A 72089-nucleotide genomic window follows, 5' to 3' on the forward strand; every position below is an offset into this window, starting at 1 on the left:
AATACGGGTTTTCACCCCGTATTGATTCTCTTTTAATTCGTCTGGGGTGCTGTCTGGAATAGGGGGCGTTAAAAATCTCTGAGCAACCAGGATTGAGAACTGTTTAGGGACTGTCAAAGGATGCTCCGGATTATCAAGACATAAAATTTGCCTTCTTTTTCTTCTCCCCTTCGTCTCTGAGGCCTCACGCCTAAAACTATGGCAGCGGATTTCCGGGAAAGCGGAGAAGCCCTGCGGGCACGCGCACACACGTGAAAATCCGTCTTACCTACAGACCAGCGTGCGGTCCCAGGGACGCGCCCGCCCCCACCCACAGGGCGCAGCCCCGCGTCCCCCTGCCTCTCGCGAGGAAGCGCGGGCGCCGGAAGTGCCCGGAGCGCGCGGCGGCGGCGGGCGGCGCGGAATTTCCGCGCTGTGCGGCAGAGGGAGGAGAGAGGCCGGCAGGACCGCCTTGGCTGCCGAGGGCGGGCCTCGCAGGTACCGCCGCGGTGCGAGCTCCCCGGGGACGGCGGGGGCCCAAGGCGGCGGCCGCCGCTGCCAGCCTCCGACTGGGGTGTCATTGCACGGCCGCCCCCATGTTGCGTTTTCCGACCTGCTTCCCGTCCTTCCGGGTGGTGGGAGAGAAGCAGCTGCCGCAGGAGATCATTTTCCTGGTCTGGTCACCCAAGCGGGATCTCATTGCTCTGGCCAACACGGCGGGCGAGGTGAGTGGGCCTGACCGACAGCGAGCGCGGCACAGACTGCCGCAGCCTCAGTTTCCCCTTCGGTAACTCGGCAGGCCACCCGTCTGTTTCGCCTCTCCCATTCAGGACGGCTGTTAATTTGAATTGAAAGTGCAAGGAGCCATATATACAGGAAAGTGTTTTTATATGCCCATTTCCGTTATTTTATGGTGAGAACAACAGTTTTTTCATGGCACACGCAGACAGTGCTGGATCCCCAAATCTCTTTTAGTCATTTATTTGTTAAATGGCCTTTTTAAAAGCCCATGATATGTCACTTGTGAGCTAGAGATAGTAGTAGATACACAGACCCTGCTTTGAGTTTTCTTAGTTTAGTGGCGGAAGAAAGATGAGTTACTGTCAAACTTCAGCTGCAAATGTGCATGCATGTAGATGCCATGGAGGATATGTTTAAGAATCTATGTTCTGTTGTCCAAGTTTTATATTATGGCTTGGATAGCCACCTCCTATCAAAAATACCCTTAAACTAGGGAATGGTGCTTCACCCAATTCCTGATGGGGTTGTACAAGATTGTTAGTATTCAAGTGCACATTATGTGCACTTGTGCTTCAAGTGTAACCTGGTTGTACCCAACTTTCTGCTCGCAGTTGTTATTACCTGGCAGCCATTTTGTAAGGAAACCTTCACCTGTGTAGCTTTCCTACCCTGGCCTTTGGACAGGTTTCCTGATAGTTACTTGGCCAGGTGAGAGTTATGTCCTGAGCAGCAAAGTTTGGAAGCTAGGTGGTAAGGAAAACTTAGCAGCCAGGGAAACAGTAGCCTGCAGAGCTGCACCACTGTGTTAACCACCCTGACCTCACCATCAGGGCATTGATGTCTCTTTTCTCAAGTCCTGCATGAAATCTAGTCGCCCTCCTCTGCCAGGGTGCTTTGGAACTCTTTCACGGCTCTGGAGAGGAGTGCAGGGGGCACAGCCCCAGCAGTAGGAGGGAAGGGAGAAAATGGGCAGATGTAATAGTGGCCATATGTTACTTCCCTTTTCTCAAGGAGAAGGAAGGGCAGTGTCCAGGAGTGAGAATGGTGAAGAAAATATCGGAAGGTTGAGGAGAAAGGAGAGGGATGAAAAGCTGTCCAGGTAGGTAGACTAGGGAAACCGAATGGGATTGTTGCAGTATGAAGAGCTGTATGAGCTTAGTGGTCTTGTAGTTTGCAGGAAACTAGTAAGTGCGGTTGTCTGTCTGCTGTTCTGTTTGGCTGTATGGTGCAGGCATGGTTGGGTTTAACCATGGTTGTTTTGCAAGCATGAAAAAGCAAGAGAGATGCAATGGAATTAAAGTTTTATGCAAGAAGAGTGATGGTAATGATGAACCTTGGATTCTAAACTGATTAAGTAGGGAAGTGAGAGCATGTGTGGGGTAAGTGACAGTTAATAGGTGATAGAATCAGTGGATTGTACATCTTGGTGAGGTTGAAGATTTGAAGTTGAATATTAGTAGAGATGAGCTACAAAGATAAAGGTGGTGAAGGCAAGTAGGAGGTTTGAAACTAAGATTATGGCAACTCTTGTTTGGTACTGAAAGGTCAACAGTGTGACCCTGGGAGTGACTGAAGGGAGGAGGTAGAAGATGTGATCCGTGGAGAGCTGAAAAGCCAAGGCGTTGTAGCCCTTGAAACTACCAGATGATGATGATGACTAGAGTTGGAAGGCATTAGTGTGCCAGGCACTACAGATCTCCCAGGAATGAGGGGAATGCCTAGGGGTCTTCAAATGACTGCAGTTAGGAGGGATAGTCCGTGGTATGGTCAGATCGTGTATGATTCAAAGTTAGAGGCTTTTGAAGAAAAGTCAAGTCATCCAGAAATGGCATCATGGAAGAAATATACTTCATCTCCTCACCAGTAGTGGTACAGTGGGCGTGGCTTGCAAAAGGGCCACCACCCGAGAATCCTGCCTGGAAGCAGTATCCCTCGGTGAGAAGCACATTTCAGAAAAGAGAATGAAGATGTAGGGGATCTTGGTGATCCCTGACCAGGAATTCCAGAGGGAACAGAGGAAGGGTTTCAGAAGTAAGGAATGGTGGAAATGAAAAGAGCATTGAATCTAGGGGTGAGTGATTCCTAGGGACTCCTGGATACCGCAGCTATCTTCCTAGAGCTGTATGTGTCATTTCTTTTTTGTCATGTCCTTGGACAACTTTATTCCTTTCTAAAAGACAAATCTGTTGACATAAAAGATAGGAAAATGTATAGAGTACAGGGTTAAATAAGACCTTCTTTCACCCATTTCTTTGAAAATACCTTAAGTTCATTCAGACACTGTTGTTTTCTAGTTTTTTCTGATAGCTAAATACTATACTCAAGATGATTTTTTTAAATTTTGGTATCATTAATATATACTCACATGAGCAACATTGTGGTTTCTAGATTCCCCCCATTATCAAATCCCCACCACATACCCCATTATAGTCACTGTCCATCGTCAAGATAATTTTTAAAAACTGTAAGGAGAGATTTAGGTTTATTGTTTTTTGGAGATGGATATTTTATTTCCTGCCATTTTATCTCTTCTGTCTTAGGTTTTACTTCATCGACTTGCAAGTTTTCATCGAGTTTGGAGTTTTCCACCAAATGAAAATACAGGAAAGGAAGTGACCTGTCTGGCTTGGAGACCAGATGGCAAACGTAATGATAGTATTATAAAAAATACGTTTTTATTCAGAAAGAGCATTCTGTAAAGAATGCTTATTTCCAGAAAGAATTTATTGGTCTTATGCTAGAATTCTAAACACCAGTTTAAGAACTTAGTTTTTTAGAATGCTTTGAAGTGTTTTCCTAGAACTCAGATGAATTCTTCCATCTTGTTTCTTGGCAAAGATATCTCTAAAATGAAATTTGACAGATTGACAAAGATAACTCCAAAATGAAATCAGATGGACTGTACAAAATACTTGAGTTTTGTTCTTTTTGCTGTCTTGTCCTGCCCTGGTGGTCCAAGCGTTATTTACTGCTCACTAGTCAGCACAGTGCCATCATGGTCCTTTTCTCCCAAAAATGTGTTTTAGCATCGCATGTGGGGCTCATAAATATTCTCTGCACGTGTGTTTGCCTCGCCTGAAGGGCTGTCGGCTCTGCTCCTTCCTTGTCTGTATGGTCTTTCTCCTCTTGCTGCCCTTCAGGTTGTAGTGTGTAGGTCTTAGCTCTCTAGGGAGGACTGACCTCTCTTCCACATGTTTTTGCAATAATAGTTGTTACTTGAGCCGTTGTACACAGAGACACTACAGTAAAGTGCTGGAAATCATACATCTTAAAGTACATCTGCACCATTGGTGCTTTAGGGAAAAAAAAGCTGAATTGTTTATGTAGGATGCTATGTACTCCTCATTGCCTAACTTTTTTCTAGATTAATATAAATAAGTATCTAAAAATGACCTGGAAATCTATCTCTTTAGAGATAACTATTTCTGTTACTCATTTTGCTCAGTTCTGACCTCTAATTGTGTAAGAGGACTTTGTAAGTAACATCTTGTGATCTTGTACTATTCATCTCAAAACACCAGGATCTCAAAAATAAATCATGAAAGTCAGTGTGTGTTAAAATGTACTTAAATAGATGATATTTTTATCATTAAAAATACATCTTATCGTTTTGGGCAGTAAAATAAGGTTTTGTTAGGTAATGATTATTTCAAGATTGCTTTAAGTTGTTTTAAAGAAGAGGAGACCTGAATTGCCTCATATCTAGTAAAGTTGTATGTATTGGAATACAGTGAAACTCATAGCCCTCTATTTAGAAATTCTTAAATTTGATATGTTAGGAAATTGTCAATCACTTATGTAGAGAAACTGTACTAATCCACAGTGAAAGGAAGAAGACTACTCAGTATTTGGTGGGCTTGTTTCCCATTAAGGGTTAGAAATAAAAGATAGGAATAAAAAAAACTTCGAAGAACGAAGCCAGTGGAATCACTTCTTACCTTTCAGGCATGTTTATGGGTCCAGTATATCTTGGTGATACGATATTATCAGTTGACACCTGCTCTGTATTTTCTGCTTGGCAATAAGGTTCTAAATTTAGAGGCTTGATGTGTAAGATACCAAGTACAGTACACGGAAGGTAGATCACTCATGAAAGTTTAAGCAGTTGAAAATAAGCTTAGGTAACAGCATAACTACATATTATTTAAAGAAAGGATTTTTAGGTTAAGTAATTTCTGTGGTTACAGTGTACTTAAAATTATAAAACTGGGCAAGAGGTGAAATACCCATTTTTTCTCAAATGTTACACTCATTTATTCTGATTATTTTCTTCTTGTTTTAGTTTTGGCCTTTGCTCTTGCTGATACCAAGAAAATTGTTTTATGTGATGTAGAAAAACCTGAAAGTTTGCACTCATTTTCTGTGGAGGCCCCCGTTTCTTGTATGCATTGGATGGAAGTGACTGTAGAAAGCAGGTAGAGTAATATAAAAACTCCAGTAATCACAGTAGGACGTTCATTAAATTTTCATTTTTAAAATGGAAACCTAGGAGTATCTGAGTGCTAAGTGTGTGTATGTGGCATTTAACGTCTGGCTTAAAGTTTATCAATATGAAATTGTTTTGTTTTTAAGATGAAATTTTTAATGCTTTGTTAGTTTTTTTTTCCTTCTGTTTTCTTTATTGGAGCAATAATGCCTGAATGGCCAAGGTTTTACTTTTTTTTCTCTTTAGTTATTTTTAGTAGTTTGTGTCAGTCATTTATACTTGCAAGTAATATTAATTAAATATTTATATTAATTTAAATAACCAATTAGCAAATTGAGGTTCTGTTTTCCTTTTCACCACATACTTCACTAGGGCTGTTCTTTGGTGTTTTAATATTCTTAGAATACTAAAGTGATAAATAGAGCATGCTGTTTTGATGCTGAACAGGTTCTTTCAGTGTTCATGGTCACAGTAGTTTTCTTATTTCATGAAAATAATTTTGCCTTAGTCTGTGTAGTCGAGTAATATACCAGGTTTGCTGTAAAGATGGCTTAAAGACCAGTGGGTTTAGCTAATAAGGAAAATAAAAGTTTTTTGGGGGAAATGTGATAATTTTCTTTGCATTAGCTTTTCCTTTCTAATTAAGTTTTAAGTTAATATTGAATGAATTTCTGAATTATGAATATTAATTGACAACTCTCCTAAGGGAGGCCTGTAAAAGATGAATAGCAAGGATCTAGCCTACGGTTTGAAATTCACTATAAGTAAAACAGAGTGATTAATCCATCATCAGACAATCAGGGGTTGCAAATGGTCATGTGAATTCATAGAAGGTTAGAGGAGCAGACTATATTATGTCATTTCTAAGTCCAGTTATTCCTAACACATTCTAGTAGTAGTTTAGAAATGGTATGTGGAGATTCCAGGGACTCCTCAGGACATGAACTGTGTTAAAGTGGGAAAAAATGTTTGTGAAGTCACCGCCTTTTCACTTTTTCACTCATTTATTTCCAGCTTTATTTGTAGATGGAATTGAGAAAGAAAAGGGAATAAATAAGACTACTTCAAAATGCACAGTGTTGTCTATAACCTTCTAGGTTGTCAAATACCCAAACATATGTAAGCCATTGAACCCATTATTAAGTAATATAATAATTGCAATGTTCTCTAAAATTGCTCTTGGTACTCATATGTTTAGTGTCAGTTCTTGCTTAGATGAAAGTTAAGAAATCATAAATTCTTAGTACCAAATACATATAAATATATTTCATATGCTGAGAAAATTGTTAGTATTTGTTCCTTTAAATGTAAAATGGGTAGGTTATTTTTTTTTTACAGAAATAAAACCCTTTGTAAATGAAGAGTTTACTACTTTTCTATTTCTTGTTTGTCATGGTTATAATGACTATTTTACAATGACAAAATATGGGTGGCATCTGTTTACTTGATAATGGATAATGTATAAAACTGGACATTTAAAAAAAACTCATATTTTTTAATGGAAAGAGAAACAGACTCTTTGGTGTTTTTATAATGCTTGTTATTTTTTTTTCTTTTTAGTGTTCTAACATCTTTTTATAATGCTGAGGATGAATCAAATCTTCTTTTACCTAAACTACCTACGTTGCCAAAAAAGTAAGTATCTGAGTTTAATTTCAGTGGAATTTTTCTTGCAGACTTCTAACACTGTGACAGTTTTCTCATGCCTTTTAAAATATATCGAAAGAGTATATCTTACCCTAATCTCTGTTTCTCTCTAGTTATAGCAACACCTCAAAAATATTTAGGTAAGATCTACCTTCTTTTGTTTTCAAGTAAGATAATCTTTTATTATTTGAGAGATATAGTTGAAAGATAACCCAATTTCTTTTTATATTTTAGTGAAGAAAATTCTGATGAAATTATTAAGCTTTTGGGAGATGTCAGGTAAATCTTAAAGATAATCTTAAATAAGAAGTCTCATTTCTTAAAGTTGATATTTGAGGCAGTTATCTGAGTTTCACAGGCAGTTCCTTTATTTGTCATGTTATTTCATTGCTGGGAAATACCTCTGAACAATATGCAGACATTAAACGTCTACTTGTTTTTAGTGTATGGTCTTTGATTGTATTAAGTTTAAAAATATAATAATATGCCTTTGTTTATTTTAGAAATACATAAAGGAAGATAGAAGTACTAGAGTTCCTGAAATTTAAATTTAAGAACATTTAGTACATTTAGCATCAGAGCCAAGATAAAACAGATGGCACTTTGTGTTGGCTGGAAAAAGGATTGTTTTTTTAATGAGAACATGTAAAGACAATCATTGTTTAAATGTTCTTATTTTACTGTAAACTGATGTTCTTCAGGCTAGAGCAAATTTATGCTCTTCCTTTTCAAAAAAGCAAGAAGCCTGGTATGATTGAATATTGAGTATTGGTGAATTTGTTTAGTGTTTCGCTGCAGGGGAGCTTTGGCGTGCAGATTATATGAGAGCAGGAACAATTTATATCTTGGTTTAAGAACTCCATCTTCTCTGTTGTCCTCAGCTTGTTGCATTATTTTTAATTAGGCTTAATATTCTTGTCCTTGGAGGAAGCTCTGGATTTATTGAGCTTTATGCTTATGGAATGTTCAAAATTGCTCGAGTCACAGGGGTAAGTTTTTCTTTGAAATTTTCTGTGTTTTTTCTCCTAGGATATAGCAACTAATTGATTTATGGAAAAAGAATAAAATGTTAGTTCTTTTTCTGAGTTTTGCTTGGAATTACTTGTTCTTAAATATTATGAGGACAGTTTTCTTACTAAGATAAGGTAATAGCGATATGAAGTCTATGAAGATCAGAGGCTATTTTTTTTCTTTCTTAACAAAAAAAGTGATATGATACACTTGATTGAGTTGATGTTTTTCTACCGTGTGTTGGTAAGAGCTACAATTTGTCATTGAAAGAAGATAGGAGGCATCAGAAGCAATCTTTTGCTTAGTACTGAGTCTTGTTGCTAAGTCTTGTCTTCTCTGTTGCTATCTCATCTTATTCTTACCGTTCCCTAAAAGGAAACATTGTAAGGCTCCTGTGGAATATGTTGGCTCTCCAGTACTTGATTTGGGACTGTTGATGGGTGTGGGTGTATGTGTGTGTGTGTTTGTGGCCTTGAGACTGGGCAGACACATATCTTCATCTGCTAGATATGCATGACCAGACATACATCTTTCTGTTTTTTCAAGCTCTGAACCTTTGCTTCCTGTATTGTAAGCATATACAATCTAGTGATAATACTAAATATACTCGGGGATTTGACTGTTTTATAGATCATTGGTACTTGTCTTGCACTATGTTTATCAAGTGATTTGAAGTCATTATCAGTGGTCACAGAGGTTTCTGCCAGTGGTGTTTCAGAGGTTTCTTACTTTCAGGTGAGTATTGAAACCTGACAGCAGCACAGTAATGTATTTTTTTACAGGGATTTTTATAGGTTTTTTTTTTATAGCTTTTATATGTTTTAATTACCTATATCACTGGATTCAAATGGTCATTAAAACCAAACTAAGAAAAAAAATTGACTTGAGGCTTCTGAATCTTATATACAGAATCTTATTATAGTGAATACCTTATTATTATTCCCATGACCCTGAATATTTTTCATAAGAACATTGTTTTGATAGTCCATTAATGACCATATTAATTGGTTCATCAAACAGTTCATCTTTGTATAAAGGATTTTCTTAGGACTCTTAGGACTTTAAACATTTTTACATATATTTGTGATCATTTTTTAAATCCCTCATAATAGTATTACAAAATAGATTATTAAATTTGTTCTAGCAATGTAGAGGGAATTGCTGATTAGGTTAGGTTGAATTGTGCACAGTTAAACATGGCAGATTGGCAAATCCTACAGTAGGTTCTGCTAGTCTCGAAACTGTCATGCTCAAAGGGAGCAGGATTCTGATGTAGTCTTTCTCAAACATAGATAGACCTTGACTCTCCTGAATTACGGGATTTTTTTTTTTTAAGCTGGGAAGGATGATGTATCTTTAAAAGAAGTAAGTGCATCTGATTGTGACTTACTTTATAATTTTGACTTTACAGCTTGAAACCAACCTATTGTACTCTTTCTTACCTGAAGTAACTCGGATGGCCAGAAAGTTTACTCATATTTCAGCTCTTTTACAGGTATTTATTTATAGCTTGTATTTTCTGAATATTTAGTATAAGTTTCTAATGTTCTGTGTATAAAAAACTTGAAATTTTATTTTGTAAAGCTAACTGTGGTAGAGGTACCTGGTAATCTTATAATGTCTGTTAAAGCAAGAAAAAAATTTAATTGAAAAATTTACTCCCCACCCATCTCTATTTCTCCAAAAGAAAAGAAAAAAATTAGTTTAAATTTTGTAAAATATTCCCATGAAAGAGATAACATTTTTGAATTTGAGAAGCTATTTTTGCAGAGTATTATGGAAAACATCATATCAGTTAGCTTTTGTGCAAATAGAACCACCCCTAATTAACTCATGATACTGTACGTTGGTGTCTTAGTCAGTTGACAATTTAGGCTGGGTTCAGCTGGAAGGTCCTGTTGATGGGGCTAGGTTCACCTAATACCGGCTGGACTTGGCCGTGCATCAGTGGTCCCCTCAACCAAGTATCCCTTCGTTGTGATGGCTCCATATTCCTCATCTCCCAGGAGGCTGGCCCAGGCTTGTTCATGGAGTAGTGGTGACTCAAGGCCGTCGAATGCAAGTGGAAGCGTACGAAACCTTTTGAGGCCTTGTGCTCAGTGTCATTTCTGCAAGACCATCCCAGATTTAAGGACTAGAGAAATTGACTCTGCATCTGGTTAGGGGAGCTCTAAAGAACTGTGGCCTTTTTTCTTTTTCCTTTTTCATTTTGTCACAGTCACTGATATACTTGATGTCAAAGATTTCTGGAGATTAATGTCTTAAGGATCCTGTCTGAAAATTGAACAGTTGACCAAACCAGCATTTTGACAGTATACATAAAATATATCTTGTTTGTAAAAAACTAGAGGATACCTGTTTTGGCAGTTGAAAAACATAATTTAATAATGTTTGATAGTTAAGTGATTATCAAGTGTTAGTTACAATCTTTTCTTTCTTAGGCTTAGCTGAGTTAAAAGTGATAGAAAGTAAATTCTGGATTTCTTTAAGACCATTAACAGTGAGAAGCATATATTAGCATATTGATTAAAAATTTTTTTTCTTGTTAATAGTATATAAATTTATCACTAACATGTATGTGTGAAGCATGGGAAGAAATACTAATGCAGATGGATTCTCGCCTCACCAAGTTCGTGCAGGTAATTTAATTGAAGTTTCCCATGGAAGAAGTTAGAATTCATGGTGTCCTTATTTACTTATGAGGTACATGAGGAAATTGGTCTGATTTCTAAAAGGCTAAGGTCATGATTTCTTTAAAATAGTTTTATCTAACATAAAACCATTTCTCACAGAAAAAGGGCTCTTCCCATTGGTATAACTTAGGTGGAGATAGGATTGTTAATAGAGCAGGTGGGCCTTGGGGGATAAAGACAGGTATTAGAAGAGCTGGCGGGTTGTTTTCTAGTAACGGATACTCAGATAATCAACTTAAATATGCATTTGAAGGAAGGTTAAAGAAGAAAAGGGAGTCATGCTCCTGTAATCTTGAATAAATAGGTTTATAATTTAAAAAATACATACCATAATTGTATCTGTTTTGTTTAGGAAAAGAACACAACCACATCAGTGCAGGATGAATTCATGCACTTGCTGTTGTGGGGAAAAGCGAGGTAATACACTCATAGTAGGTACTTTTGCTTTTCTTTATTTTTTTAAAGTAAATTATTTCAAAAGCAATTCATACTCATTGTAAAAAAAATGGAAAAATCTCAGGCATTAAGAACAGAAAAATAGTATATATCTTTCTAGGCTTTACTGTGCACTTTTCAAATGAAAATGTGATCATTTTAGGTGTGTAAAATATGTATGTATTATATATGTATTTTTTTAATGTATGCAAAAATTTTTCATTATAAATATAGCTAAATCAATCTTTTTTTAAATTGTATCTGTTTTAGTGTTATTCATAAAAAGAGCTCTCCCATCTTAAGAGTATTCAAATATTGATCTATGTTTTTGTCTAGAGTTTTTTGTGGATTATGTTTTCTTCCATTTATATGTTCCAGATGTGATTTATTTGTTTATATGCTGTGGAAGATTAAGTCCTTTTTTTCTGAATGTTTAGATAATTGCCCAATATAATTTACTGAGTATTACACCTTCTCCCTACTGATTTGAAAAGCCATTTCGGCATTCAGAACATTCTCAAATATACTTCAGTCTGATTCTGGATTGTATTATTTCCTGTTTTCTGTCTTCATTTTTGTTGGGCTATTTCTTTTTGTTTATTATGTTTAGAAGTTTTGTTTGTACTTTGAAATTTAAAAATTTTAAGTGATAAATTCAGATTAAGTAAAGAAGACTAAAAATACTTTCCTTTTTATTGTAGTGCTGAACTTCAGACCCTCTTAATGAACCAGTTAACAGTAAAGGTGCAGTTAAAGTATCTTTGTCTTTAAATAGCAATATCTTAATTTTTTTTAGAATGGCAAATAGTATCTTGTTTATATGTTAAATATATTTTCTTCTCTTAATTAGGGCTTAAAAAAGCTTGGCCAGTCTATAGAGTCATCATATTCCAGTATACAAAAATTGGTTATAAGCCACTTACAGAGGTATGAAGGTAGAATTTTTTGGTATTGCATCTACTTGACATTGATCTTCTTTCTGCAACCTTCTCTTCATCATCTAGCATTCTTCTTTTGAGCTTTTTCTAGCTAAAGCTGTTGCATTTGCATTTGAGAGGAATCGTGGAATGACCAAAATTTAGGGAACTGAGAGTGACCACTTTATGAAATTCTGCTTTAAATCAATATAATGGTTATTTCAACATCTTTTCACCAGGATAGGTCCTGTCTGGGCTTTTTTCTCACCTAAACAACCATTAGGCACATTGTGAATTGGGCACATATCCTTTTTTGAGCAGTGAAATTAAGTATATTTGTATATCATATTTTAGTTTACAAATCATGATACACATTTTTGCATTTAACACCTGAGCAAGGTGTTGGTTATGATTTTCCTCATTTTGTACAAGAAGAAACTGATCAGAGTGTCATATGTTTGGCCCAAAGTAACTAAGTGTCAGTGCCAACTTTGTCCCAGATCTTCTAGTCTCATTGTATTTTTATACAATGTTTTTATCTACAGCTACCTGAGGGAAGCAGTTTGCAGGTAGATGGTCAGTTTTTGACCCAAGTTTTGGTGAATCCCTTTTTGCTGAGTCTCCTGGCCCTTACTACATCACCTCTCCCTGGGTCACTGCAGTACCCTTGGGCCTGATCATCTCCTGTCCTCACTATGCCCCTCAGATACATTCTCTACAGTGGCTCTGATTATGTTACTCTTACTTAAGAACTTCAGTACCTTCCCATTGTTGTTAGGACCAAGCCCTATGCATGGCTTTTAGCACACCTGCCCCTCTGCTTTGTCCACACTGGTGGCCTTCTCAAACGTGATGTTTTTTTTCCTACCCAGGGCTTTGTACATCCCGCTTGCCTCCTGGAACTCTCCTATCCTGTTCTTGCCCTCTTCAGCTCTCAGCTCAAATATCCCTTAGAGAGGCCTTCCCCAACCCCCGAGATTAAATCAGGTTCTTTTGTTTTGCCTGCACCCTGTGTATTTCCTTCAAGGCATTGGTGGTAGTTGGAATGATACACTGTCTCACTGTGTGGTTATGACTCTCTCCCCCATTAGACTGTCAGTGCCACAGGACCCTTTCATTTCTTCACCATTATGTCCCCAGGATCTAGCACAGTGCCTGACCTACAGTTGGAGCTTAATAAATATATGATGAATGTTAAATACATAGCTGTTGGGTGAACACGATGACCATATTATTACGGTGAAAGTGCCGGGACTAAGTGTGGAATTTAATTTGATCTACTGAAATTTAATTTTTGATCATACATTGATCTCAGTAGTCTTGAAGACCAAAGATTCTGCTAGAGTTTCTAGAGATAATTTGAGAAGTAATTATTTCTCATACAAAGAAAGTCAAAGTTACTTTCAGTATTTATTTCTGAAAATTTAGAAATGTTCAGGCAAGGACGTAGCTGCCTACCACTTCAATGATGGTAATGATACTAATTTATTTTTGCTCCATTTTGATAGTGGCTCAGAGTCTTTATTATACCATTTGAGTGAACTGAAAGGAATGGCTTCATGGAAGCAAAAATATGAACCTCTTGGACTGGATGCAGCAGGAATTGAAGGTAGTAACTTAATTTTCCAATAGAATACATTAAACACACTTTACTTATTTGACAAGTGATATTTATTTATTTCCCTTAAGGTGCTATTACTGCTGTGGGTTCTTTTATACTCAAGGCCAATGAACTTCTTCAGTAAGTACTGGGAATGCCTGAAATCACTGACCTGAGAATATTTCACTTTTTACTTATAAATAAGAACCTACAAAATTGCTGTGATTTTCTTAAAATAAGTTCTTAAGTTTTTATCAAAACTATTCCTTTTATGATTAAAACAAGCCAATAGCACAGCAGTTTCATAAATTAAAGCAGTATTTCCGTGTCCACCCATCCTCACCCTAGGTCCTCTCTCCAGAGGGAATCCTTTCAGTTGTTTTAACTGTTTCTGTTTTCAGCTGTTCTGTAGGTTATTTCCATATTTCTAAATTATATGACTTTACTGCATTTCTTTTATTAATTTTTTAGAAATGATTCTTCCCTATGTTTCTTTTTTTTTTTTTTCCTCCTAGACTTTATTTGCTTTCTATTTTTCCTGCAGTTCTGTCTTCGTCACATCCTTAGGTTCTTCCCATGTCCTGTACCGCTGGACTCCCCTCTGTCTCTGATGCCTCCTCCTCTAGCCTGCCCTCCGTCTGCACCAGGCTGGACGTCAGGCCAGCTCTCCTGCTAGCCACCACAGAGGCACTGGGTTACATCCAGACTCCAGGCTCTCCTCTGTTTCTTGGTTTATTGGATCATTTTGCTGGAAAACATCCTTTACTGAGAAAGCAGATACATAGGGTACACTTTATGAGTCCTTTTGTGTCTTTTCTACTACCTTCACACTCAGTTGATGCTTTTGAATACAGGATTCTGAAGGGGAAATCATTTTCTCATAGGACCAAGACCTTTACGTGCCCTTTAGCACACCTGCCCCTCTGCTTTGTCCACGCTGGTGGCCTTCTCAAACGTGATGTGTTTTTCTGCTACCCAGGGCTTTGTACATCCTGCCTGCCTCCTGGAACTCTCCCATCCTGTTCTTCACTTGCACTCCTCAGCTCTCAGCTCAGATGTCACTGGGTCAGAGAGGCCTTTTTTGTTGCTAATGGAAGGTTTAGTGCTTCTGATTCTCATTCCTTTTTAGGCTTATTTTTTCTCTTATCTCTGAAAGCTTTATTCTTTATCCTTGGTATGTTGAAATATCACAATAGTGTTTTTAGATGAGGGCCTTTTCATTCATTGTACTGATAATAATAAATGCCATTTTAACCTGAACTCAATTATTATTTTGATGATTTCCTTTTCTCTCTGTCTCTTTTTATTAGTAGATTTTTGTTCTAGAAATTTAGTTGGTCATATATTAGACTTCGGATTGATCTCTGTGTCTTTTAGTTTTCATATCTTTGTCTTTTCTGTTTGCTGAGAACTATTTTTGATTCAATTATCCAACATTATCATTCTTCATACACGTTTATTGAGCATTTAACTATGTTTTAAACACTAGTCTAGATGCTGAGGAAATAGCAGTAAATGAAACCGATGAAATATCTTGCCTTCATGGATCTTACATTCTAATGCGGTGAGACAGACAATAAAGAACTAATTAAAATATATAGCAAGTCATATAGTGATAAGTAGTGGTGAGAAAAACCAAGCAGGGAAGGAGGATCTAGGACATGCTGGGGCAGGGGGTGCAATTTTATATAGGTGGTCAGGGAAGGCTTCACTGGTAAGACAGTGTTGGAGAGAGATGGGAAGGAACGAGCCCCGTTGATATTTGGGGCAAAAGAGACAAAAGTATAAAGGCCCTGAGTTTGGTGCATGCCTGGTATATTTGCGGGACCTCCAGGAGCCACTGTAGCTAAGGTAAATTGATGTGGGAGGTAGGGGGTGAATTGAGAGGGGTCATGGAGGATGGGCCAGGTTGTATGCAGCCTGTGGCAGTTGTAAGGACTTTGGATTTTATTCTGTGCATAATAGGAAACTCTTAGGTAAGAGTTGTGAGCAGTGGACTGACAGATATAACTTAGGTTTTTAAAGGATCTTCTTGTTATTTACTTAGTGTTGAGAATAGATTATAGGAGGGCAAGGACTGAAGCCAAGAGAGAAATGGTGGTCAGAATCTGAAGCAGTCAAACTAGATATATTTTGAAAGTAGAAATTAGATTTGCTGCATGTTTGTATATGGGTGGTAAAATAAAGGAGCCGGGATAGTTTAGGTTCTGAGCATCTAGAAGAGTAGAACTGACATTTACTGAAATGGGGAGAGTTGGGGGGAAAATATATAAGTATATATGTATATTTCATGTTCCTCAGTTGGACTTTGTCTGATACTTTTCATGATCAGATTCAGGGTATGCACCCCTGGCCAGAGTACTACATAACTGGTTGAGTGTCTTTCTCAAGGTGTCCCATCCATAGGTAAATAATGTCTGTCTATTCTTCCTTAGTGATGTTAATTTTGATTACCTGATCAGTGTGTTAGGCATGTTAAATTTGAAATGTCTGTTAGCTGCAGTGGTGGAGCGGTCCAGAACATTGTTGTTTATATGAGACTAGCATTCAAGGGAAGGTCCAGGCTAGAAAAGTAAATTTGGGAGCCCTCACACACTGGTATTATTCTAAACCATGAAACCAGGTGAGTAGTGAATATGCTTAGAGAAAAGAGGACATCAGAAGACTGAGCAATGGACATTTCAAAAGTTAGATATGGGGTTGATGGGAGCTAGCAAAGGAAACTGGAGAGGCAGAAAGAGCAGGGGAATGGGTGTCCTGTAGGCTGATCAAAGAAAGTGCTGCAAGAAGTGATGAAGGATGGGTTGTGAAATGCTAAGTCAAGTTAAGATGGAGACCAAGAATAGAACAGATAAGCGGAATATTATTAGAAAAGGCTGTTGGTGACCTTGATAAGAGCCACTTTGGTGGAGTCACGGGAGCTGGTATGATACATAATGAGAGTAGATGCAAAGAAAACAGCAAATGTACACTCTTGAGTTTTGCCATAAAAAGAGTGGCCACTAGTTGGAAACACTTAGCCAGTAGGAAACAAACAAATGGCCAGTAGTTGGAAAAAGAGATTTTTCTGTTTTTATATGCTGGGATGTTTATATGTGATAAGGATGTTCTTCTAGAAGGGAAACCATTGATGGCAAAGGGAGGGGAGGATTGCTAGAGGAAGAGTACATGAGCGGGATGGGCTCTAGTGCATCGGGGAAGGGGCTGGAAAAGTTCACCCATAGAGATGACAAGGCCAAGAAAAGGGTCACAGATGCTAGTATATGAGCCTATGGGCTTGGGGGACACTCACAATTGTTTTTATTATCTTAATGAAATAGGAAATGTTCTGTTGTCAGCTGGAAATAAGGATGGAGAGGATAAAGGAAGAACTGTGAACCAGCTGTCCAGTCCAGGAGGAGAGGGAACAGGAGGATTGCTGGTGGTGCCAAGGGCTGCTGGGTAGTATTCAGGAGACTGTGAAACAGGCCAGTCGGGGTCAGCTGACTGCCGGGGCATAGAGTAGGCGAGCAGTTAGATTTACTAGGCTCGGTGAGTAAAAGGAAGCCAAAGTGGGGCATGGGAATTGAAGCAATGCCTGATTAAAATGATGAACCTAGAATCTGAATGGTTTAGGAGGGAAATGGGGACATGGATGGCTACAGAATCAGTAGAAGGTGGTAGAACCAGTAGATGGTAGTCTTGGTGGGATGAATTTTGGGGTACTGGAGAGAGGTCACCAGAAAGATAGGAGGTGGTTGTTGGTGAGTGGGGTGCTTGAAATTGAGGTTTAGGAGGTGCACGTTGGTAGTAACATGTCTAGGGTGTGAACTTTGGATGGAAGACAAGATCGTTGACCTGAACCATTGTATTGCATTTTTTACATTGGCAGTCCTGTGTCTCAGTTTCCAAAAGTGTTTTCTTGTTTCTTGAATCATTTTTTGAAGCTATGTTAAAGACATCTTCTCAGATCTTTCTGAGGACATTCATTAGATTTTTTAGATGTCTCTGCTCTTCCCTGGATTATCTCCACTTTCTGAGTCACTTTTCTCTTTGTCTTGGTCTGTTGTTGCAAGCTTTCTTCAGATACCTGATGCTCTGTTGTTTACTCCTATTTATTTGTGAGGCATTTGAAAGTTGCTTGGGCTCCCGTGTACAGAGGCAGCAGAGAGCGGGCACGAGTGGGAGTGTGTGGAGCTTCGCTGTGGGCCGCTGGTGCCCACATGCAGCTGCCTCAGCAATTCCCACTCGGTGCTGCTTCTTTGAAGAACGCTGCTTGTCTTTGTCTAGAAGACAAACCCCTAGGCGTTCATGTTTTGGGGAAAGAACAGTTGATCACGCCGTATTTCAGTTTCTCCTCCTGTGTCCAGCCCCATGCGTCATCCTAATGCCTTCTTTTGAACCTGACATTTCTAAGGTCACCGTACACTTGAGATGCTGCAGGGCAGATGGCCTCTTGCCAGTTGCCTCTCTGCTCACTGTCTGGCATTTCTGCCTCTGCTGAGCTTTATCGGTCACCAGTCCTCCATCAGCTTTTTGACATTTCTGAACTTCATTTCTTTTCTACCATCCTCTTTGCTTTTGTGCGTTCATGACACATACACCCTTCCCCACCAATCCACTATCACTTTAATGGAATCATGGAAGGTAGAGGTTATAGATGCTTGAGTTCAGAAGACAAAATAAGAGGAAAAATGACATTGCTTTTCCTGTATGTTGAATTATTTTTTAGTTCATCATATTTGCTGAGAGTAAATGTGAAATACTAAATATTTCTGTGATCTTCTGTGATCACCTTGCAATATGAATGAAAGGTAGTTTATTTAACTTCTTCATCCTTAGAGATAAGTAGAATATAGCATAGTTATTTTAGCATATCAAGTAGGATATTTTAGGTTATAGGTAGAGTGAGAATTTGATGTTAGCCTGTAACAGGTCAGTGATTGCCTGAGGTGTGGGGACAAGGGTATTGATTGGGAAGGACAGAAAAGAGCCTTTTTTTTCCTTTTTTAACTTTTGCTGTGAGAGTTTGATCATATTTCTTGGTAACATAACAAATGTCACAGTCTTTTATGTCAGGTGTTTTATTGTGTACAGAAAGGTTAATGATACTGACCTGCCTCTCTAGTAATATTATGAAGTGTTAGGTTTGGAAGGGGCTTTGAGATTTAGTAAAATCTCAAAGTGTGGTTTTTCATTTTTCAAAATGAAAAGTGTGGGTATTTACTTGCTTAGAGTAATTATCTTACAGATGTGAACTTAAAGAGATTTTTTAAAAAAATGATGCTCATCTTTGTATTTAGAAATTGTTTCATCAAAAGGTAACTTCCACTTATAATGCTTAATTTGGGTGATAGATTTGTATAAAGCTCAAGGAAATTCAATTTTCAAGATCTTGGTTATTTATTGTAAGGATCAAAAACCAACTTCCAAAAACAATGTCCATTGATATCAGGTAATGACAGTATAAATTTATAATAATGATTTTCTGTTGGGGTTGATGTTTTTTTGTTCTTTTTGACCAGTGAGTACTTCCTTTTTAACTGAGAGTAATGCCGATGACTGTTTTTTTCTGATTTCTTTTATTTGTGAAGTTGGAAAATGATTTCATACTTCACTGAATGCTAGGAAAGACTACTATACAGTTTGTGGCAAGGCTGTTATAACCAGTTAAAATCTGAGTTCTTCGCTTTATTTTTAAAAGAATCAGGATTTGCTCTTGTGAAATTTTATTTTTAGGTGTGTATGTGATTTGTAAAATCTGTTCTAAAGGCTTGAATGTCATCCAGATAGGATAAAATAGAACAGAAAGGATTATTATACTCCACAGCAATTGAGTGGGATACATGAACCCTATGTAACAATTTCATTTCTGACTTCTTTTATTTTTATCATTTTAGAGTTATAGATAGTAGTATGAAAAACTTCAAAGCATTTTTTCGATGGCTGTATGTGGGTAAGTTAATTAAATGAAGCCTTCTTATTATTTTAACACTTGTTTTAAATTGTGGGCATATCAATTTAGAATATTTCAATTACTGTAGTAAAATTCAAATAACGATAAAAGTAGGAAGGATAGTATAAATGAAGCATTTTATCCTTCACCCAGTTTCAGCAGTTTTCAACACACGGACAGTCTTGTTTCTTCTGTAAATACACCCATCCCTACCTACCCATAGATGGAAGTGATAGCATTGTCTCTGTCACTCATGACAACTAACCCCTTTTTACCTGTAATATCTCCTTAGGTTAAAATAGCATTTTCGAGTCCTTGCTATGTATTAGGCACTGTTAGGTGTTAGATTAAAATATAAAAGGGAGAAAAAAGTAAGGTACGCCTCTGCCCTTGAGTAGTTTACCTCCTGTTTTGTACTTTGGTCTGCTTCCAGATCGGTGCTATCCATTAGGGTAGCCACTAGCCACATGAGGCTATGTAGGTTAGTTGAAATATATATTTGGTTTCTTAGTCATGCTAACCACATTTGAAGTACTCAGTAGGCACATGTTGGGCAGCACAGAAGTAGAAAATTTCCGTTATCACTTCCATTGGACACTGATGTCCTAGCTAAATGCAGTGCAGACCACTTGTGGCCTTTCTTTGCATCACCGCAGTATTTTTGCATTTGTAGATAATTAACCAGTATTTATTGACTTGATATTAAATGTTTTAATACTCTACAGTGTATGGATATTTTATTTAGGTCCATTTGTACTGCTCTTTTTGTGACCTCTCTTAATACCTTTGAAATAATCCAGCATTTATTTCCCTCCAACATATGCAAAATGGGTAAATTCCATTAGATGGAGTTTATCTCATGTTTGTTAAAATTCTCAGGAGTAAAATAGAAGGTAAATTACCTGAGATGTGCTAACATCCTTTAAATGTCCAAGTCTTCAATTCTGATATCTTAAAACATGCTTCATGTTTGTCAGACTAATATAATTCTTTTGATTAAAAAAAATGAATATGATCTACAGATGCTGACATTTAAAATTCTTAGATTTTTCTTAGTACTGTATGAACACTAGCCAGAATGGGGAGCCAGAGTGTCTATCAGGACAGCCTGTTAATTAGAACAAATTAGAATATTAAAAGTGAATGAGACCTTAGAAATAATTTTCTTTTCCAGAAGACATAGTTTGGTTTTACTTACAATTATAGGAGTAGTTTAGGCAGTTTATATTCTTATTACACACCCTAACTATAATAAGCCAGCCTAGAAAAGAAATGATTTACTACTCAGTCCTTATCATTAGAGCAGGGCATTGTAGGAAGCATATTGTATGGGACAACTGAATACCTAATTACGGTCCTGTCTCTGCCACTAGTTTACTGTGCAACCTTGGTTTGTGCTTTTGTAAAATATAACATACATGAAGGCAGGGGCTTCTTTTATGCTGCTATATTCCTAGCACCTATAGTATGCTCTAGAAGTAATTTTTGGATGGATGAATACATGAATGAGTGGAACTGGATTATGGTTTGTTTTACAGATAATTTAGGAGTTCATGTTAATTAAAAACAGTTTCTAAACAGTATTTGCAGAAGCATTCCAACATGCTTATTCCTGACCAAACACAATTAAGAAACATAGTCAGCTGGCAAAAGCACAAAGAGAATACTTCTTAACTTGGGGGACACAACACAGAAAGCTCAGTACTGATGAGGACAACTCTATAAAAGGACAGAAGGAGTCAACCAGAGATCACATTAAATAAAGCATATAAATACACATGTACGTAAGTGTATATGTGCACTCATAAATCATAATGCAAGTATCTTCATGTAGCAAAAAGCCCAAGGGAAAGAAACCTATTTGTTTGGTATTCTAAGATTTTTGGAGAAAGAATTGCTTCCATATTTTAAGAGAAGAAACGCCACTAGGTCAGGAGGAATCCCTTGCAGACATAGTCTTAGCATAGGTAGCAGTTAGATTTGTATGTCTGGAGTGGCAGTGGATCGAGAAGAAGGAGAAAATGAAAAGTGATAGTTGAGGATGGTTAGACCAGCCATTTTGAACCTAAAAATATAAACCAAACTTAAGTTCTTCATCCTTCAGTTTTTAGAAGGCAAATAAATTTTCCTTTGTGAAAAGCTGTTGAAAATTGAAGATTGAGTCCAGTGAAACACATTTAGTCTTTGAAATGTATCTATAATAAAATTCTATTTGTAGCTTTCCTTTAAATATAGTTTTTAAATTTGTATTTCCAGCAATGTTGAGAATGACAGAAGACCACGTGCTTCCGGAGCTGAATAAGGTAGCAAATAGCAGTACGTTTTCCTAAGGTGTAAACATTACCCTAGTTGAGCTCAGCTTTGCAGTCAGATTGGTACTCTTTTTTAAAGAGCTATTAGTTTATAGGATGTCAGGCTGTAGACTAGATAGACCTTAGTAAGCCTTTTTTATTTAAGGAATTTTTTCATCTCACAGAATATTATGGTTATCTAACTTTATAATAATCTTAAATCATACATGCATTTTTATTTTCCTTGGAAATCAAGTACTTTAGATATTAGTACCTACGTTTATGTCTGGTAAGTGACAGTTTCTTCCTGTCTAAGAATTGTTACAAGTGGAAATGGGATTTCCTCCCAGTAATAATAGGGCAGAATTCCCACTTGATGCTGGTGGCTGTCACCCCTGCCTAAACTCTTGACTCAGATAGAGTGGTAATTTTGGGCCTGCAAAAATAAGCCTCAGAAATGAGATGAGTAAGAGATTGCCACTCTGCAACTCTTAAACAAAGTAGAACTTTTACTCTAGGTGACTGACCCTGCAAACCAGGGAAGTTCAAGTTAGCTGTTTCTCTGATATCACACTTACCTTTATTTGGGGAGATAAAGTATGTCATTTGCTGGGAGGGACCTCAATGTGTAATTTTTTGAGGGCTAAAAAAAATAGGTTGGGGTTAAGGCAGGGTCATTGCAAGAAACCTTGTAGTAAGCAACACTGTTAGGTTGCAGCCTTGAACTCAGGTTGAGGTTACTTACTTAGGCTTACTGTTTCCTCTCCTAAAGGAGGGACTCTGCACACAGAGTCTTAGCACAAGGTTTATAATAATAAACAGCCTTATTACCATATAGAGTTCTGTGCCTATTGGGTTAGTTGATTGGAAAATGAGTTTAAAATGTTTAATTGTATGTTTCTCAGAGTCCCAGGATTTCATATTTTCAGAGTTGCATTCTTTTTTGGATTTCTATTAATACACCTTTGAAGGAACTTTGCCTCTTTGTCCCATAGCTTTAAGTAGAGAGTAAAGATGTCACATTTATTATTACATAATATCTCTTTTATTGGGAAACTTTCTTTTATCTTGATTTGTTTTCTTTTTGTTCCTTTTTGGTTTTTATAGATGACTCAAAAAGATATCACATTTGTTGCTGAATTTCTTACTGAACATTTCAACGAGGTAGGAAGTCGGTATTTCTATAATGCTGTTTTTTGAAAATACTTAAACCTGAGTAATGGTGAACAATAATCAAATTTAATTCAATTTCATTGACATCCCTAGCCTTATGCTCTTTAAACTATTGAACTAATTAATGGCATTACTTATTTATTAAACCTAGAGCCTATAAATTGAATTTTTGTTTGTATGTTTATCTTACAATCCATAAAAGAAAAAACTGCCCTAATAGCTCTCTTAAAAAAAAGTTTTTGGTTGAAATTTAAGATTTTTTTCTTTTGTGAATTGATTTAAGATTAAACTATGCTTATTCTTTCCAGGCTCCAGACCTTTATAATCGAAAAGGAAAATATTTTAACGTTGAAAAAGTTGGTCAGGTATGGGCTTCAGATTGAAACTGGTTATTACTTTCTAAAAAATTTTTAAAAACTTATGTTAAAACTTTGGCAGTGTTAATCTTTGTTATTCAGAGTTTATGAAAATTATGTAATAAAATGTGAACTTACAGCAGCCTGCTCTTTTAGTAAAATAATCAAGGAGTAGCAGTTCTTAAACATTTGGTCACCAAACCATTTAAATTCTTAATAATTATTAAAGACTCCCAAGAGTTTTTGTTTATGTGGGTTGTATCTACCAATGGTAGATATTAGGTATTAGAAATTAACCAGAATTATTTAAAAATTATTTCAAAATAATAAACCTACCTACCATTACATGTTAATATAAATATTTTTAATGAAAAATAACTAATAAAACAAAATAATATGTAACAAAAAAATTTAGTGAAGAGTGGCATTGTTCAGTTTTGCAAATCTGTTTGGTATCTGGCTTAATAGAAGATGGACATATCTGCTTCTTCAGCCTGTTGTGATATGTTGTTTTGGTTAATATATATAAAGAAAATTGGGCCTCACACTGATGTGTAGCTGGAAAGGGTGAATTATTATAATAGCTTTTTCATGTAATTCTGGATATTCTTTGATGTTACACCAAGTCTTGACAAGTGATAGTATCTTAAAGGTTAGTTCCAATGTGGAGTCTAAAATTACATCCACTGAACTTTTCACGTTCTGATACATTAAAGCCTTTCATCTGTCTTATACTTTGAATGGGTCTTTCACCCATGTGTAACTTTGTAATATCATGTGTTGGTTATGTGGAAAATACTGGTTCATTGAGTTATGCAGATCTTCCAAGTGTATCCAATTTGACACTTTTCTTCATACAGTATCCAAAAGTCAGATTTCATGAATATCATCATCAGTCTCATGAGAAAATCTTTAAGTACTATGAAGCTGTCAAGCACACAGTAGAAGATAACAGTTTCCCAAAATTTTGATTTTTGCTTGAATGTTTAAATTTTATCATTGGCAGCAAATACCGTCAGTTCTGCCTCAAGTGACAGGCTTACTCGATTTGTTCTTAAGAACATATCTGCCAAATATCCAAGTATGAACGATCATAGTTTGCTAGTCATTTTTTCAAGTAAAAATAGAATTCCATTAACAACAAAAAAGTGCTTGGTTTAACTCAAAACCGAAACAGTTCATAAATGCATTTCCTCATGATGACCATCATACTTTGCTATGCAGCAAAAGTGCTTTAAGTGTACTTCCCAGTTCTGTCACACAGAAAATGAATAAGATTTGTACTTAAGGGTTGAGATTTAAAAAGTTAATATTTCTGAAGCTTGATTAATATAAGTGAAACTATCAACATATGGCAAAGAGAAAACAGTGACCACTAGTATGGTTTGGGGCCACTGCCTTGACTCTTGGCACCAGCAGTTTACCCCCCCGCTGTGTTTTTGCCCATTAGCACAAGTGTCAATACAGTTGAAAGAGCAAATTATTTAGATATTCTTATAAAAATAGTACTGACCTCATGGATCACAAAAGGCATGCATTCTGGGGGCTTCCAGGGGCCAGTGGACCATACTTTGAAACTACTGCCTTAGAGTAGATTGACAGTTGATACTTTTAAAATTAATTTATAACATATATATAAAATTGAAATATGCTTCATGGAAAATGGAACACAAAATTTAAACTCAATTTATGGTCTGTACATCTATAGCACTGTAATCTTTTAGCGGCTTGCAGTCCATTTAGTTGCTTGGCATTTAGCAAATGTTGATCACCTCATTTAAAATAATAGTAATGCAGTTTCAGAGGGCTTGGCAGTGAAACATAATAATTTGTTCATTAGAATAATGTTAAATATAAACAGTTTTTGGAGCCTAATTCTTTACTAACCTTTGGCTTTTTATTGTGTGTCTAGTACTTGAAAGATGAAGACGATGACCTTGTGTCTCCCCCTAACACGGAAGGAAACCAGTGGTATGATTTTCTTCAAAATAGCAGCCACCTTAAAGGTATTTCATGAACCAAGTAGATTTTCGCCATGTTTATAGTTATTTGAGACCAATACATCAGCTAATAGTTTTGCTGAACACTTGCTGAATACTTTCCCAAGTTATTTAGGTCTTTTGTATCTGTATTTATATAGAGAAACAGCAAAGTCACAGTAGTGTATGATACTACTGTGACAAAAAACACTCTGAAACTAACTGTGATATACTAAGATTGCCTGTTTTTAAATATTCTTACATTGTCTGTTTTGCACCCTATAAAATAAATAGGATATTGGAAAGAAAATTATATAGCCTGCTAGTGAGAGAAGTCTGCTTGCCAATTCCAATATGTTAACTTTTAAAAGCATAATGATGCTTACCTGTGTTCTCTGGAGATTCTAGCTTTTTTGTGTACTTGTTAAGCCTTTTATTCTCTAGGATCTTAAAAAGTTGATAAAGTAAAACTTTATTTATACAGCGTTATTAGGATGAAACACAAAATAACAACCATTAAATATGTCAGAACTTCACATTTTAGATGAAAATATTTTCAAAGCAAGTACTTCTTTGCTTTCTCAAAGAATAAACTAACCACAATTCAGCAATGTCTTAGATCCTTAGAGTAATAACCACATACATGTATTACTTCCTTTAATCCTGCCAGAAATTTGTGGGGTATGTGCTGTTATCCCCTTTTACTAATGAGGAAACTGATGTTAGAGAGGCCCAAGATCACACAAGCTAGTAGGCAATGAAGCTAGGATTCTGTTAACTTCAAAGCCTGAGTTTTTAACTGGACTCAGTAGTAATCTCTGCCACTTGTCTGGTTCTGCTTACCTCGACAGATGAGTGGGTAGATGGGTGAGGGAGAGAATTCTCTGAGACTCAGCACTTCCGTTATTTCTCTTTTGTTTTAATCTGAGAAGTCCAAATTCTTCTTTCAGAGCAGGACTAATTTTGTGTTACTTAATAGTCTTTAGATTCCCAGAGAGATATACTGATAGAAGTTAGTTATTAAGTGGAGGGAGAATAAAGGTACAGCTGACTCAACTCATTTACTGTATTTAATCAGGACACCTAAATATAAGAAAAGGTGCCTGGGGAGGGCTGATGGCAGTGTGCCAGGACTGGTGGCACCTGGACCCTGTCACTATTGGGCTAATACTGATCCTGGGAATAATGTTGGGCCAAAAATACTCCCTGTCCTTTTTTTCTCCATATCATCTGTCGTTGAATAGGAAGGCCTAATCTTAGCTACTGGCCTCATGTTTAACCAAGGTACACTTCAGATTAACTCCATTTCTTAAATGCTTAAGGTTTTGTTAAGCATGTGAGTTCAGAAAAGCTCATTAATTTCCCAGTTTCTTAGTCTAATGTGAAATAATACTATTACTATGGAACTTCTAAGAAAACTTTAATGGAATTTCTTTCTAGCACTTTGCAAAAATCAAGTGTTAAATACTTGATACATGTACTTTCTTAGGCTGCGTGAGAGTCAGTATTGTATAATGGGTAAAAGTCTGTGCCCTGGAAGCTGGACTGCTTGGGTTGGAATCTTTCTCTACTGCTTCCTAGTAGTGTGGCTGAGGACAAGTTGCCTGACCTCTCTATGCCTGTCTTTCTATGATGCCACAGCGTCTGTCACCTGGGTGCTTAAAATGTTGGTATGACGAAAATTCATTTTATCTGCATAGCTCAGACATGCTGTAAGTGAGGGAGGCCTGCGGAGCTCTATGGAAGAGTGTGGCATGGGTGTCAGACTTGGGTGTGACTCAGAGGCCTAGATCCTTAGTTATTTGCACACTGGACAATTGCAAACCTAGGCCTCACTTTTTTTTTTCATCTGTAAATGAGAAAGTATGCTTACTTAGTATAGCTGCTGTAAGCAGTAGAAATAATAGGTTTAAAAAGAACCTAAAATAGTAAATGTCAGTAAATGCTAAGTTATGTATTACTTGCTATTGATAAGTAACTTCTTCAAAAGTAAAGAGCTTACTTACACAGCACTAGTTTCTTGTCTCCTGTTTTTGTGTGTAGTATCATACTCTTCCAGAATGTACTGGACTGCTGCTGTCACTCCATTGTGGCAAACAATAGAGAAGAATGAACTTTATTTCATAAATCATCCCTTTTTTTTGACAGCCAACAGAGGCATACTGTTGGATTTTCATGGGAAAAATAGAATAGCAAGCTGCAAGAATCAGTTTGCATTTAAGTGTGGTTGATTTTAGTGGGCTGGCAACAGGGGATGATGAAAGGCAGAAGGCCAATAATGGTCATTTTTATTGGGGTTGTATGAAGGTATAATGAAGTGGCCAGGGAGATTTCTGCCATCCAATAAGCTTTGCAGTTTGGCTATAAGAAGAGGTTATTTCCTCCTGATCATCTGGTTTGCTATGGCGTTTTTTTGTTTTTGTCTGAAACCAGAAAGTCCTTTGCTGTTTCCTTATTATCCTCGAAAGTCACTGCATTTTGTGAAAAGGCGGATGGAGAACATTATTGATCTGTGCTTGCAAAAACCAGCCGTAAGTTTGAAAGGAATGCATGCCTTTATGTAGAAGTAGGAATCTCTGTAATATGTGGCTCACTTGTGTAAATGATCAGAGTTATTAAAATTAGCCATATGAAAATAGCCATAATCAACATTGTTGACTAACAAAATGGTAGTTTCATAGGGTTTACTCTAGTAGTTCCTCTTATTTAGTTTCTTACATATATTAAAAAATAAGCAAATACAAGATTATTGAAAGTGTTGACATCTTTAGTGTTTTATTTGTTCCCAGAACAAACTTCCCATAAATGGTCTAAGTCACAGAGCTAATGTGTCTTTTGGGTACCCCTGAAGGATGGAGGATTGATGCCTGAGGCCAGGGGAAGTGGTTCTCAGCAGGCCATGTGCGTATCGCCAAGATCCTTTTCAGTTCAGAAATTTCTCTTTTCTGTACTGTTAGGACCATCATTACAATTTCTTGTATGGAAAGTTGGTGATACAGATGATTCTTTACTAGACATGAACAGTGACAGTCACTTTCTGTAGAGTATTTGTATGTAAAGGCTCTCATTATTTTTAAATCTTATTTTATTTAGGATGTAATTGGAAAATCAATGACTCAGGCAATCTGTATTCCATTATATAGAGATGCTAGAAGGTAATTCCGTTTACCTTTCGGGTCGTATAATTCAGCAGCCACTTAAATTTTTTCTCACTTCTTTTTCTTTTGTTTTAGTGAGGACTCTACACGTAGATTGTTCAAATTTCCTTTTCTGTAAGTGTGTGTGTTTTCCCCTATTTCATGTGAACAATTCAGTTTTCTGTGCATTGATAGCTAAATATCATGTTTTGACATTATTTTTTTTCCTTAGGTGGAATAATAAAACATTAAATCTACATTATCTTCTTTTTACCATTTTAGAAGATTCACTTTATAAAATGTGCATCTTAAGGAGACATACTGATATTTCCCAGTAAGTATTAATCTGAAGCCTGAGTCAAAGAGACAAGATTCTATTATTTTTGATAATAACACAATTTCCCTTCCCTGTAGGTCAGGGTTTTGTTAAGCTACCTTATGACTTAAGGCTTGTCACTTAACTGCTCTTAGTTTTAGTGTTCACATTATTAAGATGATAACGCCAAATTAGGAAGCCTTATGATCCCTCTCATTCTACATTATTTAATTTTGTATGGATATAGCTGTTATATGTAGAAGTCAATTTTAGGGTTAGGAAAATACAACTCAGGATTATATAGCTCATGAAATTGTAACAGCTTAAAACCGTATTTTGACTCCTTCTGGAAAGGTTTTTACCTCAGGTTAGCTGTGCCCTTCATTAAGCCAGATGCCTTGCCTTATAGAGACTTAGGTCAAGGCTCTGAAAGACAAATCATATTCAGAATGCCAGTAGGATCTTAATTGGTTTTAAAATTGAATTTGAAGAAAAGTTTTTGAGACCGACACATAGCCAAAGAGAAATAATTTGGTTGTTCCAAACGCCCTTAATGCTTCAGTCACTGACATGTTAGACCATGTGGTGATTTTAACATTAGGTTCATCTATTCAGGTGTTTAAATTGGTTATCAGTATTCTAGAGTGAGCACAATGGTATTTTGATCTGGGATTTGTTGTTTAGGTAAATGTACTAATGCTGACAATCATGTTTTCAAGCATTTACATTATTGGCTATCCAGGTTTTTCCACAAAGTCTCTTTTTTCCCCCTTCTTTCTTCAAGATCTGTAAGTAATGGACTAATTGCTATTAAATTTGGGAGCTTCACATATGCCACAACTGAAAAAGTGAGAAGAAGGTAAAACTTGAATCTTGCTGGATGAGATTGTATACCTACATAGATTTGTGCGTGTGTTTATAAGTGGGGTGATAGGACTATGGTTAGACTCAGTTACAGTGATGATACTTAGAAGGTCTTTATCACTTGCAACATTGGGAGCAGGATTGCTTACATATTTTATACCTAGAGAATGATTCAACTTACAATTGAATAAAAGCTTACTGCCTTGCAGTTATTTATGTAGTGTGGTTTCCTATAATGAATACTTCTAAGCTCCTGAGGAAGTAACATGGTTCCAAGGGGCAGGTATCTGAAGTTCTTGTTATTACCAACAATAATTTGAGGTGGTATCATTCTCATGGCTCTGAGATTTTCCTTGGATATAAAAAAGTAACAATACCTAAGCCATCCCTGAGGCTTTATGCGGGAAAGAACTGGCTCTAATCATAGGACGATCTTTTTCTCACTCTCTTTTCCTTACATAAAAGGAAATGATAATGTCTTTGAAATTGTTGTGACTTTAAAATCCCACTTAATAAGTAAATCTTATTTTTTTCATTCTAGTTAACTCTGTCTACTCTCTCTGTATAAGGTGTCATTCATTGACTTTTCACGGGCTTAAGGCCTACCATTGATATCAGGAGTTTTCTGTAACTGTAAACCAACACAGATTTTTCTCTTTCCATGATTACCTATTTTTAGGGGCTAGTTATATTTATGAATAATCAGGACAATAGGTAACTAGTTTGAGTGCAATCTAATGATGTATTTTAAATGTTAATTGTGTAGAATATCACTTGATTTAAAAAAATTTTTTTTGCTTGGTACTAGCACAATGTTATGCATACAGTATTATCTCAGTGGTCATGATCGTCTTTGATACAGCAAAACTTATTTCAATTCTAGCATCTACAGTTGTTTAGATGCACAATTTTATGATGATGAAACTGTAACAGTCGTTCTTAAAGACACTGTAGGACGTGAAGGAAGAGACAGACTCTTGGTCCAGTTGCCACTGTCTTTAGTATATAACAGTGAAGATTCTGCAGAATATCAGTTCACTGGAACTTACTCTAAAAGGTAACTATCTATTAGCTCATCTTCTGATACAACAGTTTAATGTTTTTTAATGTGTATTGTACATTCTAATTCTTTAGGTATGCTAAATAAGGTTCCTAGGGATAACTCCAAAGTCACCTCAGCAGCAGTACTCTTATTTTTTATTAAAAGCATACTGGCTTCAACAGCTCTTCTATCCCTTTGCTTTAAAGACATATTTGCTGGAATGAGGTGAGAAATTATTTTTAGTGGGGAATGGGACATCTGTTCTCTTTTCAAAGGTAGCATTAACCCCAATTTATAGTATAATTATTTTAGATGCTTTTTGTAGAATAAATAATTTTAGAATTAATTATTCTAGATACAACTAAAAATACTTAGATGCCTTTAAGATACTTTTATTTAATTTTAGGTCCTCAGTAGCCATGTAGTGAGTAGATGGCCAGTCCAAAGAAACAGCTTTAGTTGATTAAGATCTAAGTAAGCAGATCTTGTTTCTCATTTAAAAATGTAACTCTTTGAGAAATTAAAGGGGTCACTAACAAATGGAAACTCATCCCATGCTCCTGGCTAGGAAGAATTAATATCGTCAAAATGGCCATCCTGCCCAAAGCAATATACAGATTTGATGCAATCCCTATGAAATTACCAGCAACATTCTTCAATGAACTGGAACAAATAGTTCAAAAATTCATATGGAAACACCAAAGACCCCGAATAGCTAAAGCAATCCTGAGAAGGAAGAATAAAGTGTGGGGGATCTCACTCCCCAACTTCAAGCTGTACTACAAAGCCACAGTAATCAAGACAGTTTGGTACTGGCACATGAACAGAGCCACAGACCAATGGAACAGAATAAAGACTCTAAACATTAACCCAAACATATATGGTCAACTAATATTCGATAAAGGGGCCATGGACATACAAATGGGGAAATGACAGTCTCTTCAACAGATGGTGCTGGCAAAACTGGACAGCTACATGTAAGAGAATAAAACTGGATCACTGTCTAACCCCATACACAAAAGTAAATTCGAAATGGATCAAAGACTTGAATGTAAGTCATGAAACCATAAAACTCTTAGAAAAAAACATAGGCACAAATCTCTTAGACATAAACATGAGTGACCTCTTCTTGAACGTATCTCCCCGGGCAAGGGAAACAAATGCAAAAATGAACAGGTGGGACTATATCAAGCTGAAAAGCTTCTGTACAGCAAAGGACACCATCAATAGAACAGAAAGGTACCCTACAGTATGGGAGAATATATTCGTAAATGACAGATCCAATAAAGGGTTGACATCCAAAATATATAAAGAGCTCACACACCTCAACAAACAAAAAGCAAATACTCCAATTAAAAAATGGGCAGAGGAGCTGAATAGACAGTTCTCTAAAGAAGAAATTCAGATGACCAACAGACACATGAAAAGATGCTCCACATCGCTTGTCATCAGAGAAAAGCAAATTAAAACCACAATGAGATATCATCTCACACCAGTAAGGATGGCTACCATCCAAAAGACAAACAACAAATGTTGGCAAGGTTGTGGAGAAAGGGGAACCCTCCTACACTGCTGGTGGGAATGTAAATTAGTTCAACCACTGTGGAAAGCAGTATGGAGGTTCCTCAAAATGCTCAAAATAGAAATACCATTTGACCCAGGAATTCCACTTCTAGGAATTTACCCCAAGAATGCAGCAGTCCAGTTTGAAAAAGACAGATGCACCACTATGCTTATTGCTGTACTATTTACAATAGCCAAGATACGGAAGCAACCTAAATGTCCATCAGTAGATGAATGGATATAGAAGAGGTGGTATATATACACAATGAAATATTACTCAGCCATAAGAAAAAAGCAAATCCTACCATTCGCAACAACATGATAGAGCTAGACGGTATTATGCTCAGTGAAATAAGCCAGGCGGAGAAAGACAAGTACCAAATGATTTCACTCATATGTGGAGTATAAGAACAAAAGAAAACTGAAGGAACAAAACAGCAGCAGAAGCACAGAACCCAAGAATGGACTAACAGTTACCAAAGGGAAAGGGACTGGGGAGGACGGGTGGAAAGGGAGGGATAAGGGCGGGAAAAAAAGAAAGGGGGCATTACAATTAGCATGTATAGTGTGTGTGGGGGGCATGGGGAGGGATGTGCAACACAGAGCAGACAAATAATGATTTTACAGCATCTTACTGTGTTGATGGACAGTGACTGTGAAGGGGTATGTGGGGGGGACTTGGTGAAGGGGGGAGCCTAGTAAACATAATGTCCTTCATGTAATTGTAGATTAATGATACCAATAAAATTTTTAAAAAATGTAACTCTTTGAAAGGGAATAGAAACATTACAAGATGATATTCTGCCTATTTGGAATTGCAGTATTTCCATAGAATATAATATCACAGCTGTTTTATATAGTGACTGATAGAATTATATTGGAATTGGGAATATTGGTGGAAATCTAACCCTTAGTTGACACTTATACCACCCATAATAAACCAGGGAGATGATCCCTTCTCATCCCTGGGTTACTTTCTCCCTGCCTAGGGTAGATGAACAGTGTGGTGCTATCCCCACACGGACCATGCATTTCGAGAAGCACTGGAGGTTACTGGAAAGTATGAAAGCACAGTATGTTGCTGGGAATGGTTTTCGAAAAGTGTCCTGTGTGGTGAGTATTTGCAGATTGTTTATGACTCAGAGTAACAGGAGGAAGTGACTTTTGGATCTGTAAGGTCCTTTTAGTGCAAATATTTTGTGCTGCATATGACTTTTACTGATTACGAGTGTAGTGGCCTTCGCTGTTTACCTCTCTTGTTCTGAGAAAGCATACCAAGTAATTAATAACAATTCTAGGTTTTAATTATAATGAAGTTGTCACTGTTTTATGTGGAGACCTTTGCAAACACAATGGAGGCTGAATTTGGTGATTTTGATGTAAATTGAAGGAAAATTAACTTCCGTATAAAACCATTCTTTGTTCCAACTTCTGATTTCTAATTCCTTACATATATATATATATATATATATATATATATATATATATACACACAGTATAATTAAGCTACTGATTTAAAAATTCTTAATTTGGCCTTTCTTCTTTAGCTAAGCTCAAATCTCCGTCATGTACGAGTATTTGAAATGGACATAGATGACGAGTGGGAGCTCGATGAGTCTTCAGATGAAGAGGATGAGGCCAGTAATAAGCCTGTAAAAATAAAGGAAGAAGTGTTGTCTGAGTCGGAGACCGAGAACCAAGAGACCAGCACCACTGCTTTAGCTCCGGAGATAGTCATCAAAGTGGAAAAACTTGACCCTGAGCTAGACTCATAGTACAGCTTACCATTATTTTGTTATGTTCTCATTATGTCAGAAAGGACATAGGACTGGACTAAGATGTGTTGGTCCACTTTTAATTTCTTTTCTATACTAAAGAAATAAATAGTAAATTTTATTTTTATTTATTTCATCTGCTCTTAGTGGTATAGTCACTGTGATAGACTTTCTTTTTGCTGAGTTGTCTTTTGATACTGTGCAGAGCTAGTGTTGAAAAAAACAAATTGAATGTGAAGAAAGAGTTCAGTCTTCTTGAAAAGGTGTAGGTATCAGGTATCATTCCTATATCAGGAAGAAATTACATTTAAACAGTCATTCATCACTGGACATTTTGATGCATTTAGTATTTCAAAAATGTAGGCATTTATTCCTGTTTTTCCTATCTTCCCCTTCTAGTTCGCTTTAGGTCCCCAAAATGCTTTCAAAATTATGTTTTCAAAATAAATTGTACTGACTTACTATAATGCTAAATAAGCCAAAAAATGGATACTGTCTTTATGATCTGAATAGCAAAAACACTGCTTGGTACCTTCTTGATTATCTTTTCTTATTTTGTTACTATATTTGAGCTCTGAATTCTTCAAATCAGCAGTGCTTGGATGTGTCTTCTTTCTCTGTTTAAAATTTGTCAAGGACATAGAGTAGACTGTGTGTTCGGTTCTTTGGGACCATGAGAAATATGAATCAACTAAACAAAATTTAGCATTAGAGCAAACACTCTTTCCTAAAGTAGAGTAGTGGCCTCGTGTGACTCTGAAAGAGTTTCCATTTTATATATGAATCCCAATATCAGTTCACTGATAAATGAAAGAATCACTTCTTAAAGCTTTAAATGTCTTCAGGACCGAAGATACACCATAAGCAGGTGAGCAGGCAAGCTGTAGGACTCTTGTCATTTGTCCGTTGCTTTAGTTAGGTAGCTGCTAACTCTTGGATTGGAGGTACATCACTCTTCAGATATTCTCGGTACCACAGTTGCTCTGAGCTTGTCAGTTTTGAAGGGTATATTGAAGAGAAGCCACTGTTGTGTGCATGAGCTTGGGGTTTAGGACTGTGATCTTCAGAAGACCTATTGTGCGAGCTTGCAGCCTTGCACATAGCAGGCCTTAAACTCGGTTAATATGTAATTTATGTGAAAGTTTATTGATGGGTGGTCAGTGTCCATGGCATATGCAGAATATCCTGAATTAGCCTTTGTGAGCAAGAAAGGTGAACTGTCAGACATTGATGGAGAGATTATAGGTTGAATGTATGGAGAGCATTCTAGAGTGAACGCATTATGCAAATTTACTGCATGACATTTAAATGACTGGTGCATTTTAGGGACAAATAATTACAGCTTGTTCTTAGAATGAATTACAGTTTCACAATAAGCGACCAATTCTTTTTTAGATAGTAATCTGTCCATCTGACTCAGTATTAAATGTATTAAGATTTTTGAGAAGTGCACATTTGCTTTCTGGGTTCTACTATAGGGATTGAAACAGAGACTGCTAGACCACTTCTTTTGAACCAGGGATCAATAATAGTTCTGTTGATGTACTAGGCATCCCTTTGAGTTAGATTAATAATGCAAATCATTCCTAATTTTAGGGGGGTTTTTTCCTTAATGCTCTTAATGTATGTGATATGTCAAATATTTAGGAACTGTATATTAAGGAGGAAAAGCTTAAATTGATAAATGAATCTCTAAGTTTTAGTAAGTATAGACCAGTAATTTTCTGTTTAACATGTTTTTAGGTATATGCTATAATTTCCACAGCATTAAAACTTTTGCTTTTAATATTTAGGACCAGTTTGATCATTATAGACTATCATTTTATTCCTAGTATATTTAGTAACATACTGAAATTGAGATTTGAATTTAATGAGTGGCAGGTAAACTGGGTACATGGAGGACTGTGGGCAGTGGAATGCCCCCAGTCATTGGCTGTGTGTGGCACTCTGGGCTCTGACCTTTATGCAGTGGGGATAATTGAGTGCCTGTCTCAGAGTTTGAGGAGTATATGAGGGGTGTTTGTAGAAAATTGTAGTTGATACATAGGAGACACCTGGTAAAGATGAGCACTTCATATTACAATATTCTGTGCTGTTCTTTCCCAGAATAAACTGTGTTGATTTTTTTTTTTAGAAATTTAAGTAGCCTTTTTTTTTTTTTGCCAGACTTAATATTGACTATGGCAATAGTCTTTCCAATTCTCTGGCTTTGTGGTTCTTTTCCTTTTGTTCTTGATTTTTTTTCCCACAACAAAACTTTTACACTCAGTAAAATGCTAAAACATTGCATCTCCTTTATTCAGAGCAATTGGATGTAAGTGCGAAGAAAACTATTACAGTATAGCCTTGACTTCATTACACCATAATGAGGGAATGTATATGTACTTTTTTTGAGTTAATGTCAGTACTTGAAGTCCTGTAAGAAGGAAGGTGCTAAGTACCTATTTTTAGAGGATGCTGTAATGGAAATGGATTGCATGATTTCAGGGGCAGATTTATCTCTTTGGTACTTCTTGAAGTTGTGACGATGTATAGACTGTGTTTATTAGAACCTACGTTTGTCTACCTACAATGACTGATAGAATTTTTAGTTCTTAGCAGAGGGAGATGATACTCAGGATTCTAAGTCAAAGCCACAAAAACTTTATAATTGAGAGCAAGTAGATCAGAGCAGAAAATAGTTTTTGAACTCTAATGAGGAACATTCAGAAATTCTCAATTGTTAAACAGTTAGTTGTAAGAAATGTTAATATGGTAAATAGTTCACTTCTGGGTGAATTAGAACAGGGTTTACTGTGAAGCACACCACTGCTAGAATTGCCCTGGCTGGTGATGAACATGCAAATTTATGGGTGCCACCAAGCTCACTGAATCAGAAACCAAAGGCCTGCATTTCTAACCAGCCCACCTGATCTTATAGCCTATGAAGGTTAAGAGCCATTATTTTCTATGGAAGCTATTTTTTGGTAATTAATGTTTACCACTTTTTATTTAGTTGTAAGGTTAAAAGCTGCTCCCTTAGGTGCATTGAAAATTGATATATTTTTTTCTTTAAAAATGATCTTAACTGGTTGTTAATTTCACATGCAAGATACTCACACTTCCACAAGTCTGTTTAAATGACGGTGGCCCTAATTGCACCCTGGTTCTATGCACTGCAGCATGCAGAAATGAATCTTGTAAGGCTGCATTTCACCCTTAAGAAGGTCACATTTGGCTGAGTGGTCATTGCTTGAGCCGTGCAGGTTGGTAATAATAGGCCATTACTGCTCATCAAGGTCGCCTTTTCCTCTGGTGTGTGCAGTCAGAATGAATACACAGAATGCTGTATGGTTACCGCTGTATAGATGATAAATCTGTCCTGGGACGTGACTAGATGACACTTGTGTTTACCGACCTGTTAAAACGAGACGAGTTTGTAGTTTGTGTTGCCTGTTCTCTGACTTCAGTGTTCTCATACACTCCCCACCCCAGCCCCCAACCAGACTGGAAACTTGAACTATTTTCATTCATTTCAGAATTACTGATTTCTGTTTCAGATTGAACATTATTTTAAGTTGCATTTTTTCCACTGTTCAGATAGAACTGAATATTTTGGACCCTAGCTACATACTATAAACTATACTAGCGATTGTCCACATATTAAGAGATACTGCCAAACTTTCTAAAATTGATAACATTCTACTTTCCTCCTTCCTTTCCACCACTTATTTTGCCTTGCCCAGCTATGGTAGGAAGAGGTGCGAAGGATAAAAAACCTAGTATGGTTTGCCCTCTTGGGATGTAAAGTCAAGATCTCCAGGTAGCAGAGTGTGGATCTTGAAGGGACTGAGACCACTGTGGGGCCCTACAAGGTATAGGGCCCATTTTCTCCCTGCTAGAGAAGGAGCCATCAAAGGAGACTGGGAAAGACTGGTCCAACAGCAGGAGGAGACCCAGGTGACTGGTTTAGTGGAAACCCACTTGGGAGCAGTCAGCCATGTCAGCAGTGGAGAAAAGGACTGTCGGAGAATTGCTATTATCTCTGAAACACTGCAAGTGAATGGTGGTTCCATCTAGAGTCACTTTGCATGTCAGCATGTTCTCCAGGGCTCTATGCTCTTCCCCAGTATGCCAGGGCTTCCCCGCTGCCTTGCTTATATTGGCTTTCTTTCCATTTCCTGAGAAGTTAGTTCTTTCCTGCCCCAGGGCTTTGGGACATGCTCTTACCAGGACAGGAATGTCCTTTCCCTAACCCTTCACTGGATTAATTCTCACTTTTATTAATTTCTCAGCTAAATGTCTCTTCCTCAGAAAAATGTTATTTTAGGAATCTCTTACCCTTTCCTTTGGTATCATCTGTCACAGTTTGTGCTTATGTATTGATTTGGTGCTTATTTTAATGCTTGAATTAGGTTATAAACCCAGAGATCATGTCTATTTACCTTTCTGTGCCATAGTGCCTGGCACATAGTAGGTACTCAATATTTGGATTACCAAATAGCATACAGTAAAATGGGATGTGGTGCAGAATGAAAATACTAAGCCAACACGTAAGCCCAAATAGGGTCTTCAGCTCTAGGTTGGTACTTACACCTGAGGGACTATGAGAGGCCATGGGGAGTGGGGTTCCATTTGGATTCAGTGTCGACACGGGACTCCGCATCCCTCCCGTGGGCCGGGGAAGGGGGTCCTGTGGCTGCTGTCCTGCCAAATCTGGTCTTGAGTGCTCTGCAGATTGGATTGTCACAGAGTGGGGAGGTGGCTGGACTGAGGCCGGCTCTAAAGTGCAAGGCAGGGCCTGAAGGAGCACACACTGAGTCCTGTCTTTCCCCTCAGGTGAAGGCACCGATCTGGGCCTCCCCAGCTCGGGGTCAGGGCGGCCACATTGCTGAGTCTCTCTGGCATTCATGAGGCACTCCTCGGGCAGCTGCCCAGCCCAAGGATCTGGCTGTCTGGGGAAATGGCACTGGGCTTCAGCTGGCCCCTTGGACCCTGCAGGGCCTTGACCTAGTTGGATGTGGAAACCTCTGGGTCTGTCAAATTGCACAGGAAAATCCCAAGATCGAGGGGCCACAGATGTACTGGGGCCAGGCCAGACCTGAGACTGATTGTGATCCAAGGGTCTCTTCCTGCACTCACTGCTGCATGGCCGGCTTCTCTTTGTTTATATTTGGCTTTTCAAGGGTCTCCTCAGCAGAAGTCTGTCATGGAAGAGGAATAGCATGGGAGAGACTGCAAGGTGCTTTATGTACATTGTCTCACATAATTCTCTGAGCAGCTCTGCAACAAAGTAATTGCTGTCCTTACTTTACAGAAAAGAAAAAATCCTGAGGTCAGCTGTGTCCCACACAACTAGTAGGTGGTAGGGCTGCGATGCAAAGCAGACGACCTGAACCAAGACAGTACTCATTGCTTACAACGGTTGAGTTCTTAGTAAGAGCCAGACACAATTCCAAGCACATGAGTGACTCATTTTTAAGCCTAGCCACACCTCCTACAAGGTAGGTGCTATTATTAGCTTCATCCCCGTTTCACAGATGAAGAAACAGGCCCAGGGACATTTCTAACTTGTCCAGGGGAATTTCACAGGCAAGTCAGGTGCAGGACCCTTGCACTGAGCCACTACATCTGCTGCCTCCCTGGGGTCTGTGCGGTTCCACTACACGGCCCTGCCCTCTGTCTCCGGCCCCGTTCCTGCTGCTTTGCCCATGGCTGTGCTCTCTGAGCCATCTGCCTGCCAGGGCATGGCTGCTGCAGTATTTGAATGGCATGGACGGGCAAGCATAGCAAGGCTTACACTTGGGATGAGCTTCGTTCTTCACAGCACCATCATTCAGAACCGCCATCAGCTCTGGCGTGAGAGGGAACAAGGCTTATTTCCATGCAGATATGGGACTAGTTTGTGGTAGAGCTGGGCCAGAACCCCAAATTCTGACACCCAAGATTAGTCTGGTTTCCTCCAAAACAGCACTGCCCTCAGCCCGTTCCACGTGTCCTCTTTGCCCCCTTAAGAGGCTCTCGTGTGTGTGCTCAGGTCTCAGAGAGACGGAGCTGCGCTTTTCCTCCAGAAATATTAAGGGGCGGGGGAAGTTGCCCACTGTATTTGTGCCGTGAATGGTCTGGGATCCATTTCCCAATCCATTGGATTATTTTGCATTTTGGTGGTTTGCAGACTTCCGGTGGGTAAATGTTCCCACAGAAACATTGAAGCTTGTGAGAGGCAGAGAAAACATCTCCAGAATGAATACACAGGCCAACCAGGGGGCAAGTTTGTAGTTTGCAGTAGGGAAATACTCAAAACCCAGAATGCTCAGTTGTGAACACTGAGGAAGACTGTGACTCCGTGAAACACAAACTAGAAAAATGCCTTTGGCGCAGTCTCTGTGGGCTAGGAGCTACAAATGTAGCATCAAGAAAAATAATTACGTCTTGTATTTTACACAAAATGGCTCAGAGCATCACATGCCGACTCTCCTACTTACTCGTCCAACACATGAAAAGGGCTTGGGGGTGCTGAGACAGTCTTGGGCTGGAGTAGGGAATGTAATAGTAGTTCCCACTTGAGAAATGGAAGTCGAACACATTTGTAAATAGGCTCAGCATTTCAAACATGAGCTGTGGATCTCTCAAATTTCTAACTCAGTACTTTTCACTCCCTTTAGTTCCCCAATTAGTTAGTGCAATGGCCTGTTTCTGTTTAATTAAATGTAATGCTAATTTATAATGCATCTTGCTCTGGGCTGGGCAACAGGCATGTGATACGTACCACCTGGTGCAGCCCATTTCTCGAAGCTGAAGGAGTAGGATGACAGTTTTTTGCCGGAAAGTGACTGAGAAGATGTCCCTACACAAAATCACTGGAAGAGAAGACAAAGATGGTATGTTTTATGGATTGAAGTAAAACAGAAAGGAGTGGTGTCATGCGGGGCAGAGAAGTATAAGAAATGTGTCCACTAATTTAGAAGACGAAATAAACACTTGTCCCTTGCCTTCCCTCCATCTGTTGGAGTGTTCAATTCAAATGCTTTTTCCAAGCTTCCCTTCATTCCTCCAAGTCCTACCCACCACTGCTAACCTCAGCCCCAGGCTGGCTGTCATCTCTGCCCTCAAGAGTTCTTGCTGATAATCATTGTGTTTATTGAGCACAACTGCTGGTGAGGACCAGGACCAATAAATGCACTATAGGTATTAACTTGTTCAGCTGTCCCTGTCTCATCACCTGTGAGAAAGGAAGCATTATTAAACCCTTTGTATCAGGATGATGGAGAGGCCCAGAGAGGTTAGGTAACTTGCCCAAGGTCACATAGCTAGTGATGGGTGGGGCTTAAATTCTCTATCATACATAGCAAATCTCTGACATCAACCACCTTCTCCTTTATGGATAAGTCACATTTCCTTCCAGTGTGTGAGCTCCTTGAGGGCAAGCACCACCAGGTCTCTGGTTGTAAAGCCTCCCTAACAATTTGTGCCATGTGGGAAGCCCTGCCCCTGAAATTGATGGAGCCTGAGAAATCATTAGCCCTAGCTGGCCAGCACAGAAGATTCCCAGGCCTCATGGCATGGTTGACAGAGCTGAGCCCTCCATGGTGCAGGGATTTGCTCCCCACAGCTTGCAGCCCTGTGGGTTTCCGAGTGTGCTCTCTGGGAAAGCTGTCAGGAAGCCCAGGCGCTGCATGGCCTTTCTGGCTAATACTGGTCCCCAGGCAGTACCTTGCCAGGCCCAGCAGCCTGGGAAGGATGCCCCAGAGAGGGAGACCCTGTGCGAGGGTCCCCATCAGGACACGGGGCTCCTGAGAGGTCTTCGTGGCTTGCCGGTTGGAGGATGGTTGGAAACCCCTGCAGAGGGCAGCAGTTCGCTTGTTTGTGTTGCTCAGGCCAGGGTCGGCTTCCGGACATGTGAGTGTGCCACAGGGCTGCATGCTCCAAAGGGCCCAGCCTTGGTTTAAGGCTCTGTAGAAGTAAACATAGATCCACCAAATGAGAATAAGCAAAGGCTGTTTATTCCCAGCTTGCACGGGAGTCAGACACTGTCACTTGCATTTTGGCAGAGACTCAAAGGCAGGCAGAAGAATGTGAAAGTTTGGAGTGGAGAAAAAGGTATGTCCTGATTGGAGGTGGCTGGCCTGGGGAAGCTGGAGGTGGCTAACAAGGAGCAGGACATCCTATGTCTTGGGTAGGTGCGCAGATGGGGCTTTCTCCGGGTGGTCCTAAGTTGAAAGTGGGGGCAAAAATTAGGGAAGCTGTCAGTTATGGATCAAGTCCTGGTATCTGGGGCTGGTGTTACGGGGGTTATTGCTTGGCTTCCGGGATTGTCACTACAAATAGCAGTTACAGCAGGCGAGCTTCCCGGGCTGGTGATGTAGAGAAGGGGTTGGATTCCTGGGCAGGTTGCTGCAAGTTGTGGGTCAGAGTTCTGTTTTTACATATGCTCTGGCCGTTCACTGACTGTATAATCAGCTTTCACGGCACTGTCACCGACTTGAAAGGCCTGACAAGGGCCCCATATTTGCATTTCACCTGGGCCCCGTTCCTCTGTTCATCTTTGGACTCATGACCAAAGACACTTTTGTGTGGTTTCGGGTCTGCACATGATCTGGCTACAGTTTTCAAACTTCTATTTAGAGTGGGGGGTTTTGGGGTCTCCACATACTGAGGACCTCTTCTTGGAACCCAGCTTCAAACACTCAGAACATCCTCAGACCCAGCTGGTACATCTCTTTCCTTCTCGGGCTGGAAGCTGTTGTGTTTTTTCCATTTTGGCCTGGCCGGGGTCTTCTGGGCAGGGTGGCTCCTCAGTGAGCTTGGGCCGAAACAAACACCTAACTTGGGTCATGTCTCACTGATTCAGATCCTGTTAATTTCAAATAGAGAAGTTTTGGTCTACTTTTGAAAAAAAAAATTTGCGAAGCAAATAACACTGCAAAAGGCGTCTTGGGTTGGGGGCAATATTGAATCCATTAAGAGAAAATTTTCAAGAACTTAATCAGCACTGTGTGATACAAAGCCAGTAAATTACCTTTCAAGTGTAAAATCTCATTTCAGTGCATTCTTTGCTGCTCGCATTGAAGGAGGTCATTGAGAGGATATGAGGACCACCGGTTGACCCTGGAGCTGAACCTGGGCAATTGAAGCCTCTTACCCTCTCCCCTGGCTTTGGAATGTATGTTCTGCCTGCCATTCCCACACTAGGAGCTGTTTCAGAGACATGGCCTTGGGAGAGTAAGATGCTGTTGAGATCACCTGGGCTGATGTTTAAGCAAGACCGCTTGATTTTTAAGATTTTAAACTTTTAAGGTTCTGGCAGGCAAGTGCAGAGATGTGCTCACCACCCAAGAGGAACCTCGTATGTAAGTTCCCTTCTTTGTTGAACCTACCCCCTCCTGATCTGGAGGGGCCTGCCTCTTTCTTCCGTCCTCCTTGCCCTCTGGGTTTGGGGGCCAGTTGCAGATTTCACCTGGGGACCTCCCAAGGTCACAAACCAACATCGTGAAAGTGGCTTCTCTGCCCACTGCTTGTAGCCTTTGTCTCATCAAGGAACCCAAAATACTCAGAAGCAAAAAGTGGAATCTTTTTCCAGTGATTTTCCACTTTTGGCTGACTAAATAAAAGCAGCCTGGATTTTTCAACCTTGCACCAAAGTGCTGAGACTTTTCTGTACTTCTGCTGTTCTCCCTGCTCCCTGTCCCAGGCTTCCCTGAGTACACCTAGCCTGCCTGGGTCTCTCCTGAAGCTCCTTTCCCACCTTCGTATGGGACCCCTGCACAAAGGCTGCCTCCTTGGAGGGTCCCTCTCTCCCCTCCCCAAGTCTCAACCAAAAGCTCTGGGGGCAGACAGCCAGCTCTGAAGCCATGCTTTGCCACCCAGTGGCCCTGAGACATTAACCAAGCTGCATAATCCCTCGAGGCCTCATCTTCCTCATCTGTGAAATGGGGATAGTGATCCTACCCTGCATGAGGTCCAGGTTCGGTTAAAGGAGATAATGTGCAGGTGAAGGGATTAACTCGTGTTGGCCCAGCTCCACACTCAGTGTACTCAGCCACTGTGACTTACTCATCTACGTGGTTAGCTCTAGGTCTTCATTACCTCCACCTCATTGCTTTAGTTAAATTCTTTCTGGTTGAAGAAAATTTCCACATTTAAGTATCACCAGACATCAACTCTGGCTTTGAATGCCCTCCAAACTCTCAAAGGATGAATATTTTTCACCAGTGAGGGTATTCAAGAGACTATGCCCCAGGGGCTGTTGACAGCTGCCAAAGAGGTCTTTCCTAAAGTTGTAGAAAAGACAGTAATATGGGCTGGAGTGGCTTCTCAGGAGGCCTGTGTGAAGAGGAAGATCTGCAGGCACAGTTCCGTGGATTGTTTTGGAAGACATCCCTCTGCCCTTAGACTGTGGGGAACTGGCTGTGGGCACAGTAAATGGCTCTGATTCATAACCAGCAGCCATGGGCACTGCTGCCTCACTCCACTCAGTTTCCTCTCTGCTCTGCCTTGTGACACTATCAGTTTGAAGACTGCTAAGGCTGGCTGGTGCCAGTGTCATGGGACATTGCGGTCATGACACTTTTGCAAGCACATGGTGCTTACCTTGGTTCTGAGTGGCCCGAGAAACACAGTTAGTGCTCACTAAATGCCTTATCTGGCCACATGCCCACTGCCCTGATTTGGCGACCTTGATCCCATCACCTTGTCTTCAATACTCTGCACTCTGTACTCTTCTCCAGAAAGCCTGAAGAATACCTGAATTATAGACCAGAAAACAAGATTGAGATGTACTTTTTTGGAATGAATCATATCCAAGGAGTTTTAATCCAAGGGTTTTTCAAATATAAGTCATAGGCTTCTTATATCAGTGGGTAAGAGGCCATCGAAAATATATTTCTCAAAACAGGATGAGCCTTTTTAACCTGCTCCCGCTGGACCTGGAGCTGTTGCAACTGGAGTCCTGTATTCCCTCACCGACACCCTGGAGTTCTCCTCACCTCTGTGCCCTGGATCCTGTACCTTCCTCTAAGTCAACATCCTGTTGAAGGGAAACACATTTTCCAGAAGCCTCCTGAGAAAAGGTACATGGGAGTAAATTTTCTGAGACGTCTTTTCTCTGAAAATGTCTTTGTGCTGTTCTGACATCACTGATAATTTGTCAGGTGCACATTTCAAAGTTAGAAGTCATTCCCCTCAGGATTCTGAAGACATCACTTGCTGATCCAATCCTCCATGTTGCCAATGACCAGTCCTTTCTATGTGATGACTTGGTGTTTGGTTTTCTTTCTGTTTTCTCATCTGGATGCATTTAGGATCATCCTCCTGTAACCAAGTGAAGAAACTTGGCACCTCCGCCTTCAGATTTTATGTCTCCTTTGCTGCCTTAATCTTTGGGTCAAAAGATTCTTTTCAGCACTGCAGCTGTGCACGTAGGCTTGTTAATCTGAGGAGAAATCTTGCTCATGACTTAAGATTGATGCAACCAGCACCTTAAGTGAAACTCAACTCCCCTGAGGAGATAAAGAAGTATGTACAGAAATAACAACTGGATTGTCAGGGACTTACAGGAACATCATGGCCATACTTATGTCAACAAAATGACTGGAGTCAACTAACCAAGAACAAGTATTTTCACAATCCTCCTTGGACTGAGTTCCAGATGTCTGAATCAATTGTTACCTCCTAACCTCAACCCCCTCTGTCTCCCTGCTTCCCTAATATAAAAGAAGCTTGAAATCAACTCTAAGTTAAGATGATTCTTTAGGACACGAGTTCACCATCTTCTCAATCTGCTGGCTTCCTGAATAAAGTCTCTTTCCTTGCCCCAACACCTTGTCTGTCAACTTATTGGTATGGCATGTGGCAAGTGGCATGAACTTGGACTTGGTAACACCTGCCCATATTCTGAGATCTCACAGTGAGCTGTCTTTAGGTGGGACTATTTTCATTCATTCGCTGGGCTCTTAATGGACTTTCATCTGGAGAGTCAGGCCCATACTTATCAAAAAGTAATAAAATATACAATAGTATTTGCTGTAAATTCTGTATGTCTAATTGATTATCAGAGAATGCTTTCATTGTTGTTTTTGTTGTTGAACTCTTATTCTGTAGCCAGTCTTTAGTTGCAGTTCAAGCATGGTTTGACAAAATCAGACTATGAGTAAATAAATATCTGCTTACTATCCAATTCAGCGAAGTGGGTGTTCATGTCATTGATGAACACTTGTGTACTTCTGATATGAATATTGCTTGATATTTTCCTCTATGTTTGGAGTAAGACAAAAGCCTTTTAACAGAGATGTTGGGCCTCACAGATACAGTGGGCATAAATAACCTCAAAAGCATGGACAATAGTAAAATGTTGTCATTAGAATTAAAGAATTTTTGAATATTCATTACATTTGTTTTTTGTACAATTTATTTAATTATATGTTTATATAATGTAATTTTAAATAGTTGGTGTGTTTAGCCACCAGCTCACAAAATTTCTGAAAATTAAAATAAAAGTGGCTCTCGTGGATGCAAAAGTCTTCAACAAAGTATTAGCAAAGCAAATACAAAAATACATGAAAAGGATCATTCATGATGACCAAGTGGGATTTATTCCAGGAATGCAAGGATGGTTCAGTATCCACATGCTATAATCAGTCAATGTGATACAGCACATAAACAAAAGGAGGGGTAAAATCATGTGATTATCTCAATAGATGCAGAGAAAGAATTTGACAAAATGAGACATCCATTCATGATGAAACTCAACAAAGTCGGTGTAGAAGGTTTATTCCTCAACAGAATAAAGGCCTTACCTGACAAGCTGAAGCTATAGAATACTCAATGATAAAAAGCTAAAAGGAATAAGACATGGATTCCCACCCACACCACTTCTATTCAGCATATTACTGGAAGAGATAAAAAGTCAATATACAGAAATCTGTTGCATTTCTATACACCAATAACAAACTAGTAGAAAGAGAAATTAAGAAAACAACCCCACTTAAAATTGCATCTAAAGAATAAAATACCTGTGAATAAGCCTAAGGAGGTTAAAGACCTATATTATTGAAAAACAGAAGACATTGATGAGAGAAATTGAATGACACCAAGAAATATAAAGATGGTCGGTGCTCATGGATAGGAAGATTTAATATTGTTAAAAAGGTCATAGTACCCAATGCAATTACTATCAAAACACCAAATGGCCTTTTTCACAGAACTACAGAAAATAAGCCAAAAATTTGTATGGAACCAGAGAAAACCCTAAACAGAACAAAGCTGGAGGAAACATGCTGCTTAATTTCAACCTATATTATAAATTTTCATCAAAACAATGACAGTCTCTTCAATAGATGGTGCTGGGAAAACTGGACAGCTACATGCAAAAGAATGAAACTAAGTCACTCTCTTATACCATACACAAAAATAAACTTGAAGTGGATTACAAACCTAAATGTTAAGAATGGAAACCGTAAGACTCCTAAAAGAAAGCATAGGCAGTAAACTCTTGAACATCAGCATTTGTAATGTTTTTCTGGATATGTCTCCGTAGGCAAGGGAAACAAAAGCAAAAATAAACAAGGGTATTACATCCAACTCAAAAGCTGCTGCACAGCAAAGAAAAACGTCAACAAAACGAAGGGCAATCTACTGAATGGAAGATGTTTGCAAATGATATATCTGGTAAGATATAAAGAATTCACCAACTCAACACCAAAAAAAATTTAATAATCCATTTATAAAATGACAATAGACATTTTCCCGAAGAAGACATACAGAAAGCCGACAGACACATGGAAAGATGCTCAACATTACTAATCATCAGGGAAATGCAAATCAAAGTCACAATGAGATACCACCTCACACCAGTCAGAATGGCTAGTATCAAAATGACAAGAAATAAAATATGTTGGGGTAGATGTGGAGAGAAGGGAACCCTCATACACTACTGGTGGGAATGTAAATTGGGGCAGCCACTATGGAAAGCAATATGAAGATTTCTCAAAAAACTAAAAATAGCAGTACTATATGATCCAATAATTCCATTTCTGGGAATTTACCTGAAGAAAACACAATCATTAATTCAAAAAAATTTATGCACCCCTATGTTTATTGCAGCACTATTTACAATAACCAAAATATGGAAGCAGTCTAAGTGCCCATGGTAGATGAATGGGTAAAAAAGATGTGGTACATGTATACAATGGAAGAATCAATGGAAAAGAATGAAATGTCATTTGTGATAACATGGATGGACTGTTGGGGTTTTATGCTAAGTGAAAAAGTCAGAGAAAGACAAATAACATACGATTTCATGGTATTTATATGGAATCTAAAAGACAAAAGGAATGAACAAAAGAGAAATAGACTTATAAACACAGAACAGACTAGGGGTTGCCATAGTGGAAGGGGGATAGAGCAAGTGGTAAAGTAAGTGAAGGGGCTAAAGAGGCACAAGCATTCTATTATAAAATAAATTAGTCACAGGGATGAAAGTACAGCATAAAAAAATGCTGTCACTAGAAAAAAATTGGGTCTCACAAGCCAGAGCAGGACAGCTTGATCTTACCACTAGAACTTATATCCTTCAGTTCTGGAACTTTTTCAAAAAATTATTATTGCTTAATTTTTCTTTTTCTGGCATTTGTGTGGGCTGTTTCTCTATTTTTTTTCTTTTCTTATTTTTTTATTTCACTTTTTTTTTGCCTTATTCTTTGAAAGATATCCACAACTTTGTCTTCCAATCTTTTAATTTTTTTTTTTTAAGCAATTTTTAAAGGTTCTTTCTTGTTCCTTGATTATTATTCTCCTCCTCTACTGCCTCCTCTTTCTCATAGATTCTGTTCTTGTTTCATGGGTGTTTATGTCTATGTCTAATGTCTCAAAATATATGTGATCATTGTATGTGTATGCGTTTAGTTTTTATTTCCATGGACTATCTTTAGTTTGACTTTGGACACATGGAATTGGAAGTGTCTTTGATAATGCTATTGTGGTTGTTGGCAATCTGGGGTGTTTGGAAGAATGGTCTACAATTGGAATATAAATTCAGAAACTGGCCTGGGTGTGATAAGTTCATTTAAGGAGAGAACAGAGAGTAAGAAAATAAAGTCATGATAGAACTGGGTATGGGTTTCCTAGATGTGGAACTCTAGAAAAAAAGAAAAAGGGACAGACCCACAGAGGAAACCAAAAAGCAGCAGCTGGGGAGATAGAAGTGAGCCCAGAAGCATGGGTGTTAGAAATGCCAAGTGTAGGGCTTTTAAGGAGAGGTGGTCAACCATGGAAGAATCCTGAGCGGCTCAGTGACACGGGGATTTCACGACTTAGGTCTCTTTAGCTCAGCCTAGCATCACCTTGAAACTAAAGACTTGTGACTTCACTCTTGTTACAAACCCCCTGAGGAGTTAAAGTGGTTCTTGCGAAGCATTTGATGTTTCCTCTGAAAGCTGCACAGAAAATACTAAGCACTGTAGTTCAGCCCAGTGGTGAGGAGCCTAATACTCCTCAGTCATGAAATCCCTTGCAGTGGACTGTGGCTCATCACGTGGACCCAAGTTTCTGCTTCTACTTTTCATTTCCATTTTGTTGCATGACTTTTGAGCTCATTCTCCCTAGAGGAAGTATTTCCACACTCAATATGTCCCTTGTTTTCTTTCTTCTCCTGCCCTTCCTCTTCACACTCATTCAGTTATCACCGACTGTGTGTGAGCACTGTGATCTGCATCATCTCATTATTGTGTTGCCCTTACCAATATTATTGCCAACACTCTGGGTGACAGGAATGGTGCCAGGTGCTTCATAAAGGCCATTTTTAAAGCCTTGCAGCAATGCTGTGGCTGCCATTTCACAGCTGAGCCAGCTGAGGCTCAGAGTGGTAAACTGGCTTGGCTGAGTCTCCCCCAGTGAGGGACTCCCCCAGCCTCATCTGAACAACTCTGCAGTAACACAGCTCTTCCCTCTTTAATACTACTTTGTCACTAACGATGAAAGTACCACTGGGCTGAACTACGGTGCTTAGTATTTTCTGTGCAGCTTTCAGAGGAAACATCAAATGCTTCGCAAGAGCCACTTTAACTCCTCAGGGGGTTTGTAACAAGAGTGAAGTCACAGGTCTTTAGTTTCAAGGTGATGCTAGGCTGAGCTAAAGAGACCTAAGGCCTTTCTTTCCCTCCCTTTCCTTTCTTCAGTTATAGACACAAAATTCTCATTGTCCCTCCTTGCATAAAAAGTTGGATGAAAGCAGTGCATCTTGGGTTTGCTTTTGAAATTCCACCACCTGGACAATTGTTATCGAATGTTCGGTGGGTCTGTGGTTTGGGGTGGGCTCCAGGCCTCGGCGGGCTGGTTGTGAGTCCTGGTGCCTCTCCTCCCTGCTGTGAGGTCTTGGGTAACTCATGAAGCTTCTGGAAACTCGCAACACCAATAGATGGAACCTCACAGGGTGTCAGAGAAGCAGATGATCTAATGGATGCAAGCTCCTCGCACTCAAGGAGAAACTCTCAGAAATGTTCACAGCCTCCTCTCCTATGTGTGGGCAAGAGAAGGGATGAGAAGTCCAACTCTAGGCTGCCAGGGTTCAGTCCCTCCTCTCCCATGCAGTGCCTGGTGACCTTGAGTGAGTTGCTTAGTTTCTCTCTGTCTCGAGTTTCCTTATCTGGAAATTGAGGATTATGATACTACGCACTGCAGAAGGCAGTTGTGAATATTAAATGAGTTAAGACATGTAACGTTCTTAAACAGTGCTGGCATTTGCCAGACACTCCTATGCTAGCTGTTGGTTCTGTGATAGTGATAATGGTTACTTTGTACACAGGTATCTTCCTGCAGTTAGTGCCCAATGGAATTCATAGCCCTCATATTCCCTCTCTTCCAGAAACTGAGGAACTAAAATGAGTTAGAGGTTAGGAAAGGTGTGACAGGGATTAAATAAAGTCACATACTTATGTCTTTTTACTATTTATGAGAGATCATAAGTACATTTAGCTAGGAGCTGTATGATTTTTTATATGTCTTCTGGCTAGGAATATGACTTTTAGGAATTAACATTTACGTTCCCCCCCTAATTTCCAAAGTAATATGTATTTGTGGTAGAAAATGTGGAAAATACAGACAAGTTCAAGAATGCAAACAATAAAAACACCCATAATCCTATTATCCAGAAAAAGCACATTTGCATATTTATCCATCCAGTGTTTTCATGCCCATACACATATTTTAGAAAGATTGAAATTATACAATATATATTATTTTGTAACTTGCTCTTTTACTTAACAGTATATTGTGACATGATTTCCAGGGGACTCTATCTTACATGTCTTTGTATCTCTTGTTGATTTTTAGATCAAAGTTTTGGGCCTTTAGTTCAAGATTTCTCAAACCTAAGTTATTTATGGCCCCTTTGACAGAAAAAATTTAATGGGCCCCTAAGAAACTTCCATTAGTGAAGCTTTGGGGTATCCTGAGGACCCAGTTTAAGAAACAGTACATTGGATAAATTGATAATGAGTAGAAAATGAATAAATGGATGGATATGGGCACCAGACACCTGCCTTGGCAGAATCCTACCTAGGGTCTATTAAAAAGGCTTCCTTTATGTTGGACGGTAGTGATCCATACCCACAAGTGCAGGCATGGTCTAGCCCAATGCCAACCACATGTCATTCATGCTACTTACCATCTACATTATCTTTTGACCCTTGCTCAGACTCCTAATTGTTCGCATTTGTAGTACTCTGGCTACTCCATCAGTAGCTGTCTCCGACTATCCACGACTATAGTCGTCAACCAGGCTGCTCATATTGGAAGTATGCCAGATTGTCCATACAATTCTAATCTACCACCACTTAAAAAATATTTATCCTGTATTCCTATTAAACTACTAGAGTATTAAAATCTTTCACTGAAGTATTATATACATTAAGCAGATTATTACTATGTAGTTTGATGAATTATCCTAAAGTGAAAACTCCCAGGGAACCAGCTCTCAGATTAAGAAACAGGATATTATTAGCATCTCAGAAGCCCACTTTATGCCCCCTCCCCAAAAGGTTAACTAACTGCTATGCTGACCATACGTTACTTTGAACTTTGTGTAAGTAGATCTATGTGCACTATACATGTTTTTGTGATGTATGTTTAGCTTCTTCCTGTCAACATAATCTTTGTGAGATTCATCTGAGTTGTGTGTAGCAACAATCTGTTATTCTTATTAAGTTATCATATTCCATTGTCCGATTAGACCACAATTTATTTATACTATTGTTGACAGGCATTGAGTTGTTTCCAGTTTGGGGCTATTAGGAATGAAACTGCTATGACATCTGGTACATGTATTGGCTAATATATGTAACCCTTTCTAATGTATGTGTATACTTAGGAGTGGGTCATAAGTGTGGGCCAACAGATTTTCAAAATCGTACTGATTTACACTCCCGCCAGCAGCGTGCGGGTGTTCTAGCTACACTGTCTCTTTGCCAAGACTTGGTATTGCCTGTCTCTTTCATTTTAGCCATTCTGTTTGCTATGTAGTGGAATCACATTGTGGTTTTACTTACATTTCCATGGACTTATGAAACTGAACATATTTTCATATGTTTATTTGTTATTTATAAGTCTTTTGTGAAGAACCTATTCTAGGGTCTTGCCTGGGGAGATATGAGGGACAGTAAGGCCAGAGATGGACCGAGATAAAGCAGAGGACTTTGGCGGCACCATTTTATTGAAAACGTTTGGTATCTGCAAGGATCGACTCTAGAATCACTTGGAAACAATACCTTGTTATTCTGAGATATCCATAGCTGCAAAATTTTTTTGTATGGCATGGTGCCTGCCAGAAGACTCTATCTCTGAAGTGAGCTGGAATACATAAGCAATGCGACAGCTCATTAGGGAGTGTGTTCTAGCTTGACTCATGGAAGGCCTGTGGTATTCCTAGCTTCCACTACCATTTCTAGCAGAGCTTGACTCCATGACACATTATAAGCCACAGACTATGGCACTACTGAATCTTTATGGAACAGCCTCTCAGGACCCAAATCACTTACTTGGTTAGAGGCAGCATCATCTTCTCTACTTAGACTGAGTCTCATTTAACTACCTTTCTGACCCTGAGATGTCTATTAAAATGATGAAATTCAACACCTCTCTCTTCCTCTCTCTATTTCAAATTAATCAGATAATTTCCCTTTTCAAGATCTGCTGCAGTATCGATGGGAAGGCTCATGTTTTAGGTTCAGACTATTTACATTTAAGTCTTAATGCTATATCTAACTAGCTGTGTGATTTTGAGTAAGTCACTTTGCATTTCTGCCACTCAATCTCCTCACCTGTAAAAATGGATACATTAACTTCACAAGGATAGGATGCAATCAGATAACTGATGCAAAAGCAAACCATGAACCTTAGGTTTCTGCACAAATGTAAATTGTTATTGACATTAAAGTTTGGTCTTGATATATTTGGTCATGTAAACTTATCAGAGGGAACCTTGGCAAAGTGTGGGCCTTCAGGTCAGAGGCCAGGGACATTGGAGAAGGTGGTAAGAGTAATCTAAAGTAGACAGTAGACTCTGGAAAGCCGATGCCTAAATCTGAATTCCTCGATGGCTTGCAGTAAGAGCAGGAGGCCGAATATCTGAGTCAGGGAAGAAGTCAATGAAGAAATTCATCTGACCACTGGAGGAAGGCATACATTTAGTTGGGTATCAGATTGGTCCCTATGGTGTTTAGCTAAGCCCCTCATGGTGCCTTCAGCTTTAATTTCACACTTGTAGGTCTGAAGGAAGCACTAGGCCTGAATTTACTTCTCTTCCTTTTAAAAGATCATCTTCTTCATCATCACCACCATCACTGCCATCACCACCTTAGTCTTACTTAGCCTCCCCCACCTGTCTAGCAGTCTTGTTATCTCTTTTGCCCCTCTTTTAGTAGTGATAAACTTGTCTCAAAAAAAATAAAATCACACTTTACAATGAGAAATATAACTTTCTAACAATCCAGAGACTTGAGTCTGAAAACCAGGGCATCTTTTCTCTGTAGTGAAATTCTGTGAGATGCCAACTTGTGAACTGTCAATTGGCTGGTTCACCCCTGTCCACCAGAGGGACAGACTTGCTTGGAAGTGGGCTGTGTGGGCCAGGCTGTGAAGGAGTTTCAGTTGCTGTACCTGGTTTCTGCAGAAGAGGGACACCAAGGCCAGGGTGAAGGTCCAGCTTGAGAAAGACTCTGTTTATTTTGGAGTTTCTAATAAGGCCAAAAACAGGAAAAAGATAAAAATGAAGTTGAACATTCAACAAATCCATTTTATTAATGTCTCTGGGAAATTCTAACTTGGTCAACTGCAACGTGATAAGAAAGTACTGTCTGCACATTCTTTTTTGACTTGAGAAGGAGGGAAGGCAGAGGGTGTCCCAAGTCTCTGCTGGGGTAAGGGATCAACCCTGGAATCAACTGAGTTAGGCTCGGCCTGCTCTCTGGGTAGTGCTTCTGTGCCACCTCTGCAGAGCACACAGATGGGGCCCTGCTGGGAAGCCAGCAGGGCCGGGTGCTGACTCTGCTCCCTGCACCTTATGGCCCAGTGCCTGGGCTCCCCCCAGCTTCTGGGAGGAAGTGCTTGCGCACTGGGAGCAGCTCAAGAGAGTCTGGAAAGTTAAGAATTTTACTTTTCCCTACATATACATATTTGGGTATTTTCATGAAAAATAATTTGCACATATAATTTCTGTAATTTTAAAAAATCTTTCCATGTGTTATATTTAAAAATCCCCCGATTTTTCCTTTTTATTGCTTTTTGCACGTTTCATTTTTTAATTTTTTTGAGGTTGAACATGCATAAAGGGTACAGATTTTGAGTGTACAATTTGATAAATGTTTATGAATGTTTATATATGTGTAAACCCTCATAATGACCAATCAGATCAAGATACAAAACTTTCTATCATTTCAGAAAATTACCTTATGTTTTTTTCCACCCAAAAGTTACTCCCCACACCTATCTCCTGCACCCAGATTCTTGTACCATCTTTTACAGACATTAGTTTTGTTTGTTCTTACACTTCACATAAATGGAATCAAACATTATGTACCCTTTTGCTCAGTTCTATTCACCTATCATATGATGATGGGTTCATCTATGTCATTGCAAGTAGATGTGTGGGTTTTCCATTGAATAAATATACCATAATGTGACTACCCATTTTACTCTTTTTGAGCATTTGGGTAATTTTTAAGAGTAATATTAAGAAAAATAAAGCTCAGGATATTTGACTGGTCTCCACTGATCTTTCTCAAGCTGGACCTTCACTCTGGCCCTGGTGTCCCCCTTTGGTAGGAACCAAATGCAGCAACTGAAACTCCTTCAGGCCTGGCCCGCACAGCCCACTTCCAAGCAAGTCTGTTCCTCTGGTGGACAGGGGTGAACCAGCCAATTGACAGTTCACAAGTTAGCATCTCAGGTAATTTCACTACAGAGAAAAGATGTCCTGGTTGGAAGACCCAAGTCTCTGGATTGCTTGAAAATTGCATTTCTCATTGTAAAGTGTGATTTTTTTTAAGGACAAGTTTATCACTCCTAAAAGAGGGCAAAGAGATAACAAGACTGCTAGACAGGTGGGCAAGGCTAAGACTAAGGTGGTGATGGTGATGGTGGTGGTGATGATGAAGATGATGATCTTTTAAAAACATGAGCTGACTTCTGTCTTAAAAAATCATGTTAAGAATAAACAGTAGGGGGAAGGGCGGAATGAGGGAGGCCGGTGAAGAGGCAGAGGCACCAGTCCAGCCCAAGGGGGCTCTGCATGGGGCAGGGGTGGCAGCAGTGGAGTGGTGCAAGGTGATCAGATTCCGCACACCTTACTCCCAGGCCTGTGGTTCTCAAAGTGGGGTCACTGGGCCATCACCAGGGAACTTGTCAGACATGCAGATTCTCGGGCTCACCCCAGATCTGCTGAGTCAGAGATTGAGAGGGTGGGACCCAGCTGTCTGTGGTTAATACGCCCTTCAGGTTTCTGGGGCAGGTTAGAGAGCCACTCCCACCCACGATAATGAGGAGTCCTGAGGAGTTCTGAGCCCCAGATGGATCTGTCAGGAAGATGGGTGTGGGGGGCACTGCGGATGGGGAGGGGGAGTTCTGTTAATCAGCAAGAGGTGACCAGGCGGCCATGGGGCACCGTGTGACTGGGGATGACGAAGAGGAGGAGACAGGAAATAAGGCGTAAAAGAGCTAATACTTGTGGAGTGTCACTTACATGCCAGGCACTGTGCTGTTTCACTTGGATTATCCTGTTTAGTCCTTGCAGTGACCCTCAAAGGTAGGTATTATTATTCTCCCCATGTAAGAGATGAGGGAACTGAGGCTTACTGACGTTAAAAGAGAAGCACACAACACACACAAATTTGTGAATGTAATTAATGCCACTGAATTGTATGCTTGAAAATGGCCCAAATGGCACATTTTATATCATAGATGTTATGTGATTAAAAATATAAAAGAAAATAGAGCACAGCTAACAAAATCCACAGTTTGACTCGTAAGATAGCCAGGATTCAAAGGCTAACAGAGCGAATGCAGGTGCTCTTCATCCCTGGGCTTGTTTAAGAGGTGGAGTTGATGCCTGGCACAAGGTTGGAGGATGGGTCACCTAAAGAGTTTAGATTTATTAATTTTTGTCATTTTATGAATATGCCCATAGTCCCTCTTCCCAGACCATCTTGTCTTTGCTGCTTTTCTTTTACTGATCTGCTGTATCCAGTCTAGATTATACTTTTGAAACACTTCCTGGGGTTCGAGCCCTATTCCCCATCTACGGTGCCACCATCTGGCTGCTTCAGGCCAAAACTACCAGCCAGCCTCAATAGCCTCTCAGGCTCCCTCCCAGCTCTTCTCCAAACCATATTCATGGTCCTAAAATCCTAGGGTCATAGTGGACCTCTTCACTCTCAACTCGGTTTTTCAACTCTGATAATTCTTAGGTCCTGGAGATGCCAAAGTGACTCTTCTAACTGACACACTGGTCCTGCTGTTCTCAAAACCCTCAAACTGGCTTCTTTTCTCACCCAGAGTAAAAGATAAAGCACTAAGTAGCCAGCCTCGGAGTGATTCTGTCCCCTACCCTCAACAGACACACACACATGTACTTAACTCTTCTTACTTCCCTTTATTCGGCTCCAGCTTCTCAAGCTTCCTTGTTGCATTTAGAACTTGCCAGGCACATTCCCCCCTCTAGACCTTTGCCCTGACTGTGCCCTCTGCCTGGCATACTCTCCTGCTATCAGAATGGCTCCTTCTTTCTCCTTCAACTCTGTTCTCTTTGGCACCCTATTTAAGACCACAAGTCCTTCCCCAGGCACTCTGATCTCCTTCACTGCGCTATTTCCCCGCAAGGCGCCCATCACTTTGCACACAATGGTATTTTGAACTCAAGTCCAACTCCCCACGCCAGTGAGCACAAGGACTTTTGTTATTTTGTTCACTGATGTGTCCCAAACCCCCCTCACATAGTGGGCGCTCAAAAAACAGTGGTAGAAAGAAAGAATGAATGAATGGTTATTTCCTCAACTTGCCAAGGGAAACCTGGGGTTGTATCATTTCCTTCTTACCTCTGCTGCCATTTATCTCAGTGAATCTTAAAGCTAATCAGGGCAGAAGCGGAGACCACTGACTACACGTTACAGCCTGACCTTGGGTGGGGGTGATGGCCGTTGCCTTTTCTCCAAGCCTAATTCCCCTGCCCAGTGCAGGGGGGGGGGCGGGCCCAGGGAGGGGGCTTGTAACTGATCTGCCTTTCTCAGTAGGGATGGGGGCTGAAGGACCGAGATCCAGGCATGAGGGTGATTTTATTAATTTAAAGAAAGGTGCTTTTCTGTCTCTCCCGTTTTAACTTCTTTGCCTCTGGCCATGTTTTCAAACTCAACCCATTCTAGCAAAGGCACAATAAGAAGAGCAGACTTGAAACTTTTCACCTTGGAGGCTTATTTTGTAAAGCTCGGCCTTCCTGTCCACCTCTCCTAACTGGTTCTTGGATTCGGACTTGGCTTCACCTTTTGCCTGCATGTCGCCAGCAGCTCTCCGGCTGCTGTTGGCTCCTTTGCCGAGGAGGAAGTTTGTGCCCCAAGTGCTTGGCCCCTTGGCTGCTCTTCCTGCAGTCAGGGCCACGCCAGCACGTGAATCTAGGTGACCTTGTTTCTAGGTGGCTTCTCTACCATCTGTCTTCACAGAGCTGTCACTTTCAGAAGTTAAAACACGGTGCCTCCAATGTTTTTAGTGGAAATCCTAAAGTCTCTGAAAACTGAAAATTGTTTGTTGTTTATTTTGGTAGCTAATTGGCATCAAAAGTGACCTGAATTTGATGGCAAAACCTTAACCTCAAACAGACTATTAATAGTTCTTTATTTAGCCTACTGAGCGTGAAGATTACTTTTTGCTGCAGAAATATTAAAATGTTTAATCGCACGCCATTCATTCTTTCTTTCTACCAATGTTTTTGAGCACCCACTATGTGCTGGGGGTTTGGGACACATCAGTGAACAAAATAACAAAAGTCCTTGTGCTCACTAGTGAGGGTAGACTTGGGTTCAGAATATCATGCAAAATGTTTAAGATGTATGTTAATGAGTTTTGTTAAGTGCTGTCCCAGATCCGCCAGGGGGTCACCTGCACAGCACAAACTTTCTAAAGTTGGAGCCTTCTGGATTTTGACCCACAGCTGGCCCAGGGTTGTGGGTAATGGATGTGGATCTGTGCATCCTCTGACAGGGGAAGAGAGGGAGTAATGCCTCTGGGAGTGAGATGGCCTGCTGCACGGTCTTGGCAGACCCTGTAACCTCCTGGACCCTCTGTTTCTTTGTCTGTATAATGGCTGCTGTATTGTTCTCAGCACTGTGGTGAGGTCTGTCCCGGGCTGTCCCACTCCCTGCATTTCCCACCACCTCCTTTTGGGCCCCTCTTCTTGGACTGCTTCTCGCCCATGTGTCTCCATGCCTGGTTCTCAACTTGTGTTCACATGCCTGTTCTGCTCAGCAGTCACCTCCCTAGAGAAGCCTCCCCCTGAACCTTTGGATGACTGCCACCTGGAGTTACTGAAGTTCTCATTTTATTTTTAGAAGGGATTGAAGGAGGCAAAAGGGAATGTATATGTGGGATGGAGGGGCTTCTGATGTAGGAAATGAAAGACGATTTTGGCTTTTCTTGTCAGAACCCAGGGCCAAACTGATTAGATATTTCCTTAAATGCCTTTTAAGTGTGGATTTCAGGAAATAACTTGGAGGGGCATTGCCCTCTGTCCCCACAGCGAAATTCTTGCCAAAGGCAGGCAGCAACCCCTAGAAACCTTATAAGCTGAGGGCTTGGAGGGGAAACCAGGCCTCTGGATATGCCAATCCCTGCAGATGCCTTTGCTCCCGCACGTGTGTCCTCGGGCTTCCTGGTACCTGGGACTCCCAGAGTCACTTGGCGGGGAAGACAATGTTCCCCTTAGTCCCTGAGCAGTGCTTGAGGCCTCTCCCGTGATTAAGCAGAAATAAGTCAAGTGTTCTTGGGGGTCAGCTGAGTGTTGAATGATTCTCAAAACAAACCGGAGCAAACACTGGATTTAACAGGAGTGCACCACCCAAAATTCCAGGTGAGGACTAAGTGTGCCTTTTGGAGAACCAGGAGGGCAGGGCTTTAGAGTAGGTTGGAAGTGTTTAGGGCCAAGTGAGCAAAGTTAGTTAGTTAAAGGGAGATTTAAGATATTGAGCCCAAGGCTCCCAGAATGAAATTCATGAAGTATTAGAGACACTGAAAATTTGTGTCCATTTCCAGCAAGCAGAACACCAAGTAATATAATGAGCACCCATGTATCTGCTACCCGGTTTATAAAACTATAATATTTTGCCCAGTTTTCAAAAAAAGAAAAGTGTTAATTATTGACACAACTGGATCCCCCCATGTACCTTCCCCAATTTTTTCCTTTTCTTCCCTCCCTCCAAATTGGGTTATTATTTCTAGTCATGTTTTATGTTATTAATACAAATATTATTTATGTTGTAATTATAAATAATTACAATAATTCTATTATTGTGTATGTTAAAGTTTACATATATATATCCTATAAAATTATGTAATATATAGCATGTGTACACTAGCCTGCTATAACTCACTGTTGTTCAATATTACGCTCGGAGATTTGCCTGTGTTGATACACACAGAACTGTAGTTCTTGCCCGGAAAGAGGGAGAAAGAGAGGTGGGGAGGGGTGGGAGGGAGCAGGAGGGAGACACGGGGAGGAAGTGGCTCCCTCTAGAGGGGCAGAGCAGTGACTGCTAACCTGGAGGAGCTCTGAGGAGATGAGGAGGTGGAGAAATGCTCAGGGAGGTGCAAATGCAACCGGAGTCTTGTTTCTCCCCCTGAGAGCCCCTGTCCACGCCCCCCAACCCCGCACCCCCTGCCAATGGCATCCTTGACAGTTGGCCCCTCTGCCGTTGCTCCTCTGCTCCACAGCATATTTTAACAAATACTCCTGTGCATCAAATCCTAAATACTTCATCAGCAGTAATTCGTGTAATTCTCACAACGCCCCTGTGAAGTAAGAGCTATTGTTAGTTAAATTTTATAGAAGAAACTAAGGTTAAGGAAGTGTGGAAGAGCACACAGCCAGGAAACAGAGAAGCTGTGATGTAAGCCAAGGTCCTCCTGCCATGAGTGTGGGCCCCTGAGCATGTGCTGGTGGCCTCTGGCCTCTGGTTTCTCCAGGCCTCAGTCTTTGGGCACCGATGATAGCACCTCCACCACCGCCCTTATCATCCCTGGAGTTAGAGCTGCCTAAGCCCTTTACTGTCTCATATCCTCATCTCACCTGGCGCTCTTCAAAGAAGGAAGCAGAGGCACTATTATCATCTCCTTTTCACGGATGAGGAAATGCAGCCTCAGAGAGGGACAGTGATGCGTTAGTGTTGCACAGCTGGTAAGCCCTTGGGCTGGAAGTGAAGTCAGGGGTTCTGCTTGCCCTTCTCCCTGGGGCTTCCCTGGCAGTCACCCCCAGCAGCTGCTCCTCCTGCAGGCAGGTCCTCTGCTCCACTTACCTGATGTGTCCTCTCTCTGAGCCAGTTCTCCCTGCCCTCTTCCTAATCCTCACATCCTGTGGCCTGAGGTCCCCCATTCACCCTCAGAAATAGTTTCCATGTCCCCACTGCCCTTGCCTTTTGCTCCCTCCCAACTCCACAGTGTCTGTTCCTGGTCTGTTTTCTCCTTCACAACATTTTCTGCAGGCTGTGTTAACATTTCTCTTCTTCCCGCCTGGCTGACAGAAGTGTTCTCAGGGCCACAGCACATTTTTGTGGAGGGAGACGAGCACCTTCCAAAGACATATCTGAGCCGACAGGTGTCTGCTAAAAATTTAGATTCCTGGGCCCCAGGTATTGGGTCAATTGGTCTGGGGCATTTTACACAATTGTCTGCAGTAATTCTCATCCAAGGGTACCACAGTTTGAGAAAACAATGCTCCCAACTGTGTGATTCTGGTGTGGATTTGGGTACAATGCTGGGCCTGGGGGATTATTTGGGGGCACCCCTTGGCTCAGGGCCACCTGAAGGGAGAAGGGGGTAGCAGACGTATAGAGCCCTGATAGTTTCAACAAGCCTCAGATCTGTGTGGAAGATGGGTGGGCAGCCAGAGATGGGGCTGGAAGTTTCTGGAAGTACAACGGCCAGTGGCCTTGGCTTAAGCTGCTATATGGACAGGCTACTGACTGGTATAGGCAGTATTAGTTTCTTAGAGTTGCTGTAACAAAGCACCACAAACAGGGGGGCTTAAAACCACAGAAATGCATTCCCTCTCACAGTTCTGGAGTTCCAAATCAAGGTGTCAGCAGGGCCTCGCTCCATCCTAAGGTTCTAGGGAAGAATCCTTCCCTGCTTCTTCTAGCTCCTGGAGTTCGTAGCAATCCTTGGCCTTGTTTTGCTTAGGGGTGCATTACTCCAATCTCTGTCTCAGCCATCACACGGCTGTCTCTGCCTCTGGTTCTTGCTCTTTTTGTAAGGACACCAGGCATGTTGGATTTAGTGCCCACCCTCTTCTTATATGACTTCATCTTAACTTTCAACTAAATGTTTCCAAATAAGGTTGCATTCTCAGGTAATGACTATGGGTGAGGATTTCTTTCTTTCTTTCTTTTGTAAGTTTTTTTTATTTTTTAATTGAATTTTTAAAAAATGTTTTTATAATATATAATACTATATTGGTTTCAAGTATACATCATAGTGATTGGACAGTTATCTACATTATTAAATGTTCGCCCCCACTAGTGTAGGTACTATTTGTCAAAATAGGAAAATATTATAGTACTATTGACTATATTCTCTCTGTTGTATTTTAATCCCTGTGACTAATTTATATTGATTGGGATTTCAATATCTCTTGTTTTGGGGTGATACAATTCAACCCTTTAGCAGAAGGATTGTTTTGATGCTTTTACTTAGGATGTGTACATGTATGAGAATCTTCTCTTAGCTCACAAATAGCTTTAAATAGCATAAAATGGCATTTTATGTACATAGCTTTATGACTTGACTTTTATAAAAAGATCTGAGTAACTATTCACAGACAGACATTACTTTACTGCTGACAGAGAACTTTCCCACAATAGATGGATGAAGGCAGGACCTGGAATTGCAGGCATCAGTTACGTGGGGGCTCAGGGCCATCTGAAGGGGGAAGCGGAAAGCAGACACAAGGAGGGTGATTTAAAATGTTCTTGGAGGGTGCCTCAAGACCTCGTCCCTTTTTCTCACTAAGCACCCACGGCTCTGGAGGTAGGAAAGATAGGTCCCTGTTCCGAGCTCTGTGGGGTTTCCAGCTTTGTTCAGATCACGAAAACTCTGTGACCTTGAACAAGGTACTTAAACTTTCTAGGCTGCAGGTTTACTTGGGTTTTTCATCATAAGTGGGAAAAATAAAACAAAAAACATACTCTGCAGGGTTGCCAGGAGCAGTAAAAGAGAGAAAGTGATGAGGGAGGAGGTTACTTAGTAGGAGTTATTTCCTTTCCCCTCTTCCTTTCTCTCCTTCTCACTCTCCCTTCCTTCCAGGAGGAAATGCAAGACATGGAGATAATGGTCTTAAAGCACACCATGGAGTGGAAGGCCACCTTCTCTCCGGGAAGTCCTGCCATGTGGCTGTGCAGTGAGCGGGCACTGACTGACCATGTGATAATATACTAGTGGTGGCAGCTAATGGGTGTGCACGCTCAGATCTGCCGGCTGTATACATTGTTACTCGTGCCCCAGAAACTCTACAAGGTCATGTTATCGATTTCCCTTTTACAAATGAGGATATCGAATCACAATTTTATCATCCCTGTCTTTATCCAGTTTTTGGACACCTGCTCTGTGTTGGCTTGTGGTACTTGAAGGGCAATGGGAGAATATGCTTTGAGAAGATGGCACCAAGTAGAGTGACACCCAGTGGCTTGCCCCAGCCCAGCTTCTCCAAACTAACCCAGGGTTTTCAGCTCAGGAGTTAGGGGTTCCCACGTTTGCAAGGTAGCATCAGGAGTTATTGAATTCCTGCTCATTATTGTTGAGAAATATTAATAAGTACATTAGAAACTTATTAATGTTAAACTTAATATTAATCAGAAGGTGATCTAACATGACACCTGACTTATAAGTGAAATCAGAGAGACAGAAACATATCCAGGTTCCCTTTCAATGTCTCTCTTCATCCTTTGCCAAAGTTCCTCAGGGCCATGGATTGGGAGTGAGCAGATACTTATCTCAATGGATTGCTTTAGAATACTATTGCTCTTTCTGGAACCCTATGGATGTAAAACTTAACTCCATTTATATAAAGATTCAGATGCATTGGGATCTTCCAAATACAGTGTAGAGCAGTTGATGGCAGCATAAATCTTGAATTATCAATGGGCAAGGACCCTGGATGAGACGGAAGCATCCTCTCTCACCTGCTGTGTCAGGGGATTTGGTTACCATGGGGATGGAAGATTGGGGAGGAGATTGAGAACACATTGTAAAATGAGAACTTTCAAATCTTTGTGGAAGTGTGACAGTTTCTTTTGTCTTGGAGCCTGCCTTGGCTTGGGACGTGCCCAACTCTGGCAGCAGAGTGGACATTACGTGGACAGAAATGACCCCATATGTGATGGGGCCAAGAGGACCCTGTGTTCCTTTGGGTTGTTCCCTTCATAATCAAAACACAGGCATGGGTCTTGGAACTGGGTGGACTGCATTGCTGTTCTCTTTCTAGTTTGATGATTGAGTCCCCTTTCTCGCCTCCTCTTTGCTCCTCCCAGTTCTCCTTTTTATTAAAAAAAAAATTTTAAGACATTTTTCCAATTGAAGTATAGTTGACATACAATTTTACATTGGTTTCAAGTGTACAACATAGTGACTTGACAGTTATCTACATTATTAAATGCTTACCTCAACTAGTGTAGCTACTATTTGTCAACATAGAATATTATAATATTATTGACTATATTATCTAAGCTGTACTTTCATCCCTGTGACTAACTTATATTACAATTGAGATTTTGTGCCTCTTTATCCTTTTCACCTATTTCACCTACTCTCCCTAATTCCTCTCTCATGGTAACCACCAGTATCGTCTCTGTGTCTGTGAGTCTATTTCTGGTTTGTTTGTTTGTTTTGTTTTAGATTCTACAAATAGGTGAAATCGTATGGTATTTGTTTTTCTCTGCCTGGCTTATTTCACTTAGCGTAATACTCTCTATGTCCAAGAATGTTGTTGCAAATGGCAAGATTTCTTTCGTTTTTATGGCCAAATAATATTCTGTATCATATCTTCTTTATCCATTCATCTATTTATGGACACTTGGTTACTTTCACATCTTGACTATTGTAAATAATGTAGTGATAAACATAGGGATGCACGTATTTTTTTGAATCAGTGATTTTATTTTCTTTGGGTAAATTCCCAGAAATGGAATTGCTGGGTCATGAGATATTTATATTTTTACTTTTATTGAGAAACCCCCATACTGCTTTCCACAGCAGCTCCTGGTTCTTATTTTTACATTGTGTGTCCTCTTTCATCTGTCTGGAAGTGGAGTCCTCTGCCTTGCCCCAAAAGATTACAGTAAGTGTTCTCCGCACGGGAGTGTCTGTTTGCTCATGTCCCTCACCCTCCTCCACCAGGCAGTTTCTTCTGCCCAGAGCTGGACACTCAGTGCAGAGAGCTGCGGGGCAGCATAACTGCCCACTGGTCAGCAATAGCAGCAGCGAGATTTGCGTTCTGGGGCTATTTGGACCGTTTCCACCCCGAAGCACATTCCTCATGGTAAGCTCTGGTCGGGAGTGGCTCCGAAGATGCCTGAGAAGCCAGCCCAGCCTGGGACCCACCCCAGTGGTCTGGAACTGCCTTTGCCCTCCTTTCTGGCTCAGCTTTTTATTTAATCAAGAGAGGAAATTCTGATTAAAAAAATTGGGGGTTGGGATGGTTAGACATTGGAGGGTTATAGTAGTCTGTCCTGTCCTTTTAAGGCTACAGCTAGGAAGCCTGCAGGCTAATTGTCATTGCCATCATTAGTAATGATGATTAGCACCTTCTATGCATCAGACTTCCTACATAATATGGGGGATGCGGGCCTGATCCCTGCTCTCAAAGAGAAAATAATGTAGTAGGAAAAGTCATGTGTAAAAATAATTGCACATATGGATCAAAGACCTAACCTGAGAGCTAAAACGACCAAACTTTTAGAAGGAAACACAAGGGAAAAGCTTTATGACATTGGATCTGGCAATGATTTGTTGGATATGACATCAAGAGTAGAGGCAAAAAAAGAAAAAATAGGTAAACTGAACTACATCAAAATTAAAAACTTCTTTGCATCAAAGGACACAACAGAGGGAAGAGGCAACCCACAGACTGAGAGAAAATATTCGCAAATCACATAACTGGTAAGAGGTTAATATCCCTATGACTCAACAACAGCAAACAAATTAAAAAATGAGCAAAGGACTTGAATAGACATATCTCCAAAGAAGATATTCAAATGGATGAAAATACTTGATAAGATGCTCAACATCACTAATCATTAAGACAATGCAAACCCAAAACACATGAAATACCCAACTGCATACCTAATAGGATGGCTATAGTGAAAACAAACAGAAAATAACGAGTGTTGGTAAGGATATGGAGAAACTGGAATCCGTGTACACTGTGGGTACAAATATAAAATGTTGCACTCACTATGGAAAATAGTACGGCAGTTCCTAGAAATTAAAAATAGAATTACTATGGGATCCAGCAATTTCACTTCTGGGTATATACCCAAAAGAATTGAAAGCAGGGACTAGAAGAGATAAGAGATGTTTGTACATTGTGTTCATAGCAGCATTATTCACAATAGCCTGAAGGTGCAGACAATCCAAGTGTCCATGGATGGATGAATGGGTGAACAAATGTGGTATATACATATAATAGCATATTTATTATTCAACCTTAAAAAGGAAGGGAATTCCTACATGTACTGCAGCATGAATGAACCCTGAGAACATTATGTTAACTGAAATAAGCCCGTCACAAAGGGACAAATAATGAAAGATTGCATTTACATGAAGTACCTGGAATAGTCAAATTCATAGAAACAGAAGAAAGGTGGTGGTTGCCCGGGGTTGGGGAGAGGGGAACAGGGAGTGAGCGCTTAATGGGTACAGAGCCCCAGTTTTGTAAGATGACAAGAGCTCTGCAGATGGATGCTGATGATGGATGCATGACAGTGTAAATGTCCTTAAAGTGCACTTAAAAATGGTAAAATTTGGTCTGTGTATGGACAGTGACTGAAGTGGGGTATGGGGTGGGGGGGACTCGATAATAAGGGTGAGTGTAATAACCACATTGTTTTTCTTGTGAAACCTTTGTGTGTATCAATGATACTTTAATAAAAAAATTTTGGTCTGTGTATATTTTACTACAATTGACAAAAATCAAACCTCTCAGCCATTATGTGAAGTAGGTATTATTTTTTTCCCATTTTTACATCTGAGGAAACAGGCATACAGAAGTCTGGAGACTTTCAAAAATCACACAGGGAATGAGTGGCTGAGCTGGAGTTTGGATCTGGGCGCTTTGCTTCCTGCGGATACCCAGATGGCCTGTCCTCCCTTCCTTCAGGCCTCTGCTCGAATGTCCACCGCACTTCCCCCCTTCCCAAGCCACTCCCCATCCTTGTTACCATGCTTTCATTTGTCTTCTTGGCATTTATTGTACTTATGAGAATAATTGTTTAGCTTGTAATGTACTTATGTGAATAATTGTTTATCGTCTGTCTCCTGGCTTCATGACAGCAGGGAGATGGACTTTTTGTGAACTGTGGTGTTTGAAGGCTAAGCACATAGCAGGTGGTCAATTAATTATTGTTGAATGAATGAATCAAACAGGTATTGGATGTCTTCTGTGTGCCAGATGATGGAAATGTTAGTATATCACTGAAATCTAGTTCCTGGCTCCAGGGCTTCTGGTCTGGTAGGGAGATGGGCCAGCAAGTGGATGTTTATAGTTCTCTAGGCCCAGTTGCCAGGTCAGTGGTGAATGTAAGGGGGGCGCACCCAGCTCAGCCTGGGTGGGGCCAGCAAGGCTTCCTGCAGGAGGAACAGCCCCCTGAGCTTAGTTTGGAAGAATGAGCTGGGGATGTCCAGGTGAAGAGGAGGAGCAGCTTTCCAGGTTGAGGGAAGAGCATGTGCAAAGGCCTGGAGGCCAAAAGAGCACCAACCTTTAGGAGAAGCCAGTTGGTGCAAGGGAGGTATGATGAGGTTTGAGTCCCGAGAGGAGGCCTCAGTAGATCTTAGAAGGCCTTATTGTCCTGCTACAGGATCCCTGATGGATCTGGAGAGCTGTTCTCTCATTGTCTCTGTTCCTGCTTCCTGTGTTCCAAGGGGGTGTCTCAATTTATGTTAAATCTATTTCCAGCTCAATGGGGCCTGACACTGAATAAGTGATGTTTAGAACTATCACATAACTACCTTATTGGGGAGGGGGTGGAGACTGATATTTATCAGGTACCCCTCCTAGGTGTCTGAAACTTGGTTTCCCTCAGCAGGGGAGTGCCCACACCACCCTGGGCAGTGGTGGCTGAACACTGCTGGCATGCCCGTTCTGGAGGCCAGAACACTGATCTTCAGCAGGGTTAGGTCATTGTTCCAAATCTCACTGGTGGCAGAGTCAGGATTTGAACTCAAGTCCATTGATTCCAGAGCCTGGGTGTTCCACAGCCTGGAGGACAGACTTCTCCATTCTTGCTCTTCCTGACTCTTCTGAGCCCTCCACCAGCTTATGTCCTTCAATTCACCTCACCCTGTAGTGACCATGGAACCTTATCTAAGTGTTTTGGGTGCAATCAGCCGACAACAGTTCTTTCTGATGCTGGGGTTCTTGTTCACAGAGCCTAAGAATGAACTTCGCAAATAGTCAAGTAGGAGAGCAAGGCAGAGGCTTTAATTCAGAGAAAGCAAGAGGACAAGCTGCTGGCTCAGGCCAGGAGGGGACAAGAGAGTCCCGGGGTGGTGCATTGTCTAGGGGATTTATAGGCTATTGAGAGACATAGGGATGTACACCTGCTGAGCGGTCCCAAATACCTTTGAAGAAACACTAAGTTTCTCATTAGTCTTCCAGGTTATTTACAAGAATTTTACTGGTCTGATTTCCTCCCAGGTTAGCAGCTTCCTGGTCTGGGAGCATATCACTCAAGACTGCCTGCTTTGCTCCCAAGGTGGGCTGAGTTATTGTCTGTTAAACTTTTTTAACTAATTGGGTTTTAAGATGGAATCCTTCCTGTTTTTATTATGTTGTTTTGCGCTTGCTTGCTACATTGCCTAAGTTGCAGCAAATCATTTGTTTAGGGCTGGAGGAAGAAAAGCAGCACTTGGATAAGGTCAGAAAAATAAGCTGCGCCTCCCTCAGTAGGCCAAAGCAAATCTTCCAATGGATTATCTTGCTTATGTTTTTTTTCCAGAGGCCCTCACCCTCCTCTGTCTAAGCCCATGGTCCCTGTCTCATTTCCTAAGCCTCTCAAAGGATTGCAAACCAAGGCCAACGCTTCCTGGCTTTTCTCACCCAGCCAGGTAGAGAAGAGGATACCTGGGTTTTGTTGATAAAACCAGGCACCTGGTGCCCGTCCTGCAGCCTGGTGAGGAATTACTGTTTCTATTGGGAGGTTTGTGAGTGTCTTCTTTGCCAAGGCTTGGCCAGGGAAATGCTGTGTCATGTGTGTGGCATGCACAGCAGAGCCATGAGGGTGTGGGTGGCTCCAGGGTCTCAGTGATTCAGAATAAGGGTGGTGGATGCAAATGAGCTTTAAACACTGAAAATCCCCCCTATAAAGTGGAGAGGACAGGGGCTGCGTATTTCAAAGCCAGTAGATGGGAAAGTAAATCCCATCATGATGTTGGATGGGATGGAGTGATCTAAGCGGTCACCCTCATGGTGACTCACTGATACACGTGCATTTTCTCTGCTGGCAGCTCCCCGCTGCAGTCCAGGGAGGGAGGGAGGTTGCCCCTCTGGGTTACTGTGTGTGGATGAGTCATTTCTTTGCAGGGACTGTTGATACCCTGTGTGTGCATGTGCTGCAGGGTGGGTCAAGGGCACATCCATGGCAGACAGTCTTCCATCCAGGAACTGGGAATGAGCTATGTCCTGGTGCTCCTGGGGAAGGGGGCCTTCAGAGCTTGGGGCTTATTTGGGAGACAAGATCTTAGTCAGAGTCAGTTAGAGGAGGGAAAAGGACACGGGTTGACCCAGGATGACCCAGGGCCCATCCCTTTGGTAATCTCATCATTCATGCAACAAATATGTATTGGCTTTGTTTGCAAAGCTGTGAAGGAAACTGTCATTTTATCAGTTGGAAAGTAATTTCCAATGACTTCTTCATAGCTACTGACTTCATTCCTACTGTTCCCCGCCGTGCTCTCTGGAGCCCCCTATTGTTGACATGCCCCACCGCCTAGCCCAAATGGAAACCAGGCTCAAAGACCCCCATTTCCAGTGGAGCCTTCTTAAGACAAAAGGAGCTTATTTCTCTGTACTCCACACCCAGCTCAGAGTGGGTGGTACTCTCTATACTTCCCATTGGGGTTTTTAGTCCCGCTAGGCCCCCCATCTCCCCAGGGCCCACCCAGTCGCCCTTTCCTTGTCTTGGTCATCTGGTTCCCCCGGCATGCATTCATGGAGGCTGTGGTCACCTGACTGGCCATTTTCTTTCCCAATCCAGGCCCAGTGCCCTCTCCAGTTCTCCCAGAGACCTATAACATTCTCTCTCTTTCCACCTTAAACCTTTAACACCTCCTTCCCATCCTCACTCTCAACTCCCTATGCAGCTTTCCATTTCAATGAGAAATAGATGCCCACACGTAGGGAGCCTCCTGCCTGCGCACCTTTCTGCTTGCCTCCCCTCCCATTGCAATGGGTGCCTTCTCCACACTCTTTCTTGGCCAGTCCTGCTTGCCCTTACCCAGCACTGTCTCCTCTTTCTGCATCCCTTGTTTCCCTCCCTCCTGGGGTTATGCCCAGCAGCATTCAAGTGTGCTGAACTGTCTGTGTTTTTATATAAAAGACCCTCCTTTGACCACAGCAGCCTCTATCTATTGCCTTATATCTCTGCTCCCCCTCACAAAATACCTGGAAGAAGCTGTCTCCACTTTCTGTCCTCTCTGTCTTGAACTCACTGCAAACTGTTGTTTGTTCCCACCACTACCTAGAAACTGCTCTTGTCAGGGATCCCAGTGACCTCCACATGGCCAAATCTAGGGTCAAATCTCCTCCAAATTGCCAAATCCACTGTTCAGCAATGTCTAAACTTTTCTGTTTCAGATCACTTTATTGACTACTTTTCCTTGAAATTCTCTCCCACTACAGATGAGTCACTCCCGTGCTCAAAATTCTTCAATGACTCCAGCATGCATGGGACACAATGCAGTCTCTCATTTTCCAGGGTCAGCTCAATTTGACTCCTGCTGAGCCACACCTTAGTCCTCTTTCCCCCGAGATTCTGTTCCAGCCCTGCAGGGCTCCTCACTTGCCTCTCTTCCTCCTGTCTCTGTTCGTTGCCCACAGATTCCTCAACCTGAGATGCTTTCTCCTTCCCCTGCCTCCACTTCACCCTTCAATTCTCAGTTATGAACTTCCTTCCACAGATGTTTATTGCATTCCTACCATGTTCCAGCCCCACAGCCTGAGGTCTCCAGACCTCTGTGATGGTCTCACTGCTATATCCCAGGAGTTTTCATATTATGTCATTGTCTGCTTGTATTTCTTTCTTCCCACTACCACAGCTTTTCATCTTATGCTCCCAGCTTGGTCCATCATTGGTAATAAAGCAATCTGTCATTTCCCAGGACCACCCTGAGTGGATGGTGCTCACTGGAGCTCACTGGATCCCCCAGTAAAGGTTTGTTGAATGAATGATGAAGCACCAGTTACTTGTTTCAGATGATTTAACAGACACTGGGAGGTATATAACAATGATTAGGAAATGGTTCCTTCCCTCAAAGATCCTATCATCTATTGGGAAAACGAATCTGTTGGTTTGTATTACAATTCCCGTGGAAGATTTTCTGCTATGTGATTTAGATCCCAACCAAGAGAAAAGGTGAAGTTCTCTCTTTTTTTTTTTTTTTTTGTAGATAATTATTTTTTTATTGAAGGGTAGTTGACACACAGTATTACATTACATTAGTTTCAGGTGTACAACATAGTGATTCAACATTTATATACATGACAATTCTAGGTACCAGCTATCACCATACCAAGCTGTTACAATATCTTGACTATATTCATTACATCCCGGTTACTTATTATTTTACCATTAGAAGTGTGTACTTTTTTTTTTTTTGTGAGGGCATCTCTCATATTTATTAATCAAATGGTTGTTAACAACAATAAAATTCTGTATAGGGGAGTCAATGCTCAATGCACAATCATTAATCCACCCCAAGCCTAATTTTCGTCAGTCTCCAATCTTCTGAGGCATAACAAACAAGTTCTTACATGGAGAACAAATTCTTACATAGTGAATAAGTTACACAGTGAACAGTACAAGGGCAGCCATCACAGAAACCTTCGGTTTTGCTCATGCATTATGAACTATAAACAGTCAGTGGTGAAGTTCTCTTTAGAAGTCATTTTATTCACTTCTTCCCCTAGACTATGAAGGAAGGGAGAGAAAGAGGAATGGAAGGAATCTCTCAGATGGCTCTTGGCCCCTGGTCACGACAGAAGTACGGAGGCCCTCTT

At 40.3% G+C, this 72089-nt stretch overlaps 1 protein-coding gene across 1 annotated transcript; it reads left to right on the plus strand.

Annotated features, from left to right (window-relative positions):
* Nucleotides 1-428: 428 nt before the first annotated feature.
* On the plus strand, nt 429-34001 carry ANAPC4 (anaphase promoting complex subunit 4). Its single transcript, XM_036900538.2, has 28 exons — nt 429-704; nt 3261-3366; nt 5003-5135; nt 6707-6781; nt 6907-6933; nt 7028-7072; nt 7698-7782; nt 8435-8539; nt 9216-9299; nt 10357-10443; nt 10850-10914; nt 11634-11676; nt 11783-11859; nt 13358-13458; nt 13539-13590; nt 19329-19384; nt 21641-21687; nt 22783-22839; nt 23157-23213; nt 25117-25210; nt 27617-27714; nt 28277-28338; nt 28417-28455; nt 28553-28654; nt 29421-29495; nt 30384-30557; nt 33095-33218; nt 33653-34001. The coding sequence occupies exons 1-28, from the start codon at nt 576-578 to the stop codon at nt 33878-33880; spliced, it is 2427 nt and encodes an 808-aa protein (XP_036756433.1). The 5' UTR covers nt 429-575; the 3' UTR covers nt 33881-34001.
* The last annotated feature ends 38088 nt before the right edge of the window (nt 34002-72089 follow it).

The sequence above is a fragment of the Manis pentadactyla genome, chromosome 5, assembly GCF_030020395.1.
Source record: "Manis pentadactyla isolate mManPen7 chromosome 5, mManPen7.hap1, whole genome shotgun sequence".
NCBI lineage: Eukaryota > Metazoa > Chordata > Mammalia > Pholidota > Manidae > Manis > Manis pentadactyla.

Coding starts and splice junctions, on each gene's coding strand:
- ANAPC4 (XM_036900538.2), top strand. CDS start 576: ATGTTGCGTTTTCCGACCTGCTTCCCGTCCTTCCGGGTGGTGGGAGAG. Junction 21,688..22,782: donor TGCTTCCGGAGCTGAATAAG/GTAGCAAATAGC, acceptor TGGTTTTTATAG/ATGACTCAAAAAGATATCAC. Junction 33,219..33,652: donor TTCGAAAAGTGTCCTGTGTG/GTGAGTATTTGC, acceptor TTTCTTCTTTAG/CTAAGCTCAAATCTCCGTCA.